This window comes from Macrotis lagotis, unplaced genomic scaffold, assembly GCF_037893015.1.
Source record: "Macrotis lagotis isolate mMagLag1 unplaced genomic scaffold, bilby.v1.9.chrom.fasta BILBYCTG320, whole genome shotgun sequence".
In the NCBI taxonomy this organism is placed as follows: domain Eukaryota; kingdom Metazoa; phylum Chordata; class Mammalia; order Peramelemorphia; family Peramelidae; genus Macrotis; species Macrotis lagotis.
This window is the reverse complement of record NW_027422227.1, coordinates 1,142-73,230: the sequence shown is the minus strand read 5'-3', so window position 1 is coordinate 73,230 and position 72,089 is coordinate 1,142. Positions and strand designations below refer to the sequence as shown.

Sequence of the window (72,089 nt, the reverse complement as noted above, 5' to 3'; positions counted from 1 at the left end):
AAAAGTGTCTGCTGAGAGGTTGGGCGGGAGCGGGGATGTGATCACAGAAGAATAAAGACTCATGATCCACCTCAGGCGCTCTGTCTGGTTCTTCCCCCATCAAAGAGTGGGGGCCGGAGGTACCCCGAAGACTCATCACGCTTTGGACTGGTGAGTAAGAGGACGGACTAGCATAAAGAAGCCGGCGTTGTAAATAAAACCCCGGCAAGTGGCGCCCGGAACAGGGACCTGATTTTGCTAGGGAACGTCTGAATCCGCTGGTCGGATTCTCCAGACAGCCTCGGTCGTTTCCGACCGGGAGGAAGGAGAGGGCGTTTACTCTCAGATATTGCCTGAAGGACATATCCCTACTGTGTTGACTATGCTTCCTTTCTCTTCCCTTTCTCCTTCCGCTCTAATCACGCTCCTTGCCGTGCTGGCCTGTCTGATTGTGCCCTGCTGCCTCCTTCTCTTTTGCCGAACGGGAATTTTCCAGTTCTGCCACCTGTTAGGATTGCAGCCTCGGCTAGTAGACAGCATGGGGGGCCGGAATAGTATTCCCGCCTTTCAGCCGGAGGAGAAAGGGGTCGTTGCAGGGCAGCTTTATAAACTCTGCGCTAAGCATGGCTGTAAATTACCTATCAAGACGTGCCGTGCTTTTGTTGAGAATATCTGGAACATCTGCCCTTGGGTGCAACATAGTGGGATCCAACCAGGTAAATGGAAGGTGGTAGGGCAGCAGATGGCCTCCTATGATGACACCTGCCCGGGAAAACTGACCCCTGAGGATTTTACAGTGTATAAGATAGTGGATGCAGCCCTGCATCCCCAGAAGGTGACTTTGGCACGACCAATCAGCACTCAGGTGGGTAGCTCGTTGGCGGGATCGGATTCAGAGAGCTCAGAGGAAGAGGGAAGGCCACCCCCTCCCCTGTATCCATGGGAGGAACTTAGAAGAAACAATGGGGGAACAAGGGGCCCCCAGGGAGAAGAAAATGCCGCATGCCCCTCCTTACCGAGACAGAATGAAAAGGGGGAGGGCGATGAATGTGGCACACTTAGAGATTCAGGGCCGGAAGTTTCCGAGCGCGGGAAGGGAGGGGTGCAAACAGTCCTCAGGGGTGGCAGGAAGAGGAGCGTGAGTAGGTGGGACCGGGAGGCTGCTGACGAGGAGGGAGGAGTCCGCGCTGATTGGACAGCTGCCGCGCCCCAGACTTGGCGGCCCAGCCAGGAAACAGAGGCAAAAAATCCCCCGTGTTCCTTGTCCACCCTTCAGAGATACCCTCAAGGGCTCCGCCCATCCGGCCTACTTGCCGCGAGTGCCTCCATAGCAATAGAGAAAGGGGAGGAGGTGGACTGGGATGACTGGGGCCTCTACCCGGTATTTACGGACCCCCTTACCGGAGCCCGAGACTACCGCCCTGTCCCTTTTAAGATGCTTAAGGAACTTAAGGAGGCCGTGACTAAATACGGCCCAAGCTCCCCTTATGTAAAAAGACTGATGCAAAACCTCTTTGCTACGCACCCTTGGACCCCTGCTGACTTTGACGAAATTGCAGCCGCGTGCCTAGATGCCTCCTCATATTTAGCTTTTAAGGCTCAGGCCCGCAGAGAGGCCTCTAAGCTGGCAAAATCCCGGGGTTATACTCCCCTGGATTTAGCCATTGACCTCCTGTGTGGAACTGGAGCCTATACTGACCCTGCTGTTCAGGCCCGGTATGGCCAGTTTGAGCTAGAGACTGTTAAAGAAACACATGTTGCAGCTTGGGATAAGATTGGAGCCATGAAAGGGGGGAGAGCCACACAGAAGTTGGTTGGGCTGAAGCAGAGAGCAGATCAGACACCCCTCTCATTTGTGAACGAGGTTAAAGAGACAGTGACTCGTATAATGGGAGACACCCCGGGATCTGATCTACTTATGAGACAATTGATTAAAGAGGGTCTTCGCCCCAAAGGGATCGCAGCCATTAGCAGCCTTCCCCCCGACGCTTCATTAGAAGAAATTGTTGACAAATTGCTGGACATGCCCAGCGAGGATTCAATTCAAGCCTTAGTGACTGCCATGGAGAACCGGGAGGATAGCCTCCTGACCGCCCTTCGCGGTATGCAGGTGAGACCCACCTGTTTTGGGTGCGGAAAGCCAGGGCACCTCAAAGCACAGTGCAGGCAGCGGCCCCCCTCCACTTCAGTTCCGACCTGTTATTCCTGTGGAAAGCCAGGTCACATAGCCAGGTTCTGCCGATCCAAAGGGAAGTCGGGAAAAGGGAAAGGGAGGGGCCCGGCCGCGGGCCCCCCCCCCCCCCCCCCCCCCCCCCCCGTGCTCGAAGACGGCGGCCCCATCACTGTGACTATCCCCGTGAGGGTTGACTATGGAGAAGGGATACAGCAGAGAGAGATCGGGCCTTGGGAAACCTCGATGATTCCCATCGAGCTAAATATTTTCCCAGCGCTCATCACAGGGGCTGAGAGATGTGTGGACTTAGTCACCCATACCCAGGTCATTTTTGGTCCCGGAAGTCCCACATCCGTAAGGGTCACAAACCCCCACCCCTTTCCCACCTTGGTAAAACAGGGCCAAGAGGTGGGAAAGGAGCTGCCCTTGCGGGCCCCTCCCGCTCATGTGAACTGGGTCCACCCGGTCAGCTCTGGGCGACCACTGTTAACCGTCACGGTGGAAAATCAGAAGCTCGAAGGGATAATTGACACTGGAGCCAATTGCTCTGTCATAAATAGGGGACAGTGGAGGCGCGAGTGGCCACTCCTACAGAGCCCTCAAGCAGTGACGGGGGTGGGGGGCAATAGATCTGCCATGAAAGCAGCACACGCCTTACGGTGGTCAGCTTTGGAAGAATCTGGACTCTTCACCCCACTGTGCCTACCCGACCTCCCTTATGCATTATGGGGTAGAGATATCTTGAGCCAGCTTAACCTGACACTTGCCACCCCTGATAGCCTGCGGGGAAATTAATTGGGGCCACTTTAGAGATGAGCTTTTCCCCCAGAATAACATGGATTAATAAGAAACCTATTTGGGTTGAGCAGTGGCCCCTGACAAAAGAAAAGCTCATCGCCCTCACAGACATAGTAATGACCCTCCTGCACGAGAACAAAGCGGAACTGTCCCTTAGCCCGTATAACTCCCCCGTCTTTGTCATAAAAAAGAAAGGGGGGAGTTGGAGAATGTTGATTGATCTTCGGGCAGTAAATGCCAACATGGTACCCATGGGGACCCTCCAACCTGGTCTCCCTATGCCCACTGCAGTCCCGCAAGGGTGGACTATTATAGTGATTGATGTTAAAGACTGCTTCTATAGCATTCCCCTCCACCCGGAGGACAAAGAAAAATTTGCCTTTTCCCTCCCCGCGATCAATTTCCAAGCCCCCAGTAAACGTTATCAGTTCACTGTCCTACCGCAGGGAATGGCCAATAGCCCCACCCTGTGCCAGCTTTACATGGATACTCTGCTACATCCTATCAGAAAAGAATTCCCGAATTGCATGCTCATACATTACATGGATGATATCTTGATTGCAGCACCTTCTGTGACGGGGGCTCGGGCTTGCTTGCAACGCACCATCCATGTCCTCCGCAAGAAGGGGCTTCACATAGCCCCGGAAAAGGTACAGATGGATTTCCCCTATGATTACTTGGGGCATAGGATTTTTCCGGGAAAGATTAGTAGGGCACTTCCTCCGATCAACGTCGAGGGATACACTACTCTTAATGATTTTCAGAGGCTTGTTGGCGCCATACAGTGGCTGCGTCCCGCTATGCCCCTCCCATCCTCCTTAATGCAACCTCTATATGATGTCCTTAAAGGCGACTCCCATCTGTCATCCCCTAGAAGTTGGACCCCCCAGGCAAGACAGGCGCTCTCGGAAATTTTCCGCAGAACCTCTTCCTTCTTGGTTCAATACGACCCGGAGTCGCCTGTCCTCTTCCACACACTGGGGGACAGTTCCCTGGGCTAGGGATGTTTATTCCAGAGACATGGATGCCTTGAATGGCTATACCCCCGGACCACTAAGAGCATCATCCGGGACCGGTGGGAGGCCCTGGCCTTATTTTGCCTTCAGGCCTCAGAGCGATGCCAGCGTCTCTTTGGCCTCTTGCCTGTCCTCAACTTTACCCTCCCAGAGGAGGTGACCCACTCGCTAGTTGATAGATCTATCGCTTGGGCCACTGTCCTGACTACCCTCTCTCAGACCAGACTCACGCCACCTCCCGTGGTTAGAGTGTTCGCTGAACTGCACCTTTCCCGCCCGCGCCCTCTAGTGTCCCCAGAACCAGTGACCGGCCCTAATGTCTTCACTGACGCTACCAGGTTGGGCCATGCTGTGGTCCATGACCCTGCTAGACCCGCCACCTGGATTTTTGATACCCCCTTTGACTCCACTCAGAAGAATGAACTATATGCTATACTTCAGTCTTTCCGTCTCTACAGAGACACCCCTTTTAATCTTATTACTGACAGTATGTATTGTGCCATGCTAATCCCTCGTTTAGAAGATGCCTTCATTTCCTCGACTTCTTCCATTAGCCCACTCCTTATACAGCTGCAATCCTCCCTCCGTGATAGAAACCACCCCCTGTTTGTTCTTCACGTGCGCTCTCACGTTTCTTCCACCGGCCCCATATTCCAGGGCAATGCGGAGGCAGATAGGGCTCTCTTGTTAAACCTGTCCACACCTGCCCAGCTGGCACATGGTAAGTATCACTTGTCATCCAGGTCGCTCCGGCGCCTATACAGCATTCCCCGGAAGGAGGCTCGCCAAATTGTGCGCTCCTGCACTTCTTGTGCTCCCTTTAGACAAGCCCTCCCTGCGGAGGGGTCTAACCCACGTGTGGACGGCCCCAATGCTCTTTGGCAGATGGACATTACTCACCTGGGTCGTAAGTACATCCATGTCTCGGTGGACACCTTCTCCTCCTTCACCTTCGCCTCTCTACAGCCAGGAGAAGCGGTTAAACACGTTCTCTCACATCTATATGCCCAGATGGCTGTCTTAGGCGTCCCCTCGGCTATCAAAAGCGATAATGGGCCCGCCTACACCTCGAGAGCCTTTGCTTCCTTTTGCAAAGAATTTTCCATTTCCCATTCCACCGGGATCCCTTACAATCCCACTGGCCAAGCTTTGGTAGAAAGAGCAAATCGCACACTCAAAACTACGCTCTTTAAACAGAAAGGGGGAGTTGGCAGGTCACTGACCCATTCAGACCTGTCTCAGGTACTATTTACCATGAATTTCCTACAAGTCAGGGATGACGGCACTACAGCCGCCCAGAGATTTTTCTCCCCAAAAGGACATGCTAAGAAAGAACCAACGCTCCTGCCCTCTCCCACCAAGGCCCTACCAGGCTCTAAAGTCATGTGGAGAGATGAAGAGGGAGGTTGGCATGGCCCTGTAACGGTAAAGAACAGAAGACAGGGCCACCTGTCATTTCATCCCGAGGATAAGATAGAAGAGCCAGAAAGATGGCTCCCTGTTTACAAGATAAGAGACCTTGATTAATGCCCAACCCTACGGGGTGAGAGGAATTTCTTCCTTTTTCAGGCCTTCTGATCGTCGTAGGGATCCTTGGAGGTGCTCCATCTGAAGGAAATCCGACATGGGGAATACTCCGAGTTATTCCCTCTCCCCTTCCGGTAGCACGGAACTCCCCGATCTATCCTCGCCTGCTAGTGACCAATACATCGATGGGGCTCCCTTCTGCATATATGGACCCCGCTGAAGCACCGGTCCAGAACTCCTTCTACTGGGACCTGAACAACTCCCTATGTTTCGACATCGGGGAAGAAAATCGGTCCTGGAACTTCAACTCCACAGGGCAGAACGATTTTAACTATAGCACTGCCCCGACTGACCCCTGCGTCAGCCTTTTCCCGCAGACGACTGTCAGCCCGGCAGGGACAAAAAAGGGGACCCAGCTCCGAGGCCTTCTGGGTTGGCGACCCCTGGTGAATCAAACTCAACGGGACTTCACGATTCCTCGGTGGGGCCCCTCATGTGTGGCCACAGGGGAAGACATCGAGGATCCCATACCATGGAGGGATTGCCAGATGGCGGGAGGATACCCCCTTGAGGGTGAACAAGGACGCTGATTCTGGGAATCACCCTACTTGTTGTCTGTTTCTGCCGCCTAGCTAGGCGACAGAGGGGCTATATGCTTCTTACTCAGAAAGCCTTCATGGCCATGGAGACGGGGGAGGATCCCCAAGTCTGGCTAGCCGCCATGCATGACATGTGACACCTAGGGGTAAGACGAAGTAAACCCCAAGACGGGCAACCTCTCCTAACCCAGCCACCTAAGACAGGCCCTGAGGGTGTCGGGCGCCTAGGACGGGCAAGGTCCTGGGTTGAAGGAGATGACCTAAGACAGGGTTCCTCGCCCCCGGCTATCAGAGGCCAGTAGAAATGACACCGCTTAAGGCTAACCTCAGCACCGCTTAAGGTCACACCAAGTGATAACCCTGTAAAACAGAAAGGGGGAGATGTTGGGGGCGGGGGGAAGAGGCTTGGCGGTCGCTTAGCGGGGGAAACATAATCACCTTATAAGGGAATGTTACAGAACTCGGCCCCTCATTGAGTAAGAGTTCATGGGAGGGAGGACAGAAGGGATAAAAGTGTCTGCTGAGAGGTTGGGCGGGAGCGGGGATGTGATCACAGAAGAATAAAGACTCATTATCCACCTCAGGCGCTCTGTCTGGTTCTTCCCCCATCAAAGAGTGGGGGCCGGAGGTACCCCGAAGACTCATCATGCGTTGGACTGGTGAGTAAGAGGACGGACTAGCATAAAGAAGCCGGCGTTGTAAATAAAACCCCGGCAAGTGGCGCCCGGAACAGGGACCTGATTTTGCTAGGGAACGTCTGAATCCGCTGGTCGGATTCTCCAGACAGCCTCGGTCGTTTCCGACCGGGAGGAAGGAGAGGGCGTTTACTCTCAGATATTGCCTGAAGGACATATCCCTACTGTGTTGACTATGCTTCCTTTCTCTTCCCTTTCTCCTTCCGCTCTAATCACGCTCCTTGCCGTGCTGGCCTGTCTGATTGTGCCCTGCTGCCTCCTTCTCTTTTGCCGAACGGGAATTTTCCAGTTCTGCCACCTGTTAGGATTGCAGCCTCGGCTAGTAGACAGCATGGGGGGGCCGGAATAGTATTCCCGCCTTTCAGCCGGAGGAGAAAGGGGTCGTTGCAGGGCAGCTTTATAAACTCTGCGCTAAGCATGGCTGTAAATTACCTATCAAGACGTGCCGTGCTTTTGTTGAGAATATCTGGAACATCTGCCCTTGGGTGCAACATAGTGGGATCCAACCAGGTAAATGGAAGGTGGTAGGGCAGCAGATGGCCTCCTATGATGACACCTGCCCGGGAAAACTGACCCCTGAGGATTTTACAGTGTATAAGATAGTGGATGCAGCCCTGCATCCCCAGAAGGTGACTTTGGCACGACCAATCAGCACTCAGGTGGGTAGCTCGTTGGCGGGATCGGATTCAGAGAGCTCAGAGGAAGAGGGAAGGCCACCCCCTCCCCTGTATCCATGGGAGGAACTTAGAAGAAACAATGGGGGAACAAGGGGCCCCCAGGGAGAAGAAAATGCCGCATGCCCCTCCTTACCGAGACAGAATGAAAAGGGGGAGGGCGATGAATGTGGCGCACTTAGAGATTCAGGGCCGGAAGTTTCCGAGCGCGGGAAGGGAGGGGTGCAAACAGCCCTCAGGGGTGGCAGGAAGAGGAGCGTGAGTAGGTGGGACCGGGAGGCTGCTGACGAGGAGGGAGGAGTCCGCGCTGATTGGACAGCTGCCGCGCCCCAGACTTGGCGGCCCAGCCAGGAAACAGAGGCAAAAAATCCCCCGTGTTCCTTGTGCGCCCTTCAGAGATACCCTCAAGGGCTCCGCCCATCCGGCCTACTTGCCGCGAGTGCCTCCATAGCAATAGAGAAAGGGGAGGAGGTGGACTGGGATGACTGGGGCCTCTACCCGGTATTTACGGACCCCCTTACCGGAGCCCGAGACTACCGCCCTGTCCCTTTTAAGATGCTTAAGGAACTTAAGGAGGCCGTGACTAAATACGGCCCAAGCTCCCCTTATGTAAAAAGACTGATGCAAAACCTCTTTGCTACGCACCCTTGGACCCCTGCTGACTTTGACGAAATTGCAGCCGCGTGCCTAGATGCCTCCTCATATTTAGCTTTTAAGGCTCAGGCCCGCAGAGAGGCCTCTAAGCTGGCAAAATCCCGGGGTTATACTCCCCTGGATTTAGCCATTGACCTCCTGTGTGGAACTGGAGCCTATACTGACCCTGCTGTTCAGGCCCGGTATGGCCAGTTTGAGCTAGAGACTGTTAAAGAAACACATGTTGCAGCTTGGGATAAGATTGGAGCCATGAAAGGGGGGAGAGCCACACAGAAGTTGGTTGGGCTGAAGCAGAGAGCAGATCAGACACCCCTCTCATTTGTGAACGAGGTTAAAGAGACAGTGACTCGTATAATGGGAGACACCCCGGGATCTGATCTACTTATGAGACAATTGATTAAAGAGGGTCTTCGCCCCAAAGGGATCGCAGCCATTAGCAGCCTTCCCCCCCGACGCTTCATTAGAAGAAATTGTTGACAAATTGCTGGACATGCCCAGCGAGGATTCAATTCAAGCCTTAGTGACTGCCATGGAGAACCGGGAGGATAGCCTCCTGACCGCCCTTCGCGGTATGCAGGTGAGACCCACCTGTTTTGGGTGCGGAAAGCCAGGGCACCTCAAAGCACAGTGCAGGCAGCGGCCCCCCTCCACTTCAGTTCCGACCTGTTATTCCTGTGGAAAGCCAGGTCACATAGCCAGGTTCTGCCGATCCAAAGGGAAGTCGGGAAAAGGGAAAGGGAGGGGCCCGGCCGCGGGCCCCCCCCGTGCTCGAAGACGGCGGCCCCATCACTGTGACTATCCCCGTGAGGGTTGACTATGGAGAAGGGATACAGCAGAGAGAGATCGGGCCTTGGGAAACCTCGATGATTCCCATCGAGCTAAATATTTTCCCAGCGCTCATCACAGGGGCTGAGAGATGTGTGGACTTAGTCACCCATACCCAGGTCATTTTTGGTCCCGGAAGTCCCACATCCGTAAGGGTCACAAACCCCCACCCCTTTCCCACCTTGGTAAAACAGGGCCAAGAGGTGGGAAAGGAGCTGCCCTTGCGGGCCCCTCCCGCTCATGTGAACTGGGTCCACCCGGTCAGCTCTGGGCGACCACTGTTAACCGTCACGGTGGAAAATCAGAAGCTCGAAGGGATAATTGACACTGGAGCCGATTGCTCTGTCATAAATAGGGGACAGTGGAGGCGCGAGTGGCCACTCCTACAGAGCCCTCAAGCAGTGACGGGGGTGGGGGGCAATAGATCTGCCATGAAAGCAGCACACGCCTTACGGTGGTCAGCTTTGGAAGAATCTGGACTCTTCACCCCACTGTGCCTACCCGACCTCCCTTATGCATTATGGGGTAGAGATATCTTGAGCCAGCTTAACCTGACACTTGCCACCCCTGATAGCCTGCGGGGAAATTAATTGGGGCCACTTTAGAGATGAGCTTTTCCCCCAGAATAACATGGATTAATAAGAAACCTATTTGGGTTGAGCAGTGGCCCCTGACAAAAGAAAAGCTCATCGCCCTCACAGACATAGTAATGACCCTCCTGCACGAGAACAAAGCGGAACTGTCCCTTAGCCCGTATAACTCCCCCGTCTTTGTCATAAAAAAAGAAAGGGGGGAGTTGGAGAATGTTGATTGATCTTCGGGCAGTAAATGCCAACATGGTACCCATGGGGACCCTCCAACCTGGTCTCCCTATGCCCACTGCAGTCCCGCAAGGGTGGACTATTATAGTGATTGATGTTAAAGACTGCTTCTATAGCATTCCCCTCCACCCGGAGGACAAAGAAAAATTTGCCTTTTCCCTCCCCGCGATCAATTTCCAAGCCCCCAGTAAACGTTATCAGTTCACTGTCCTACCGCAGGGAATGGCCAATAGCCCCACCCTGTGCCAGCTTTACATGGATACTCTGCTACATCCTATCAGAAAAGAATTCCCGAATTGCATGCTCATACATTACATGGATGATATCTTGATTGCAGCACCTTCTGTGACGGGGGCTCGGGCTTGCTTGCAACGCACCATCCATGTCCTCCGCAAGAAGGGGCTTCACATAGCCCCGGAAAAGGTACAGATGGATTTCCCCTATGATTACTTGGGGCATAGGATTTTTCCAGGAAAGATTAGTAGGGCACTTCCTCCGATCAACATCGAGGGATATACTACTCTTAATGATTTTCAGAGGCTTGTTGGCGCCATACAGTGGCTGCGTCCCGCTATGCCCCTCCCATCCTCCTTAATGCAACCTCTATATGATGTCCTTAAAGGCGACTCCCATCTGTCATCCCCTAGAAGTTGGACCCCCCAGGCAAGACAGGCGCTCTCGGAAATTTTCCGCAGAACCTCTTCCTTCTTGGTTCAATACGACCCGGAGTCGCCTGTCCTCTTCCACACACTGGGGGACAGTTCCCTGGGCTGGGGATGTTTATTCCAGAGACATGGATGCCTTGAATGGCTATACCCCCGGACCACTAAGAGCATCATCCGGGACCGGTGGGAGGCCCTGGCCTTATTTTGCCTTCAGGCCTCAGAGCGATGCCAGCGTCTCTTTGGCCTCTTGCCTGTCCTCAACTTTACCCTCCCAGAGGAGGTGACCCACTCGCTAGTTGATAGATCTATCGCTTGGGCCACTGTCCTGACTACCCTCTCTCAGACCAGACTCACGCCACCTCCCGTGGTTAGAGTGTTCGCTGAACTGCACCTTTCCCGCCCGCGCCCTCTAGTGTCCCCAGAACCAGTGACCGGCCCTAATGTCTTCACTGACGCTACCAGGTTGGGCCGTGCTGTGGTCCATGACCCTGCTAGACCCGCCACCTGGATTTTTGATACCCCCTTTGACTCCACTCAGAAGAATGAGCTATATGCTATACTTCAGGCTTTCCGTCTCTACAGAGACACCCCTTTTAATCTTATTACTGACAGTATGTATTGTGCCATGCTAATCCCTCGTTTAGAAGATGCCTTCATTTCCTCGACTTCTTCCATTAGCCCACTCCTTACACAGCTGCAATCCTCCCTCCGTGATAGAAACCACCCCCTGTTTGTTCTTCACGTGCGCTCTCACGTTTCTTCCACCGGCCCCATATTCCAGGGCAATGCGGAGGCAGATAGGGCTCTCTTGTTAAACCTGTCCACACCTGCCCAGCTGGCACATGGTAAGTATCACTTGTCATCCAGGTCGCTCTGGCGCCTATACAGCATTCCCCGGAAGGAGGCTCGCCAAATTGTGCGCTCCTGCACTTCTTGTGCTCCCTTTAGACAAGCCCTCCCCGCAGAGGGGTCTAACCCACGTGGGGACGGCCCCAATGCTCTTTGGCAGATGGACATTACTCACCTGGGTCGTAAGTACATCCATGTCTCGGTGGACACCTTCTCCTCCTTCACCTTCGCCTCTCTACAGCCAGGAGAAGCGGTTAAACACGTTCTCTCACATCTATATGCCCAGATGGCTGTCTTAGGCGTCCCCTCGGCTATCAAAACCGATAATGGGCCCGCCTACACCTCGAGAGCCTTTGCTTCCTTTTGCAAAGAATTTTCCATTTCCCATTCCACCGGGATCCCTTACAATCCCACTGGCCAAGCTTTGGTAGAAAGAGCAAATCGCACACTCAAAACTACGCTCTTTAAACAGAAAGGGGGAGTTGGCAGGTCACTGACCCATTCAGACCTGTCTCAGGTACTATTTACCATGAATTTCCTACAAGTCAGGGATGACGGCACTACAGCCGCCCCAGAGATTTTTCTCCCCAAAAGGACATGCTAAGAAAGAACCAACGCTCCTGCCCTCTCCCACCAAGGCCCTACCAGGCTCTAAAGTCATGTGGAGAGATGAAGAGGGAGGTTGGCATGGCCCTGTAACGGTAAAGAACAGAAGACAGGGCCACCTGTCATTTCATCCCGAGGATAAGATAGAAGAGCCAGAAAGATGGCTCCCTGTTTACAAGATAAGAGACCTTGATTAATGCCCAACCCTACGGGGTGAGAGGAATTTCTTTCTTTTTCAGGCCTTCTGATCGTCGTAGGGATCCTTGGAGGTGCTCCATCTGAAGGAAATCCGACATGGGGAATACTCCGAGTTATTCCCTCTCCCCTTCCGGTAGCACGGAACTCCCCGATCTACCCTCGCCTGCTAGTGACCAATACATCGATGGGGCTCCCTTCTGCCTCGGTGGGGCCCCTCATGTGTGGCCACAGGGGAAGACATCGAGGATCCCATACCATGGAGGGATTGCCAGATGGCGGGAGGATACCCCCTTGAGGGTGAACAAGGACGCTGATTCTGGGAATCACCCTACTTGTTGTCTGTTTCTGCCGCCTAGCTAGGCGACAGAGGGGCTATATGCTTCTTACTCAGAAAGCCTTCATGGCCATGGAGACGGGGGAGGATCCCCAAGTCTGGCTAGCCGCCATGCATGACATGTGACACCTAGGGGTAAGACGAGGTAAACCCCAAGACGGGCAACTTCTCCTCACCCAGCCACCTAAGACAGGCCCTGAGGGTGTCGGGCGCCTAGGACGGGCAAGGTCCTGGGTTGAAGGAGATGACCTAAGACAGGGTTCCTCGCCCCCGGCTATCAGAGGCCAGTAGAAATGACACCGCTTAAGGCTAACCTCAGCACCGCTTAAGGTCACACCAAGTGATAACCTTGTAAAACAGAAAGGGGGGAGATGTTGGGGGGCGGGGGGAAGAGGCTTGGTGGTCACTTAGCGGGGGGAAACATAATCCCCTTATAAAGGAATGTTACAGAACTCGGCCCCTCATTGTTTAAGAGTTCATGGGAGGGAGGACAGAAGGGATAAAATAATCCCATTATAAAGGAATGTTACAGAACTCGGCCCCTCATTGTTTAAGAGTTCATGGGAGGGAGGACAGGGGGGATAAAAGTGTCTGCTGAGAGGTGGGGAGAGAGCGGGAATGTGATCACAGAAGAATAAAGACTCATGACCCACCTCAGGCGCTCTGTCTGGTTCTTCCCCCATCAAAGAGTGGGGGCCGGAGGTACCCCGAAGACTCACCACGCGTTGGACTGGTGAGTAAGAGGACGGACTAGCATTAAGAAGCCGGCGTTGTAAATAAAAACCCGGCAAAGTTCTGCTTGTAATTTATACAGAATGATAGAAAAAGGCCCAAGGTCATGTTATGGGCCATTAGGAGACTTTGATATTGAACCCAAGTATTTGGCAGAAGGTGGATCCCAGTTGTCGCCATCCAATTATGAACAGCTTGGATAGCTAGACTCAAAGTACAGAGGATAAAGGAAAAAACAGGTCTGAAACATACCAATTATATGCCAAAAAAACTGATAGCTAAATGAAATGGATGGATATTTATAAAAATATAAAATACTCAGATTAATAATACAAGAAATAGAGAATTTAAATTAACCCATCAAAGAAAAAGAAATTGAACAAGCCATAAAAGAATTCCTAAAGTGGGGGAAAAATCTCAATACCAGATGATATTAGAATTGAATTCTATCAAGCATTCAAAGAAAAAACATACTAATATTATACAAACTGTTTGTAAAAATAGAAATAAGAAAGGGTTCTACTAAAATTATTCTATAATGTTTATCATAGAATACATATGATTTTGATACCTAAACTTAGGAGAAACAAAGCAGAGAAATAATATACATTCCTAATGTGTGTCATTGCAATTTTTTTCAAAATTAGGAAAATTTTAGCCATAATATACTATACTAATAAACAAAAACAAATTACATACTTATGTCATTATTTTAAAAAAAGGCTTTTGACAAAATACAACCTCCTACTAATTGATCAATAAGCATTTATTAGTCTCCCACTTTTAAATGCATAAGTACTGTGTAAGCACTGGGGAGAGGGAGGAGGATATAAAAAGAGGCAAAAAACCACTTTTGCTCTCAAGGAATTTAAAATCTGATGGGGGAAAATAGCATGCAAACAAATATATATGTATCTATCTATCTATCTATATATATAAAGCAAATTATATTAGGTTAAGTATTATGTTAAAATTTGATATCAATAGACCTTTTAATGTAGCAAATATCTATCTAAAATTAAGTGTAAGGCTAAAGGGAAGGAAGGGAAGGAACTCCATACCTATGGAGTTGTAAAGATTAAGAGGAGGTTGAGTAAAATTATTAAAAAATTACATTTGTCTTTAAATAGCTACCTAAAAGGGCTAGAGCCAGGATCTACTCTCTCTCTCTCTCTCTCTCTCTCTCTCTCTCTTTTCTCTCTCTCTCTTACTTATTCTTGTATTGGTTTAAGTCTGGATACCATTTCAGGATGGTATGTCTGAAAAATGGAATAGTGAACTGGATCCGGAGCTGGAACTAGGGTCTACTCTGCCTCACTCTCTGGCATCTACCTTTATCCCCTTATGGATCAGTACAGACACAACTTTTATTTCCTTCTCAGTTATCAACTGAAGTTTGATGTTGTTTCTTGTTGCAGCATACCCCAATAGGATATTGGATATTAGGCTATCTGAGTAACCATATTCTTATGGAGTGACTTACTAGGAAATGTTTTTTCTCTGTTGCTGTTGTAAGCCTATATCTTTTGCCTTTTGCAATATCCCTTCCAAGATTTTATCTAGTTTATGGTATAAGCTACCAGGTTTTGTGTGATCCTGACTGTTATTCCTTGGCATTTTAATTCCTTTTGCAGGTTTATGGTATTTTTTTTCTTTGGCCTCAACATTTCTGGGACTTTTTCTTTTGGGGGTTCTTTTCAGGAGGTGCTCAGTAGAGTTGATCTTTATTTTGCTGTTTCTAATAGACCTAACAGATTTCATTTTCAAATATGATGTCCAGACCTTTTTAAAATCATAGTTTTTAGGGAGACTAGTAATTCTTAAATTATCTCTCCTTGAGCTAATTTTAAGATCACTTATTTTTGATATCAAAAATCTTAAGTTTCTTTGATTTAAAAAGAATCCTTCGACTTTTTTCCTTATATTTCTTGCTATCTCATGGAATTATTGATTTCTGTTGTTTTCAGGGAGTCCATCACTAGAGTAAGGCTTGCTACCTTCGAAGCAAGGATAGAAAAGCAATTCTTCAACATTGTAAATGGAATGACACTGAACAAACCTGAATGTTGTAAAAATATAAAGTACAAGTGTCGCCCCAAAGATGCTTTGGACTCTGAGTTTGGAACATTTCAATAATACCAGATTTTTTTCAATTCAGTTTTAATTAATTTTCCTTTTTTTTCTTTGTAGAAAATTTAAGAATGTTTTCTTTTTAAAAAATTCTTTTTTTTAGATATTGCTTTTTGGGAGAAGCATAAAGAGATATAGACAATGTAAAAATAAAGCAAAGTCAAAAACTAATTTTTAAAAAGATTTACTTTTTTTTTTTAGGAAAATGACAAGCAAGGTAAATAGGGTTAAGTGGCTTGCCCAAGGCCACACAGCTAGGTAATTATTAAGTGTCTGAGTCCGGATTTGAACCCAGGTACTCCTGACTCCAGGGCCAGTGCTTTATCCTCTGCTGCTTTATCCTCTGCGCCACCTAGCTGCCCTTTTACTTTCTTTTCTAAGTTACTTATTTTCTCTTGCTTCATGTAATTCTTCTGGGAAAATCAATTTTTTCCTTTCAGTCTCTGAAGTTATATGTCCTGCTGAGTTGAAATTTTCAGTATATCAGGATATATAATAAGTATTTATGGTAGTCAGCATCTCCTCTTTAATCAGTTCTCTAGCCTTAGTTACTAAATTGGAGTTTTGTGCCCTCTAGAATCCTGCTGTAATTGTAAGTGAAATGGTTGACCTGCTTGGTCTTGACCTGAGAGTCACTTGAATTCATTTGCTGACTTCCAACTCTAAGGGTTAGATTTCCCCTTTGGATTTTTGAGGTTTAGACCACTAGATTTTCATGGAAGTAGCACATTTCAAACAAGTTCTTAGGATACTGGAGTCCCTGGGTTTAGGGTATCCTCAATCACTTTGAAGGTCTCTAATGGACTTTCTTGAGGGATCCCTTTCTTCTTGCTGATTCAATACATAAGCCTTGTAGGTAATAAGTGCCTCTAATCCATATCTGATCCTGAGCTAGTGCTGGATTTGCTGTTACCTCTATTCTTTTAGCCCAGAGTACAAAAGTGAGTGGACTTGTAGTTCTGAAGTGGAAAAAATTATTGCAAAACTTCTCATTGGCTTTCTTTCTCTTTTTTGTTACTTTTAAACATTTTTAAAATTAATTTATTTTTTAGAAAGGTTTTATTTGAGTTTTACAATTTTTCCCCCAATCTTGCTTCCCTCCCCCCACCCCCCCACAGAAGGCAGTTTGTTAGTCTTTATATCATTCCCATAGCATGTATTGATCTAAGTTGAATGTGATGAGAGAGAGATCATATCCTTAAGGAAGAAACATATAGTATGAGATATAGCAGAATTACATAATAAGACAATTAAAAAATTAAATTAAAGAGACATGGAAAGTCTTTAGTCTTTGTTCAAACTCCACAATTCTTTCTCAGGAAACAGATGGCATTCTCCATCACAGATATCCCCAAATTGTGCCTGATTGTTGCCCTGTTGATATGAGTAAGTCCATTAAGGTTTGTCATCACTCCCATGCTGCTGTTAGGGTGTGTGATGTGCTTCTGGTCCTGCTCATCTCGCTCAGCATCAGTTCATACAAACTCCAAATTCCCATCCCTCCTGGTTTCTAATAAAACAATAGTGGTCTATCACATACATATACCAGTTTGTTAAGCCATTCTCCAAATGATAGACATTCCCTCAGTTTCCATTTTTTTTTGCCACCACAAACAGAGCTGCTATGAACAATTTTGTACAGGTGATGTTTTTACCCCTTTTCATGATCTCTTCAGGGTATAGACCCAGTAATGGACTGCTGGATCAAAGGGTATGCACATTTTTATTATCCTTTGGGCATAATTCCAAATTGTTCTCAAGAAAAGTTGTATGAGTTCACAGCTCCATTAACAATGTAATAGTGCCCCAGATTTCCCACATCCCTTCCAACATTAATTATTGTCCTTTCTGGTTATATTGGTCAGTCTGAGAGGTGTGAGGTGGTACTTCAGAGATGCTTTAATTTGCATTTCTCTAATAAGTAGTGATTTAGAGCAATTTTTCATGTGACTATGGATCACTTTGATTTCCTCATCTGTAAATTGCCTTTGCATATCCTTTGACCAGTTGTCAATTGGGGAATGGCTTGTCTTTTTTTTTTTTTTTAATTTGACTCAGCTCTCTATATATTTTAGAGATGAGTCCTTTGTCTGAAATACTAGTTGCAAAAATTGTTTCCCAATTTACTACATTTCTTTTGATCTTGGTTACAGCGGTTTTGTCTGTGCAAAAACTTTTTAATTTAATGTAATCAAAATTGTCTAGTTTATTTTTAATGGTGTTCTCTATCTCTTTCTTGGTCATAAATTGCTTCCCTTTCCATAGATCTGACAGGTAAACTATTTCTTGATCTTCTAGTTTGCTTATAATATTGTTTTTTTTATGTCTAGATCCTGTATCCATTTTGATCTTATGGTATAGGGTGTGAGGTGTTGGTTTAATGTAAGTTTCTTCCATACTAACTTCCAATTTTTATCAAAGAGAGTTTTTATCCCAATAGCTGGACTCTTTGGGTTTATCAAACAGCAGATTACTATAATCATTTCCTGCTAATGCCCCTAGTCTATTCCACTGATCCGCCACTCTATTTCTTAGCCAATACCAGACAGTTTTGATGATTGATGCTTCATAATATAATTTTAAATCTGGTAGGGCTAAGCCACCTGCTTTTGTACTTTGTTTTATTAAATCTCTGGAGATTCTTGACATTTTATTTCTCCATATGAATTTACTTACAATTTTTTCTAACTCATTAAAGTAATTTTTTAGAATTTTGATTGTTAGGGGACTAAAGAAGTAGTTTAATTTTGGTAGAATTGTCATTTTTATTATATTTTCTCAGCCTATCCATGATCAGTTGATATTTACCTAGTTATTTAAGTTTGTTTTTATTTGTGTGAGAAATATTTTGTAATTGTTTTCAAAAAGTTTCCGAGTCTGCTTTGACATGTAAATTCCCAGGTATTTTATATTGTCTGAGGTTACTCTGAATGGGATTTTTCTCTCTAGCTCTTTCTGCTGCATCTTGCTATTCATATATAGAAATGTTGAGGATTTATGAGAGTTTATTTTATATCCTGTGACTTTGCTAAAGTTGCTAATTATTTCTAGTAGTTTTATTAGATGATTTTTTGGGCTTCTCTAGTTATACCATCATGTCATCTGCAAAGAGTGAGAGTTTTGTCTCTTCCTTCCCTATTCTAATTCCTTGGATTTCTTTTTCTTCTCTTATTGCTGAAGTTAACATTTCTAATACAATATTGAATAGTAGTTGTTAGTGGGCATCCTTGTTTCACCCCTGATCTTATTGGGAATGCCTCTAGCCTATCTCCATTGATTATAGTGCTTGTTGATGGTTTCAGATAGATACTGTTTATTATTCTAAGGAACAATCCATTATTCTTATGCTTTCTAATGTTTTTAGTAGGAATGGGTGCTGTATTTTGTCAAAACCTTTTTCAGCATCTATTGACATAATATGATTTCTGATATGTTTGCTACTGATATAATTAATTATAATGACAATTTTCCTAATATTGAACCAACCCTGTATTCCTGGGATAAATCCTATTTGGTTATAATGTTTTATTCTAGTGATAACTTGTTGTAGTCATTTTGCTAAGATTTTATTTAAGATTTTTGCATCTATATTCACCAGAGAGATAGGTCTATAATTTTCTTTCTCAGTTTTAACTCTTACTGGTTTAGGTATCAGCACCATCTTGGTGTCATAGAAAGAGTTAGGCAGAGTTCTGTCTTCACCTATTTTTCCAAATAGTTCATATAGAATTGGGATCAGTTGTTCCTTAAATGTTTGATAGAATTCACTTGTGAATCCATTTGGCCCTGGAGATTTTTTTCTTAGGGAGTCCAATAATGGCTTGTTGAATTTCTTTTTCTGAGATAGAGTTATTTAGGTATTTAATTTCCTCTTCATTTAACCTGTTCAATTTATAATTTTGTACATATTCATCCATTTATTTAGATTATCAAATTTATTGGCATAGAATTGGGCAAAATAATTCGAAATTATTACCTTAATTTCCTCCTCATTGGTGGTGAGTTCACCTTTTTCATTTATTATACTAGCAATTTTGTTTTATTCTTTCTTTTTTTATTCAAATTGACCAGAGAGTTATCAATTTTACTTTTTTTTAATAAAACCAGCTCTTGATTTTATTTATTAGTTCAATATTTTTCTTGCTTTCGATTTTATTAATTTCTCCTTTAATTTTTAGAATTTCTAATTTGGTATTTAATTGGGGGTTTTAGTTTGTTCTTTCCCTAATTTTTTTTTTTAGGTTTTTGCAAGACAAATGGGGTTAAGTGGCTTGCCCAAGGCCACACAGCTAGGTAATTATTAAGTATCTGAGACCGGATTTGAACCCAGGTACTTCTGACTCCAGGGCTGGTGCTTTATCCACTACGCCACCTAGCCGCTCCTCTCTAATTTTTTAGATGCATATTTAGTTCATTTATTTCTTCTTTCTCTAATTTATTCATGTAAGCATTAAAAGATATATCTCCTGACAGCTGCCTTAAGTGTATCCCATAGGTTTTCTTATGTTGTTTCTTTATTGTCATTTTCTAGGATAAAATAATTGTTTCTTTCTATAATTTGTTGTTTGATCTACTCATTCTTTAAAATGAGGTTATTCACAGTTTCCAATTAGTTTTGGGTCTATATCTTCCTGGCCCAATATTGCATATGATTTTTATTGCATTATGATCTGAGGAAGATGTATTCAGTATTTCTGCCTTTCTGCAATTGCTTATTAGGTTTTTATGCCCTAGTACGTGATCAATTCTCATTGGCTTTCTTGATCATTATTCAGCTTTATGTAGCTGGGTTTTTTTTTCTGAAGTAGAAATTGTAAATGGAATTATCTTGTCAATGAGTGTCTGGCATGCGCCCAACCACAATGCCCAGAGGCTCCAAAATCTTCCTCAATCCTGGACAGGATAGAGAGTTTACTAGTGCTTCTTGTTCTTTCTTTTTTTTGGGGGGGGGATAATCTTTTTTTTTCTTTTTTAATTTATTTTTTTATTCTCATTTTGTACAAATGTTTTTTTACATTAATAAAATATACTTGTTTACAAGTAAACAAAATACCCCTCCCCCCATGAATATAGATAGACTTGCTTGGGTGAAAAAGGAAAGGGGAGAGAAAAAATTAAAATTAAAAAAATAATAGTAATAATTGTAGGTATGGCCAGGTGGCGCAATGGACAAAGCACCAGCCCTGGAGCCACAAGCACCTGAGTCCATATTCAGCCTCGTAAACCCAATAATCACCCAGCCATGTGACATGCAAGCCACCCGATCCCCACTGCCCTGCAAAAACCAAAAAGAAGAAGAAAAAAAAAAGACCCAGAATAAAATAAAATAGTAATAATAGTAGGGGTGGCTGGGTGGCAGACAGAGCATTGGCCCTTGAGCCAGGAGCACCTGGGTCCCAATCCGGCTCCAGACACCCAAAGATCACCCTACTATGTGGCCCCAGGCAGGCCACCCAGCCCCACTTGCCCTGCACCCTCCCCCAAATAATAATAACAAAAACTGTGCTTCAGTCTTTGTTCCAACACCATCAACTCTGTCGTGGGTGGATCACATTCTTTATGATAAGTCCATCATAAAAGTTACTTCCATATTTTTCCAATGTTGCCATTGCTGATCGCAACTCCCTCCTTTCGTATTTCTCCACTACCATGTACTGTATTTTCTTTCTCCTTTCACTCTGACTCTGCTGTAGGGTCGCTGAGTGGCGCAGCAGACAGATCCCTGGTCCTGGGGCCAAGAAGCCCTGAGCCCCCATACCACCCCTTAGGCCCAGAATCCACCTGGCCCTATGGTCCTGGGCAGGCCATCCAATCCCAGCCCCTTGCAAGAAGTAAAAAAAGACAGTGTGTCATATCTGACCACTGTCCCACCATGGTCCATCCTCTCCTTCTTTATTCACATCCCCACCCCTTCCCCTGCTCCCCCCTCCTTCTTACTCCAGTTGTCTATACCCCATTGAGTATATTTGCTGTTTCCTCTCCTAGCCATCTCTGATGAGAGTAAAGGTTTCCTCATTCCCCCTTGCCTCCCCCCTTCCATATCATTGCAATAGCTCATTGTAATAAAAAAAATCTTATTATGTGAAATATCTTGGACTATTGCCCCTCTCCTTTTTCTTTCTCCCATTCCATTTCCCTTTTTTCTATTGACTCCATTTTCACACCATATTTTATTTTCAAATTCAGCTTTCTCCTGTGCTTCAACTATAAAAGCTCCCTCTACCTGCTCTATTAACTGAGATGGTTCATATGAATATTATCAGTATCATTTTTCTATACATGCAGTTCATCCTCATTAAGTCCCTCATATTCCCCCCCTCTCCTCCAATCTCCATGCTTCACCTGAGTCCTGTATCTGAAGATCAAACCTTCTGTTCAGCTCTGGCCATTCCAAAAGGAGCCTTTGAAATTCCCCTGGTTCACTGAAAGTCCATCTTTTTCCCTGGAAGAGGACATTCAGCCTTGCTGGGTAGTTCATTCTTGGCTGAATTCTAAGCTCTCTTGCCTTCCAGTATATTGTATTCCAAGCCCTACAAGCTTCCAATGTAGTTGCTGCTAAGTCCTGTGTGATCCTGACTGCAGCTCCACGATATTTGAACTGTGTCCTTCTGGCTGCTTGTAATATTTTCTCTTTGACTTGGGAGTTCTGGAACTTGGCTATAATATTCCTGGGGGTTGGTTTTTTGGGATCTCTTTCTCGGGGGGATCAGTGGATTCTCTCCATTTCTATTTTGCCCTCTGCTTCTAGAATATCAGGGCAATTTTCCTGTAGTAATTCTTTGAAAATGATGTCAAGGCTCTTTTCCTGATCATGACTTTCAGGTATTCCAATAATTTTCAAATTATCTTTCCTAAGTCTGTTTTCCATATCAGTTGTTTTTTCAATGAGATATTTCACATTTTCTTCTAATTTTTCATTTTTTTGGTTTTGAAATATTGATTCCTGATTTCTGGTAAATTCATCAATCTCCCTGAATTCTATTCTTTGTCTGAAGGATTTATTCTCCTCAGAGAGTTTTCTTATCTCTTTTTCCATCTGGCCAATTTTGCTTTTTAAAGCATTCTTCTCCTCAATCACTTTTTGAACTGTTTTATCCATTTGACCTAAGCTGGTTCTCAGCATGCTATTTTCTTCAGTATTTTTTTGGATTTCCTTGACTAAGCTGCTGACTTCATTTTCATGTTTTTCCTGCATCTCTCTCCTTTCTTTTCCCAGTTTTTCTTCCAACCCCCTCATTTGATTTTCAAAGTCTTTTTTGAGCTCTATCATAGCCTGAGCCCAATTTCTGTTTTTCTTGGAGTCTTTAGATGCAGGAGCTTGTGCTTCCTCATCTTCAGACAGAGTATTTTGATCCTTCTTGGGCTCATTTGCAAAATATTTCTCAATGGTCTTCCTCTTGTTTCTTTGCTTGTTCATTTTCCCAGCCTAAGCCTGTTTTTTTTGGGGTGCTTCCTGAGCTTTTGGGACACTCCCACAAGGGTCTCAGTGTGCGAGGTTCTGTCCTCCCTCCTGGTCTGTGAATGACCATAAGCGCCCCCCTCTGCCACGGGACTGAGGTAGAGGGGGCTCTGCTGTTCTATAGGGGGGGCCTAGACTGCAATCAGTATCTGAATGTGTTCAGAGCCCCAGAGTCCTGTTCCAGAGGCAGAGGACAGAGCTCAGCAGTCTCTTGTTCTTTCTTTTTAAATCATTACTTCATTTAGAATGCTTTAAAATCTTTGTTATGGTTTTTCTGAGGGAATTCATCTATACCATCTTTGCCAGAAGTCATGAAATCACTTCGTCCTCTTTTCCCTCTTTCTCTATATTCTTTACTCTATTTTCTTCTTTCTGAAAGTCAGGGTTAAGGCATAGATGAGTGGAAGTAGCTATGAATAAATCATTAATTTTATTCTCTAAAAGTTCTTTCTTACAGTATTCTTTTCCTTGTCAGGAAGACTTTATTCTCTTGAATGGCTGGGCTTCTTTTTTTGTTTTTGTTTTTGTTTTTGCAAGGCAATGAAGGTTAAATGACTTGCCAAAGGTCACACAGCTAGGTAATTGTTAAGTTCTGAGGCTGGATTTGAACTCAGGTCCTCTTGACACCAGGGCTGGTGCTCTATCCACTCACCATCTAGTTGCCTCTGGAATTCTTTAGGAAATCAAATAAATGTGATTAAACAGCCCCTGTAAAGCTCAAGCATCCATTTAAAAACTGAAAATCTGTTTAATTTAGGTTAAATTACTCACATTTTCACATTCTCTGTCAGATTTGGTTTTTTATTCATGATTAAAAAACATTTCTAGTAAAAATAGCAAGTCATGCAAAAAAATTGTAACCTTATTTTTAACTTAGCCCAACCAGTAGACCTGAATATTCCCTTCCAGATGAGTGGGATAAAGTCTGAGATTTCTTCAGCAGAATATTATAGATTAGAAAATAGTTGAACTATGTGTTCCTCCTCGCTTGACAAAGCAACTTCTGGGATATTGGTGAAGAGTCAACTGACCCCATCTTATCTGTTGAAGTTCAGATGTCCATTCAGTTCCTGGTTTTGGTTTGAATTATGTGCTTTTTTCCCACTTACAGGTCTAGATTGTGAAGACCACGTTTCTCATTAATGAGGGTGGGTCAGTGGCGGGGGAGAAGGATCAAGTTAGGATAAATGTGATTCTTGGGTCTTTTGCTTTTGCCTCAATCTCTGTAATTGATTGGGGTCTGCTCCTTGAGAAACAAATAAAACTTTCTCTTCATATCTTGAGAGAACTCCAAAATTTATTTAAGTGTCCCACCCAATTTGGGGGCCCTTTTGGGATTACATGCCCATTGGGGACCGCAGCTTCTAAGAATTCTGGCAAAAAGGCACACCTGCCCAAATTTGTCAGTTTGCCATTTTCTGGATAGCCTTGTTTTCCCCCTTTGTGCAAGTGACCCAAGGTGGAGAGACTCAGTAGGAAGAGAAGAGCAAATCTGATGCAAGAAACTGACTGGTCAGTGAGGACAAAGAACAGTTATTAACTTCTATGCACAAAGGCCCCAAAAGAAGGTAAACCTAGACCTTGGAATCTGAAGGCACTAGATCCTGGAGGGTCCATTTGGGTGATTGAATGTTGGGGGTGACCCCTTCCAGTTTGGGTGAAAGAGATTTGGATCTAAAGGCACTTGATCCTGAGAGGTCTCTGTCAGTATTTAAAATGGGAAGGACCCTGTCCTAAGCCTTCCACCTCGGTAAATCAAGTAAATAAGACTAAAATATAAAGGGGAAAAGTAAGAAGAAAATGATTAAGTATTGTTGTCTTGTATGGGAAAATAAAGATATAGGAGAAGGAACATATTTGGCCTGCCTTTGGGAGGGAGAGATTGTCAGAAGAGAGGCTGAAATCTCCCCTCTTGGCATTCCTGAAATGTTAGGAATTTGCCATTGGCCTGTATTTTGAAATTATCAGTTTGGAAAATTCTGTTGCATTTTATGTGATCTGTGTTTGTGCCTTTTCTGCCTTTATGTGTTTAGATTGTCTATTTACTTGTGTGATTTATTGAATGGGAAAAGGGGCAGTCAGTGAGTTCCCCTAAAGAGTTCCTTGGGTAGCTTTATTTTGTTATTTTGGATTTTTAGGCAGTATTCATCTAACTCTCATCAAGGCTCTCCCCTTGAGTCTGCTTTTTGTCTGTTAAAATGGATAATATGATCCCTCCCTCCTCACTCCTGGGTTGTCTCTTGAGTGCTTAAAAGAAGGATTTTTATTTTGATTAAAAGGAATGGATTATGGAGGCCAAACTACTCACCCTGTTATTCTACCATTATAAGAAAGGACCCCCCCCCCTTCTCTGTTTATGTTCCCTTCTATTCCCAGTTCTTTATGATTCTGTGGTGCCAGAGTGTTTTCCTCTACCATCTTTTTAAAAAAAGAACTCTAGTATAGGGGAAACTAAATAGTTAATCTTTTTTTTTACAAGAACGATATGGTAATATTTGGGAGTTTATAAATATAGATTCTGATAATGTTGGTTATTACAGAAAATTATGGAATATGTAAGGATTTAAGAATAGAAGATCAACTGCACCCCAAAAAGGATTGTCCCTCTTTAAAAGTTATTCAGTTTACTCTATTTGAAGAAAGGGGGGCAGGGAATATTCTAATTAGGCAAAGGGATTTTTGAATGACTGTTTGCCTTCTCTAGGGTTTTAGCAGCTATAATTCAGAAGTGTTAAATATTAAAACCTTGGAATGGAAAATGTATTGTGAAAAGTGGAATTATATCTGATTTATATAGCTATGTGATTCTAGTTCAGAATAGTATGAATTAAAATCAAGAAGGGATGATGAAAAGGAATGTGGAACAGTATCTTGAGGAAAATGTGAGTTGTATAGTCTGAGTAAAAGGTTCTGAAAGTACTGGGAAGAAAATACAGACATAGAGACAATTGGGGTTTTTGAATCATTTGTTAAGTATGGAAATTGGTTGAAGCATGTAGATAGAAGATTTGAGCAGGTTTGACTTTATATACCAAAGATGGATTTTGGGAACTTTGTAAAGTGGTTTACAAATCATTCTAAGAGGAGAAGTAAGTGGTTGTGCAGTGGCCCCCATGTGGAAATCAGCCCTCCCTCACTGAGCCAGGTGGGAGGAGAATCTAGCTGACAGAAGTCAATGCCCAGTCTTTTGGTGTGGCTAACTGTTGGACTTGCAGTAGTCCACAGCAATCTGAGAATTGGCCTTGGGTACCCCTGGGTCTGGCCCAGATTCTCAGTTCCTGGTCAGAGGTGCACTGTGGCACAGGATTCTGATCCAGAGGAGACAGACACCAGTGGCACATGACTGAGTTAGTTCAGGGTGACTATTGTTTATAAGTGACTGGCCAGGATATTTGCCTGGGGAGTAGCAAATGTCCGGACATGTCCAGAAGCAGGGTACATATATCAGGACTCAACAACAAGACAGGTGGCCTCAGACTCATGTGAGATGAATGATGGTACCTGGATCCCTTGTAAAGATGTGCAAACTGGAGGACTTGTCAAGGGAAATTGATTATGAGTTAGTATGAAATTGCAAGGAAATGGCCATTTGCAAGAAAAATAATTTAAGGAACATTGCTAGGTATATTAGCCATTCTTGGGATTGGTTCAATAGCACAAAATCAGGAATTTATTTTGATCAGTTTTGGAGCCAGGAAGACTTTTCTAAAGACATTGGTATAAAAAAATTTGCCAATGGAAGGAGGTACAGCAAATTTGGATATGTGCCTGTCATGGTGATTATAGGGCTTATCTAAAAGGGGCCCTTGGAAGTAAGGAGGTGATCAGGGAGTTGTTATTTAGACTTAAGGACCTACTCAGAAATCTGAAGAAATCTCATCAAAATAAAAGAGGAGGGATTGAGTGGGATAAAGTCTGAGATTTCTTCAGTAGAATATTATAGATTGGAAAATAGTTGAACTTTGTACTCCTCCTCCCTTGACAAAGCAATTTCTGGGATATTGGTGGAGTCAAATGACCCCATCTTATCTGTTGAAGTCCAGATGTTCATTCAATTCCTAGAGCTGAAAGAATATTCTGGTTTTGGTTTGAATTATGTGCTCTTTTCCTTAGATTAATTTACAGGTCTAGATGTGAAGACCACATTCTTCATTAATGAGGGTGAGTCAGTGGTAGGGGTGGTGTGGGGGGAAGAGGGATTGAGTTAGGATAAATGTGATTCTTGGGTCTTTTGCTTTTGCCTCATTCTCTGTAATTGGGGTCCTTTCCTTGAGAAACGAATAAAACTTTCTCTTCATACCTTGAGAGAGCTCCAAAATTTAAGTGGTATTTATCCCCCCACCACCACCACAGAGATCACTAAGGTAGAAACGTTGTCTGGAATTTCTAACCCTGAGTTCTCTATTTAATTTCCAAAGGTGTGCCTGCCCACATGTTGGTACCCTCTCCCCCTCCCCCCCTCCCCCTCCATATCCTCCTTCTCTGTCAGTAATTGTGAATCATGTTTTGAAAACTTAAGATAACTTTAGATAAACCACATTGGTAGATACAGGAAAAAAAACAAACTGCTGAAATTTTTCTTGAGTGACCCCAGTTTCTGATTTTTTTTTCCTTTTTCCTTTTTTTTTTTTAAAAAGTTCAGGCCTCCTCCTCCGGGGCGGCACCACCACGCGGCCAGGGCAGGGGCCCATGGCTGGCTGGGGTCGCCCCCAGATCCTGGGCAAGGCCTATGCGATCCTGAGCGACCCCGAGGCGCGGGCAGCATAGGACGAACAGGGCACGGTGGACGAGGAGTCCGAGGCGCTGAGCCAGGAGCGGACTGGGCGGCCTACTGGCGGCTGCTCTTCAGAGAGATCACTTTTGAAGACATTAAGACCTCTGAAGAGAAGTACATTGGTTCAGAAGAAGAGCTGGCTGATATTAAACAAGCCTATGTGGATTCAAGGGCGATATGGATCAAATCATGCAGTCTGTATTTTGTGCAGAATACACCGACAAATATAATACAACAGGCCATCGATTCTGGAGAAGTTCCACCCTTTAAAGCTTTCCTCAAAGAGTCGAAGCAAAAAATGAATGCAAGGAAAAGGAGGGCTCAAGAAGAAGCCAAAGAAGCAGAAAAGACCAGAAAGGAGCTGGGCCTAGGGGGTGAACCAGGTGATCTAAAAGCACTTATCCAGAGCAGACAAAAGGATTGAGTAAAAGAAATGGAGAGTTTTCTGGCCCAGATGGAAGCAAAGTATTGCAACTCTTCCAAAAAAGGGAAAAAACCAACTGACAAGAAAGGAAAAAAATAATGAAAGCAATGCTTTTGTTTATTCAGTGGAATATTTAATTGGTATTCTATAATTGGTAATCTATTTAATTGGTACTTCCTCGCCTACTGAATAAAATGAGAAAATCTTTATTATTAAAAAAAAAGTTCAGGCCTCCTAGATCCTGAAAATTCAGAATCCACACTGATCCTTCTTTTCCCCATGTCAGCTCTTGCCTTCCCACCCTCCCCCCCAGCTTCTTGCTTCACATCCACTGAGACATACATACAACACAGTGATCATTATTTTTTTTTAGGTTTTTTGCAAGGCAAATGGGGTTAAGTGACTTGCCCAAGGCCACACAGCTAGGCAATCATCAAGTGTTTGAGACTGGATTTGAACCCAGGTACTCCTGATTCCAGGGCCAGTGCTTCATCCACTGTGCCACCCAGCTGCCCCAGTGATCATTATTTGTTGTTGAGTCTTTGCTCACAATTTAATAACATCAGAGAAACTTATTAATTACAGAGATTTAGTTTTATTAAATATAGAAATACCCCTAAAAAGGGAAGATAGTAGTAATTAACCATTAATATTGGCATTTTTACTGATTAAGGTATGAATTATGTTTACTTAATGAATGTTTATTTTCTTCTCCATTGTCAATATTCCAGAAGAAGGATCTGTTATCAACTGTTGTACCAAAAGGGAAACATAATTTAAGTAGGTTGTCTGAATGTTGAAATAACTCAGGTACTCCTAAGTAGAATAACGTGATAAAGAATTAAAATTGCATAACAGTTATCAACTCACTGTATGTTTTCTTAGTTGCAGGAGTGACTACTTTGTTGAATTGTAAATTAAGTAATCTGGACCCTCTTCCCATTTTAACTAAAAAAGCATTTTGGACTCAGATATGGCTAGGTGGGAACTCATTGTGCTAAGAGATAATGCTTTATTATGAAGACCTTTCAGATAGACTTCTTCAGTGGTTGAGTAAATTCATTTGGACTCATGGACAAAAGTACTGATTGGTGATGCTGAGAGACCACAATTCTGTGGACACAAGAATTCAGAATCACTTACAGAATGTAATTAACATATTCACTTCCAGAGATAGTCTAACAAACAAGCATCATCTGGAATGTACAACTCTGAGTTCTCATTTACTTTCCACAGGGATGTACACACACAGGCATATACATGGAATGTTACCTTTATATATACTAGTTTTCGGTTAGTAGGGAATGTATGAATCATATTTTAAAATCAGTGAGGATTGTTGTTCTTTTCTTATTTACTTGCATTAATATTCATTGCAGTTATATAATTGTTCTTTTCCTGATTTCTATAATCATTTTGAAATTAAAAATTATGTGCATATATTGGAATTTTCAGAGCTTTTTAAAAATAATCTTACTGGTATTTTTTTATTTTCATATTACCAACATTTTCTAGTATGTTTCCCCATATTCCCTCACAGGGAAAAGAAAAGAGAAAAAAATCCTAGTCTTCTTTTCTCACCTTACCCTTGTAGAATCCTTTCTAGAATCCTTTCTTTTCTCTGACTTTATCATTCAACTGAAACTGCTCTCTCCTTAAGTTGCTAATGATCTCATAAGTGCAAATCTAACCTTTTCTCAATCTTGGCTGCAGCCTTTGACACTCTCACTCACCCTCTTCTCCTTTAATGACACCACTCACTCTTAGTTCTTCCCTTCTCTGACCATTCCTTAGTCTCCTTTGCTTAATCTGTATTGAAGTCACACTTGGTAACCCTGAGTATTCCACAGAGTTCTATTCTGGGACCTTTTCTCTTATTCCTCCATGGTTGTTTATTTGGTGATTTCAAAGATGCACTGCCAGTAAATAACTTTTTGTTTGTGCATATATCTTTTTCCTTAGAATGATATAAAATATTTTAGACAACTTTTTTTTTAACTAAAAATTTTAATGTGGATCTTACTTCTTCATTTTTTCCTTTTAAAGATTTTGAGTTTTATAATTTTTTTCCTAATCTTGCTTCCCTCCCCTTACCCCCAAGTTTTTTCTTTTTCTAAGAGAAGATAACATTTGATAAAAAAAATCTTCCCTATGGAATCTTTACCTGATAGATTCTTCAAGAGGCTTTCTTCAAAAACTTGATTCATGTTTTCCTTAAATGTACTCATTACTCAATTATGCTGTATCTGCAGTAATTCTTTTGAGTACTTGTTGAATTTTTATAGATAGTTGGATCTTTATTTGTTTGAAATCTTGCAGCTCTACATTGAAAATCTGATAATAGATTATGTTGAGTGTGCCTTTCCTCACTGTCCTTTCAGTGCCACAGATGTTTCCATGTGTATTTGAAATAAAGTTTTTTAAAAACATTCAAAAAAGTGTGTGTGGGGGGACTAAGATGGTGGTGTGAAGGTAATATTTTCCTGAAACTCCTTCCCCAAAAAACTCTAGAAGCTGCCAAATTATGACTCTAGCCAAAATTTAGAGGGGCATAACCCACAGAAAGACTGAGTGATACAATTTCCCAATCCAAGACAACTTAGAATTTCCATGGAAAAGGTATGTTTCACCCAGACATGGGGGTTGGAAAAAAGTCCCAGCTGCAGTGCAGCCCAGGGATCACCAGGAACAGCTTGAAGGGGCAGTGAGAGAACTCTGCTGCACCAGAGTGAGAGAGCACTGGCCTCAGAACAACCCTGCAGTGAGAAACTGCAGTGGGAATCGGGGAAGCCAGCCTGCAACCCCAGAGCATAGCCCACAGACTGTAAGGGAGTAGGGGGAGACTGCAGAAATCTCTCTGCTCTCCCCAAGGCAGGACTCTGCTGTTTGCCCACTCTCAGATCCATGTTACAGTTTGGGCTTTCATACTAAGATAGCTGAGTAAGGACCCTTCTCACAGTTCCAGGGAAGAGGGGAGCACCTTTGGTCATCTACATATCAAAGCACAGGCAAGAGAGCATAAGACCTTGAAGAAGTAAAGGTCCCAGTGGGGTTCCCCCCAACCCCCCTCAAAGCCTTGGAAGTGTGGTAAATTAGCCTTAGGCTGAGGAAATGAGCAACAAAAGGAAAAGAAAAATCTGACTATAGAAAATTACTTTGGTCCCATGGAAGATTCAGAAGATGACAAACTCGAAGCTTCTCTATCCAAAGCCTCTAAGAGAAATAGAAAGTGGGCTCAGGATATGGATGAACTCAAAAAAGACTTTGAAAAGCAATTAAGGGAAGTGGAGGAAAAATTGGGAGGAAAAATGAAAGCAATGCAGATAAATCATGAAAACCAAATCAGTAGTTTGGTGAAAGAAATACAAAAAAAAAATACTGAAGAAAATAATATGTTAAAAACTAGTTTAGGCCAAATGGAGAAAGCAAAACAAAAGGCAAATGAAGAGAAGAATGCCTTAAACAGCAGAATTGGACAACTGGAAAAGGAGATTTAAAAAGCTCTCAGAAGAAAATAATGCAGAATGGAACTAAAGGAAGCTGATAACTTTGCAAGAAATAAGGAAGGGGGGGTGCAGCTAGGTGGCGCAGTGGATAAAGCACCGGCCCTAGAGTCAGGAGTACCTGGGTTCAAATCCAGTCTCAGACACTTAATAATTACCTAGCTGTGTGGCCTTGGGCAAGCCACTTAACCCCATTTGCCTTGCAAAAACCTAAAAAAAAATCAGGAAGAGGGGGCAGCTAGGTGGCACAGTGTTAGAGCACTGGCCTTGGAGTCAGGAGTACCTGAGTTCAAATCCAGACTCAGACACTTAATAATTACCTAGCTGTGTGGCCTTGGGCAAGCCACTTAACCCCACTGCCTTGCAAAAAAAAAAAAGAAATCAGGAAGAAATAAAACCCTTCCAAAAAAGCCAAAAATTAGAAGAAAATGTGAAATGTATCACTGGAAAAACAACCGATCTCAAAAACAGATCCAGGAGAAGAATTATTATTAGGCTACCTGAAAGTCACAACCAGGAAAAGAGCCTAAACTTCAATTTTCAGAAATAATACAGCAAAATTTCCCTGAGATCCTAGAAACAGAGGGTAAAATGGAAATTGAGAGAATTCCCTGGTCACCTCCTGAAAGAGATCCCAAAAGAAAAACTTCCAGGAATGTTATAGCCAAATTCCCAAACTCCCAAGTCAGAGAGAAAATACTAAAAGTTGCCAGAAACAAACAATTCAACTATCATGGTTCTATAGTCAGGATTACACAGGATCTGGCAGCATCTACATTAAGGGCTCAAAGGGATTGGAATATGATATTCCAGAAGGCAAAAGATCTTGGTTTACAACTGACAATCAATTACCCAGCAAAACTGAACATCCTCTTTCAGGGAAAAAGATGAACTTTCAGTGAAACAGGGGACTTTCAAACTTTCCTATTGAAACAACCAGAACTGAACAGAAAGTTTGATCTCCAGGTCCTGGACTCTGGTGAACCATAGAGGGGGTGGATTAGAAGGACTAACTATGAGGAACTTAATGATGTTGATCCATTTGTATTCCTGCATGGGAAGAAGATATTGATACCTCATATCAAATTTCTCATTTATAAGAGCTATTAGAAGGAGCATATATAGACAGGACACAGGAAGGAGTGGAATATAATGGTATAATATAGTAAAAAGATGGAGTCAATGGGAGATAAAGGAAAGTACTGGGAGAAAGAGAAAGGAGAGGAGGAAGAGGCTAAGATATTTCATATAAGAGTCAAGAAAAAGCTTTTTTCAATGGAATGGAATGGTGAGGGAGAATGAGTGAGCCTTCATTTGCAAAAGAATTGGCTCAGAGAGGAAATAACATCCACACTTAATAGGGTATAGAAATCTATCTTATCCTAGAGAAAAATGAGAAGAAAGGGATGAGATAAGGGGGAATGGAGGGAGGGAAGGGGAGAATAGGTGATAGAAGAGCAGGAAGATTGTGGGAGAGGGTACTCAGATACAATACATTTTGGACAGGGACAGGATAAAAGGAGACAGAGAACAGAATAAATGAAAGTGGGGAGGAATAGCTTGTAATAGAAACTGTGGGAGAAATATTGAAGCAATTTCTCTGGTTAACTTATGATAAAGAAAGCAACTCACCCCAGAGACAGAGCCACTGGAATCTGAACACAGACTAAAGTACATTTTTCTCTCATTATTCTTGAGGTTTCTCATCTTCTGGGGGAGGGGTGGTGGTGGTGGTGTATGTTTACTCTCATAACAAGATTATTGTAATAATATAAAATAAAATAAAGCAAATAAAAAAATAAAAAAAAAATTGGGGGGGGGGGAATACTACTTGGTGACACTCCAGCTAAAATTTTAACAATAATGTATGCTGATATACTAGAATTGCAGCAACCAAATTGACCACTGACATTATTCCACTGAGAATGGAAGTAGCACATTTGAAAATATTTTGATATTTTATGGGAGACTTTCAAAAATTTCTGCATGAACTGCATCAAAGTAAAAAAGTTGTTACCATACAGTAGGTGCCTGGTTTCTGATACTTGTTGATATTTTTAGTCAGTCTCACCTGCCAGGGGAAATGAAAAAAAAAGATATCTTTGGATAGGTACTTAAGAGTGTTTTTAAAAGAAATGATTAGAGGTTAATTTTAAGGAGATTTTGTGTATGCTAAAGCACATAGTGGTTTAGATTTTCATTGTTAAAAAAAAGTGAAACTATGCCAGTGATAGATTAGGTATGCTTAAATATTTGGTATATAAAGAATTTGAGCCTGTGTCCAATATAAGTATTAAGTCACCAAAATTTAAGAAGTGGACAATGCCTTTGAAAATTAGAATCTAGTAATATTGGCATAGACAATGGAAAATAATTGAAAATTATCTTAATTCCAGTTCAGCCTGGGAGATAATATGTAGTTTTGGTCAGTCAGTATACTACCGGTATCTTTTCTTTTTTTTCTTTTTAAAGAGTTGGTCTCAATCTTAGTACTTTTTGATTATAAATAAAAAAGAAATCAATGGCTTAAATTCAATATTTCCAAAACTGAACATATCCTTCCTCTTAGGTTGAAATGAACCCCAGTGAAACAGTTCTTGAAGTTTAATAAAGAATTTATTGAAAAGAGGAAAATGAGTTTCCAGAGCATGTGTATATAGATAGTCTGCTATTAAGACTACAAAATAGTATACAGACTTCTCATATCATATACCAAATAAGCTTGATATGGGTACGTGATTTATACAATAAAGGGTAATATAATAAATAAATTATTAGAGCATTAAGGAAATCAGATCTATAGAAAGGACAAGAGTTTATGGCCAAATAAGAAATAGAGAGAGAGGTTGGGGGTGGGGTAATTGAGAGGGAAATGGATAATTTTAATGACCAAAGGTTGAAAAGGTTTTGCACCAACAAAACTAATGTAGTTAAAACTAGAAGAAAAACATGAAACTGAAAAAACCTTGCAGAAAGTTTCTCTGGTCATGTTTCTCAAATATATATGAAATTGTATCAAATTTCTAAGAATAAGAGTCATTTCTCAATTGATTAAAGTATATAGTTAAGGGATTAGTTAAGGAATAGGCAGTTTTCAGAAGAAGGAATCAGAGCTATCAATAGTCATATGAAAAATTTCCCCAAGTCACTAATGAAGAAATGCAAATACAATTCTGTGGTACCACTTTGCACCCATCAAATTGGCTAAGAAGACAGAAAAGGAAACTGACAAAAGCTAGAAGTGGAAATATATAGGCATACTAATGCACTGTTGGTGGGGCTGTAAATTAGTACAAATATTCTGGAAGAAATTTGGAACTATGCCCAAAAGTTTTTAAACCGTGTATAGTCTTTAACCCACCAATAAAGTTTATACTCCAAAGGAAAATGACCTATATGTTTTTTTAAAAATACTCATTTAAGGGGCGGCTATGCTTCAGACTACACTCTGGGGGGATGGCTAGGTGTCGCAGTGGATAGAGCACCGGCCCTGGAGTCAGGAGTACCAGAGTTCAAATCCAGCCTCAGACATTTAATAATTACCTAGCTGTGTGGCCTTGGGCAAGCCACTTAATCCCACTTCCTTGCAAAAAAAAAAACAACCAAAAAAAACCACAAACAAAATACCCATTTAGAGCAGCTCTTTTTGTGCTGGCAAAGAATTGGAAATTGAGGGGATATCCATTAATTGAAGACAAGTTATATGAATGTGAAAGAATATTATTGAGCTATAAGAGGGATGAAGAGGATGGTTTTAAAATGAGCTGAGACGAGGGAGCGGCCTGGCCCGGCCCGGTCCGGCCCCGCGTCCGCCTGGGGCTGCGGGGAGAAGCTCGGCGCGGTCACGGGCGCCCACGGGGCGAGGGCTCGTGGCAGACTCGCTCCCTGCGCTGTGGGGTCTCCTTGGTCTCCAGGGGATGCCCAGAGTGGGCGCAGGGACGCGCCGGGGCCGGGGCCGAGGCTTGGGGGGAGGGAACTGCCCCGGGGCAGCGCCCCGGACCCGACCGGACCGAGAGGCCCGAGCCCTCCGGCCTGCTGCGGGGAGCGCGGGCGGCGTCGCCTCACCTGCCCACAGATTTATGAAGGGCTGTTCTTATAAGGACGAAAGGAAAAATGTCATTGCGTAAAGCGAACATCATCATTCTAGTCCTTTCTGTCGCTCTGTTTTTACTAATTTTGCATCCTAACTTCCTTGGTTTGAGTGATTTGTTGAAAAGGGAGGTCTCAGATGCAAATCGTGTGGGATTTCAGCCACTAGCCTTTGTGCCTAATGCTCCTGGAAGCTTTATCTATAGGAGTGAAGAGGAGATTCCTGTCGTGGCAGCCTCTGCAGACAGACGTGGGGCACAACCGCAGTGCTGAACAGTATTTACCATGGTACCCGCTCCAGTGTGGTTTTCTACATTGTTACTTTGAATGATACTGCAGATCATCTCAGGTGAGCATCTCTTGCCTTAATGCTCCACTGCAGGAATCGGGAAGACCTAACAGGCCCTACACCTAATGCTATATAGGCAGGCAGAGAATCTTAGAAACCCTACTTCAGGCTGAGGTCCGAAATGCCAAGGGCTTCCTCTGAAAGAAAAACCTATAAAGAAAAACTTAAGCTCATCTGAGGTCAAAACTATTTTCCTCCTTTACTCTCTAAAAGGAGCTGTTTCTAGTTCTTTCCTCACTACAATACAGTGAAAGACACACAGTGCTAAGACACAGGCCTGGGAGTAGGATTCGCACCCTTCACTTTTCCCATTGAGCCTGTCCTAGGCACTCTTTACAATGCCCCCCCCAATCCAACCAGGAACAAAGACAGCTTTACACCCATTCATATTGTATAAATTGTTTTGAGTGCTCTTTCCACTTCCTTTGGTGTAGGCATTGCCTATGTTTTCTTGCTCAGTTTACTTCACTCTGTATCATTTCATGTTTTTTTTTTTGAAAAAAAAATTTATGTTTCTTAGCATGCTTTACATTCTTCCCTTGCCATTTCTCACAGTAATGGTTCTTTACATTTATGTACTACAAAATTTAGCAAACTTTCCCCTTTCCTCCCAAGTTCTTTATTCATTTTCAGGGAAAGCTGAGCCCCTAGACAGGGGAAACTCCTGGGCCAAATTCACTTGGGAAGTCAGTGAGAGTGGGGTTAGAGGAGCCTGCTGGGCTATGTCCCTGGATCAAGCTTCTGCAATTCTTAGCATCATAAATCTAGAACTGGAAGGGACCATTTCCTAATGTAGTTCCATCCTTTACAGATTTAAATTTAAGGTTACATAAGGTAGAAAGGAGTAAGCATCAAACATGAGATTTGAACTTAGGTCCTAATTCAAGAATCAGTACTCTCCCTTTTAGCATGATGTCACCCCTTCTATTGAGAATATTTTTTATATGGGAACCTCCAGGCTCTAGATGATAGGTAGGAAGGTACAGTACTCTGTCCCTGCACAAGCCTATTGGAATGCACTGAAATGCCTGGTATTTAGTTGCTCAGGAACAAAGACATATTTATCTGCATTTTTATTGAAACAACAATTTATGACATTTGGTGCTTTACTTACCATGGTCAGATCCTGGCTCAATAGTGGCTCTCTGAAAAACATCAAATATAAAATTGTGGATTTTGACCCTCAACTTTTGGAAGGGAAAGTAAAGGTGGATTCTAAACAGGTGGACTCTGTGTACTATCCAGTGAGTACTATCCATCATTTGTATCTAGAAGAGACCTGAAGCTGGTACAGTGATAACTTGTGGGGTTCACATGACAAAGGGCTGCTTGGAGCTTTATGCACACATAAATTTCTGGGATTAGCCCTAGAAAATTTGAGCATTTCATCTTTAAAGTGTCATATATATTTCTTCTTTTAACAGTTAACCTTTGCCAGATTCTATCTGCCTAACTTGATTCCAAATGCAGAAAAGGCAATCTATATGGATGATGATGTAATTGTACAAGTTACTTTCCCATTATGCTCTCTACCTCTTTTTAAGCATCTAACTAAACTTGTCTCAAGTTTTATTGTTAACTCAGTGGAAATGCATTCAGTGCCTCTCTTGAGGTATCTTTTACTCTTCCTGGTGATATTCTTGCTCTTTATAATACACCTATGAAGTCTGCTTTTTCAGAAGACTGTGATTCAACTTCTGCAAAAGTTATAGGCCATGGAGCAGGGAATCAGGTGAACCACCCACCCATCGAAATATAAGCTAAATAGTAACTAAAGTTGTTTTGATATCCAGTTTTTATTACTGAGACCAGTATCAATGAAATGGCAGTCACCAGAGCCCTAAGCATAAAATTCCATTTGCTTTTTTTGCATTTATGCTGCTCTCCAGTTTTAGAAACTACAAGGTCACCTATATGAAAGTCCTCCACCCACATGTTCATTCCTACCCTTTTTCATTTAATTATTTTGTGTCTAAGAGGATCAGTAATTGCCTAGAGGGTCATTTCTTTCCTCTCTAAATAACTTCATATTTTGCATTCTCAGGAATAATTTCCATGTCAATTTGGGGCTTGACTGCACAATTATTTCAACAATACAGCTGTTGATCATCTCGTAAAAAAAGATAAAATGAGCTGAGACATCTATGAACTGATACATAAGTGAAGTGAGAAACAGAACAGTTTAACATCAATATTATTATCAACTGTGAAAGTCTTAGTAATTCTTTTTTTTTAGATTTTTCAAGGTATATATCTATACATACGTGTCATTTCCTCTATTAAGACTATTAAGTTCCTTGAAAGTTGTTTTTTGTTTTTTCTTTGGATCTTCACATAGTACCTGGCACATAGTAGGCACTGAAGAATGTTTGCTTATGGATCATTATACACTTAAGTCATTGTGTCACAAAGATAAAGATATTGTCAGGATCAGTCTTCCAGGTAATCCATTAGAAATTTTCCCAAGTTTCTAAGTCAATAAGAAGGAAGTAGGCTCTTCATGTCAGGAACTAGTTAATGAAATCTAGTTCTACTGGGAGTGTTTACCAAAGAAAGTCATTAAGAAACCATAGAGGGAAGGAAGAGTAATGTGGCCCCTTGGCCTTTGACTCCTCCTTATTGTTTGGACTTTGTTTTTTTTTTTTAACAAAGTTTATAAGGCATTTATCATTGCTTGTGAGAGTTTAAAGTGTAATATAGATATGGCATCAACCCATATATCAACTAAAATGTATTACTAATGAGAATGGAGAATTGATGGTGAAAGGAATCCCCTGAATTGGCATTTTTTAAAAATATGGTAATTTTTGGTATTTCTGATAGTAGAGAAAGGCATTGTTGAGTAATCTTCATAGCACTTTCTCTGCCCACAAAAGATCTGATTTTGTTAATTAAAAGGAACTTCATCTTCCACTCTAATTATATAACTATCAATAAAGTACAACATTTTTAAGGGTGAAAACATCACTTGTACAAAAATATTTATAGCAGCCCTATTTGTGGTGGCAAAGAATTGGAAATTAAGTGAATATCCTTCAATTGGGGAATGGCTTAACAAACTGTGGTATATGTATATCATGGAACACTATTCAATTAGAAACCAAGAGGGTTGAGAATTCAGGGAAGCCTGGAAGGATTTGCATGAACTGATGCTGAGTGAGATGAGCAGAACCAGAAAAACACTGTACATTCTAACAGCAACATGGGGGTGATGATCAACTTTGATGGACTTGCTCATTCCATCAGTGCAACAATTAGGGACAATTTTGGGCTATCTGCAATGGAGAGCACCATCTGTATCCAGAGAAAGAATTATGGACTTTGAACAAAGACCAAAGACTATTACCTTCAAATTAGAAAAAAAAAAAAAACCATTATCTTATGTGATTTTACTATCTCATAACTTTATTTTTCTTCCTTAAGGATATGATTTCTCTATCATCACATTCAACTTAGATCAGTGTTTACATGGAAACAATGTAAAGACTAACAGAATGCCTTCTGTGGGGGGGTGGGGGAGGGAAGCAAGAATGGGGGAAAAATTGTAAAACACAAAATAAATAAAATATTTCTAAAAAAGTAGTACAATTTTTTTGAGAGAACTTCTCTACCTTCCCAAATAAAGGTTTAAAAATATCTTTAAATAAGTAGGAGATAAATAAGGTATTGTTTTACTTACTAGAAAAATAAATATGAAGCAGAGGAGAAATCTTTTAATGAAAATTTTTAGGGCTTATGATCAGATTTGCTGTTTGGCAAGTGGACCCTTATCATTAGAAAGATGGGATTAGGAAAGACTGAATTATTTCTATATTAGTTTAATTTATTCTCCTGGTGGTCATTCATCAGTTATTTAGGTAAGAAAGAGAAGCAGCAGGGAAAATCTGTCAGTCTGTCTGTCTATCTATCTATCTGTCTGTCTGTCTTTCTGTCTGTCTATCTATCTATCTATATCTACCTATCTATCTATATTTCACATGGGGTTTTATTGTGGAAAAAATATAAAATCCCAAAGGATGAGAAAGGTCATTATCACAAAAGTAATAGCATTTAAAAAATTGTGGCTTCCTAAAGAAAAACAGAAATGGCAACAACAGTAGAGTTTGCATTTTGGAGAAGTTTATTTTTACCATGAAAGCAAAAATTTAGCATATTGACAAATACAACTAGTCATTTTGTGACTGACATTTTAAAAAAAAGAACAATATGGCATGCTTAAATTAAAATGGAAAGTCAATCTACATACTCATTTTTAGGAAAAATAGCAAACTCATTTTAGTTTTAATAAGCATCAATAAACAGTCCATGTTACTTGTTTGATTTTGTTTGGACCCACTAATTGCTCCAAGACTTCTCGTGAATGATCTATAAAAGAAAATCACAATGAATAAATCACAGTAAATGAAGATACATGCAGAAGACACAAAGTTTATTTCATGGCAGTGATTTGATATTCTTCTTTGACATGGCCACTCTCATATAGTCTCTTTAAGTAAATAAAATCAAAGACAAACCCCAAACAATTGCTAAACATCAAACAGTATTGATATTTTCCCTAAATATAATGATAAACAGAACCAGAATTCACCAGAATTTAACTTTTTGCATTCAGTAGAAATCAAATGGGAAACATAAGTCCAACTTCTGTTTTTCTTTTTCAAGGGCACTGTACAAATGAAAGCAGTATTTTTTGGTCCATGGTCTACAAAATATATGAGTAATCTTGGCCAGTTGTTCCGTAAATGTTGAGGGGTGCAGATATAACCAAGTGAGAAAAAAATGACACTTGCAAAAATTCAGAGCTGTCCTATGGTCACTATATCATAAAGAAAAGCAAAATATTGTAACTAATTCTGTTAAAATGAAAAACTGAACCTCTTTTTCATATTCACAACAATGAAGCACTACTAGAAATTGCCCAAGTTCAGATAACATGTTAAATTTAATTATCTGCTGAAATATTTGCATGAAGGAAGAAAAAAAGCGTACTATTATGTTATAGTCCATTGATACATATCTTCTTCTGAATTGGTTATTTCTATCCGTTGGCTATTGAACTTAATTTTGTATCAGGCTGAAATTTAGTTGTCTTTTTTTTATTAAAATTTTTTTAAATTTTAAAGCAATGGGGTTAAGTGACTTGCCCAAGTCACAGCTAGGTAATTATTAAGTGTCTGAGGCTGGATTTGAACTCATATCCTCCTGACTCCAGGGAAGTGCTCTATCCACTGTGCCACCTAGCTACCCTGCCTGAAATTTAGTTAAGTAATTTACTCTCAACTAATTAACCTTTAATATCTAAATCAGAACAATGAATACATATAAATATAAAATATATAAAATAAATATAAAACAATGAGTATATAAATATAAAAAGTCACCACTGAAATTTGTGAGGCATAAATTATCTTTATATCACTATTGTATTGAACTTCCATTAAAGTCCTTCTTTGAGGCCTTATCATAGTATGGAGGTGGCTTTGGCTTAGGAAACTATGCTAGTCAAAAGCATAGTCTGGCAGGTTCTGTCAGACTGGAAAGGTTTAAGGTATGGATAAAGACTTTCTTAGATAAAATGAAAGGGACCAACACCAAGACTAGCTTTGGGGTGATTAACTTTTTGACAACCACTAATCCAAAAATCATCAGAAACTTAAGAGTTGGGAGGTGGAATGATTCAAAGAGGGCATAACATGCACAGTCAGTTGGGTATAGAAATCTTATCTTACCATAAATATAAAAGGTAGGAAATAAGATGGTGCTGGGGTACCTGATAGAAGGGAGGGTGGAGTGGGGAATGTAAAATTAGAAGCAAAACACTTTTGAGAATGGACAGAGTGAAGAGAGAGATAGTAGGATGAACAGTGAAAATAGGATGGAGAGGAGCAGCTAAGTGGTGAAGTAGATAAAGCACCAGCCCTGGAGTCAGGAAGATCTGAATTCAAATTAGACCTCAGACATTTAATAATTACTTAGTTGTGTGACCTTGGACAAATCACTTAACCCCATGGCCTTGCAAAAAAACAAAAAGAAAAAAATAGGATGGAGGGAAATGCAGAGTAAGCATAACTGTTAAAAAAAAGTTTTACAGCAAATTTCTCTGATAAAAACTCATTTCTCAACTATATAAAGAACTAAATCAAATTTATAGTAATAAGAGCCATTTCTCAATTGTTAAACAATGAAAGGATATGAACAGGCAGTTTTTATACAAAAAAAATCAAAGCTATCTATGACCATATGAAAAAAATGTTCTAAATCACTACTAATTAGAAAAATGCAAATTAAAATAATTCTATGCTACTATCCCACAACTGTCAGATTGTCTACTATGAAAGAAAAGGAAAATGGCAAATGTTGAAGGGGGATGTGGGAAAATTGAAGTACTAATGCACTGATGGTGAAGTGGTATATTGAATCAATCATTCTGTAGAGCAATTTGGAACTATGCCCAAAGGGCTATAAAATCATATATACTCTGACCAAGCAAGTCAGCAGACTCACTTGGGAGTCAGACTTAGAAAGCAGGTTGAGGCTGACATTAACTCCTACACTGTATTAGCTTTAAATCGAAAACTGAATAACTTGTTCCCGTACCCAAGCAAAGTAATGACACCCAAGAACTGTTATGCCTGTACTGTCCTGCCCTAATTGATAAATTACTACAACCTTAGAAATGATTGTGTTATGATCCACTTTACCTCTCCCTTCCCACTTGTGATTTATGCATATAATCTCTGCCTTCACCATAACAAGAAGGGAATCTCAGGAGTTATTATTAGGAGAGTTCCTGCATTCCTCACAATGCAACTAATTAATTAAACAACTACTTGACTACTGGCATCCTATCAGCCTGCTCTGTCTCGCCATACCCAAGTTAGAGACTAACCCAGTAAAATTCTGTTAACAATTAGGATTCAATAAACTTGAATTAAAATTCTGAATTCTCCACTTACTACTTGTTTTACCTTGGGTGAGTCACTTAATACCTCTATAGTTCAGTTTTAAAATCCATAAAAATGAAGGGATTGTAAAAGAAAGCCTCTGATATTACTTCCAGTTTTAAATCTTAAGACTGGATCATATTTTTAAGGATTACAAAAAATTTTGTCAGACCTCTGATCAGGAAGGTGGATTTGCTTAATGCCATACAATTTCCCTCAACAACAACTGGGCTGATCTGGGCAAAACAGTTCCTCTGGGAGAGGTAAATAAAAGATATGTGGCAGATTTGATTTTTATCATGAATCTAAAGGCAAATAAACACCATTTCACAGAATATTTGATCATGTATACTGCAGTACTCATGATAGATGTATTTATCAAAAATACAATCATTTTCTAATTCATAAATGGTCAAAGGATAACTATACAGGTGGTTTTTTTAAAGGAGAAAAATTCAAACTATCAATTTCCATTTGAAAAAAGCTCCAAATTGTTTAGTGAAGCATGGAAAGAATTGACCTGATGCTAAGCAAAGGAAGCAGAACCAAGAGAACGTTGTACACATTAACAACAACATTGTTATGATGGATGCAGCTCCTCTCAGCAGTTCAGAGATCTAGGATAACCCTGGGATACCTGTCATAATGTCATCCACATCCAGAGGGAAAAAAACTAAAAACAAACTACAGAATGTGAATGGATACTATGTTCACTTTTTAAAAAACTTCTCTTATGTTTTTCCTTCCTAGACCAAGATTTTCTTTCTTTTCCCTAAATCTTAATTCTTCATATTCAAAATGAAATGTGTTAATATGTTAAATATAAATGTACATGTACTTTTACCAGACTGTTCCCCCCTGAGGGGAGGGGAGTGGGAAATGAAGGTGGTAGAAAAATCGAAATTATAAATATAGAAATGGATGAATATTAAAAAGCTTTCATAACATGTAATTGAAAAAATAAAATATCAAAAAAGAGAAAAAGCTCCAAATCATTAATAACTAAAGAAATATAAATTAAAGCAACTTTGAAAGGTTCTATCTTTTATCTACTGGATTGACAAAATTGACAAGAAAAGAAAACTGACAAATGCTGGAGAGGATAGGGGAAAACAGGTACATTAATAATTACTTTGAATAGTCTACCCTATCTGAAAAACAATGTGGAACTATATCCCCAAAATTATAAAACTGTGCATACAGTGCCCCAGTGATACCACAATTAGTTTTATACCCCCAAAGAGATCAAAGAAAGAAGAAAAGGACCTGATGAGTACAAAAATATTTATAGCACCTTTCTTTGTATTGGCAAAAAAACTGGAAACTAAGCAGGTACCTATCAGGGAAAGGCTGAACAAATTATAGTATATGGATGTGATGGAATACTATTGTGATGAAGAAAATGATTTCACAAAAATGGGACAACTTGTCTGAACTTATGCAGAGTGAAGTAAACAGAAATAAGAGAACTATTTATACAAAAATTATATTGTAAAGACAAAAACCTTTGAAAGACTTAAGAACTCTAATTAATACAATGACCAACTATAATCCCAGAAGATTCCTGATGAAATTTCCTGATAATGGACTCAGGGTACAGGCACCCTTTGGACATGACCACTGTGGGAATTTGTTTTACTTGACTATGGATATTTGTTATAAGGGGGTTTTGTTTGTTTTAGTAGGGATAGGAGGGAGAAAAACTAAATTCTATTCACTTAAAAATTTAATTTAAAAAATTTTAAAGTCTACCATAAAAACATTTGGAAGTTTATATGCCAACATCTGTTGCAGAAGATGAAGAGGTAGAAAAGAATAAAATCTTTCCAAATTAAATCATTATATAATGCTTGATGACCTCAATGCATAGGTGGTAGGAAAGATAGTGAAAATATACTTGAATAAGAATGAAAGAAGCCAAAGACAGAGAAATATTAGTTGATATGAAAGTTGGAATCAAGTTTTGCCTGATTTGTTCCAGTATTGCCTCTGTTATGAACTGGGTATATGACTCTGGGTTAAGTCACTTAACTTCTCCGTGTCTGGGCACTTGTCTCACATTATGTGTTACAGAGCAGGAACTGAGCTGCATTGGTGGAGGGAGTTAGTATACCAATGACATCAGATGGTTCATCCAAAAAAATAAATTAATGAAAAGTAATTTTAAAAATGTGGTAATTATGAAGAGGAATGCCAAAGATTAATAGAATACAAAAATGTTTGATATCTATAAATCACACATTTAGAACCAGAAACTGTTGGTTACAGCGAGCAGGGAATAACATCAGAAAATTGAAATTATTTTAATGAGAAAAATGACTTTGCTACAGTTGTGGTAGTCATTCTTCCATCAGTTGTCTATGTAATCATTATACTACTGTTGAGACAAAAATCAAGATTAAAAGAAAACGAAATGAAAAGAAAGAGACCTGGCACGCAATTAAAACAACTCTGCCCTGACTTGTTTAAACAAGATTGATGATGAAAAATGAAATATGGATAAAAGAAGTGACAGACAGCAGTTGTGTTATTTTTACACAGAAGTTCATGAGATCAGATAGGATGGTTGGAAGGGACATTTCAAAGGCCATTTAATACAATCCTCTTCTCTTATAAATAAGGAAGGTGACTTGCCCTAGGTCACACAGATATGAAGTGTCAGAGATGAGATTTGTACCCACATGCTCTGATTCTAGAGCAGTCAATCTAGAGCAAAAGCTTAAAAAATCTCAATGACCTTGGTTTAGATCCCATCTCTGATGTTTACTCCATATGACCTTAAGCCATTTAGCCTTCTGAGATCTCAGTTTTCCTCATCAGTAAAATGAGAAGGGTTGGTCTAGAAACTGAGGGAGGTCCCTTCTAGCTTTAGGTTAATAATCCTGTTATCTTCTTGAAACATTGAGGACATCTTTCAGAAATATGGGGCTAAGGAGTCAATATCACTCCTCCAGAAGCCTGCAGCTAAACTTTATTGGCCACATGATGCTATATTCTGCTGGAACAATGTAGCTGAAAGGCTTACTTGTTTCTTGTTATAAATTGTTGGCTACATGAGAACATATTCAATCCTACTAAAGTTATATTTCTTTTGCTATATATCTTGTCTTGCCCACTAGTATAGGAGAATTTTTTTTTTAATTTTCATTGTATCCCACACATTTAGAAAAATGTCAGATACATAATAACTGCTTAATAAATGCTTGTTGATTTATTGAACTGTAAATGTGCCTTTGCCCAACATGGCTATCATTAGGGCAAGATACTGCAGAGCCCAGGTCTGCTCCAGGTCTTCTTGTCCGAGCTAAGGTCTGTCTCTGAAATTCTCCAAAAAATGGTGCTATGAGATCTTCCAGCTCCCTTATAGGGGCCCTATACAAAGGGGTATTTCATCCTCAATTGTTAAGACTTAAGATGTCCTTAGTTATTTTACTGAGATGCCAAAAGGCATGACCATAAACTCCACAGGGAGATGTAAGCAAAAAAAAAGCTCATCTCTCTGTAACCACAAGTTATTTAGGAAATTACAAAGGACAGTGATGGTCAAAGGAAGATCACATGAGCAATAACAATTCCTAGTATTTTGAAGATATTTGAATCCTTTAGCCCTTATCTGTAACTTGTTATCTTATGAAGATTCCTAAGGTATCTCTGAATCCAGCTGAGAAGAGTTCCTGCTGGAGAAACTAGAGTTCTCTACATGCCAGTGAATAAGCACCATTTGCTATTGTAACCATGACAGCTCATGACACCTTGATATCAACAACCCAGGTTATTTTTTTTCCTTCACTCACTTCCTCCAAGTGAAGAAATGGAAGGTTCTATACTTTCTTCAAGATTGACTCCATGAAGGTAAGAAAAAAGACTTTGGAAGTGGCAGACACACAATACCTGATTTTACCTTCCTGACATCTACACATCTGACCCCTTCTCTCCACTCATGAAATTACCATATTAGTTAAGACCCTCACCACCTCTCACCATGACATCCTTCATTCTTGAAGATCTTGACATCAGGGAGATGATGTCATAACAAGCACATGAATTGGATTTTGAATGGGGGTTGCTGTGCTAAGTCACCAGCCTCACTTTCTCCTCCAAAGCCACCTAGGTCCAGTGGTTAAATATGAAGTAGGACAAATGGAGATGGCCCTGGACTCAAGGCAATCAAGGTTAAGTGACTTGCCCAAGGTCAGAGAGCTATTATCAAGTGTCAGACTGGATTCCAACTCCCATCCTCTCTATCCATTGCACTACCCTCTGACCACATGACTCTTCTACCCAACCAACTACAGCAACGTCTAGGAAAACTCCTTTGTTTAGTTTTTAAAACCTTTCATAACCTGGTCCAAATCTATCCTTCTAGCATCTTTGGACATTATTCCCCCTCCTGTATTCTGGGATCCAGTCAAACTGATCATCTCTCATTCCTCACTTAAGATACTCCATTTCCTGGCTCTGTATTTTTGCAATGGATATCTTCAATGTTGATGTCCTTCTTCCCCTATGATTCATACGTTTCCTCTTTTTTCTCAAGATACAGTTAAAGCATCATATATAGTTTTCCTTGGTCTTCCCAATTGCTAGTGTCCTCCCTCCCAAATTACTGTGCCTTTAATTCTTCTGTGTGTATTTGTATTTATCTATTTTATGCTGAATATATTTATCTTTTTATCTTCTTATTAGAATGTAAGCTCCTTATGAGTTGGGATTTGTTTTTATTCTTTGTACTTTTTTCTCCAGTGCTAAAACAGTACCTGGCACATAGGAGGCACTTAATACTTAATGGCATTTGGCTTATATAGACTCACCGTTAACTCAAACATTGAGCTTTCAGTCTACCAGTATCTCTAGATCTTTTTTACATAGTATGCTCTCTATAACTGTTCCTCCAATACTCAAATTTATTTTTTGTAACCACATGTAAAATATTACATTTATGTCAATCAAATCACATTATTGGTCTTAGCTCATAACCCTCTTGGCTATTAAATCTGACATCCAATGTATTATCCATCTCCTCTAGCTTGGTATAAGTTGAACATTTAATAAACTTTTTATCTATACTTTTACCCATCACAAATTAAAAAAAAACTTAAATATCATAGGCAAGCACAGATCCTTGCAACCTTACACTAAAGAATTCCTTCCAAAGTGATAATCAACCATTAACAACTCCTCTGTGGTAGTGAAGCAATTCATATCCACTATGAACTTTTTTGTGTTACTTTGGAGACTGTGGTCTTCCATGTCTCATAAATATGAGCAAGAATATGACTGGAAGAATAGTGACTTTTGTTTCAAGAGTAGACTTTTGTTTCAAGGAGAAGTAATTTACAAGTAATTTTTTTATAAATATCAGAAAAAAGTTTCATAGTAAAACAGTATAAATGGCATAAACAGGGCTAAAAAAAAGTATAGCTCTTTATCTATATAGGTACCTAAATGTCGAGGCATCATCTTGTCCTTAAAAGTATTTTTAGACAGTTATAGGTAAAATCATGTGATATACTACACTATGAGTACACTAACCTTGTATTAAGACATGAAGTTGTTATATAAATTCTTACCTATATAGTTGAATGAGCAGGCATGTATGTAAACCTTAAAGGTTTGTGAAGCACTTTATATATTTTCTCATGTGAACTTTACAACAGTCATATGAGGTAGGTTCTATTATTCCCATTTTACATGTGAAGAGACTGAATATAAAAGGTTAAGTCCCTTGTCTGGGATCACATAGCAAGTAACTTGTTTAGACATTTTTCTATCATATATAGTCTTATAAACCTAAACATTCTAAGGTCAGTACTCTAACCCCTAAATCATTTAGCTGTCTAAATTCAGCATAGTGCCTGGCAAACAATAGGAATTTAAATATTTATTGGTTGACTAATATATAGGACAAAGCAAATCAAGAAATCTGACATGCAGAAGTTAATTTGTACTCAAGTTAGGGTACAGGTCATCATAATAATGCAGTTTTGTCTATAGGTGAGATATATACATGGACTCCAAAAAGAAAAAAATTCAGTTGTGACAAAAGACAAAGTTTAGCCTTGAACTGAACTAGAAAGACTGAAGTAGCAAGAAAGACCAGAGAAACAAGATAAAATGGAGAAAACTTGTAAGATTTTGAACAATGCTTTAAGTCTAGTAAAGGGAATTTAATATTGTGTTTCTTTTGTTGTAGTTATACTATACACAGTTTATATTCCAAGTCTATCCAACCCAAATAAAATGATATGTACATCATAATACAGTTACTTTTATGCTATACTTGAGAGGATACTATGAGAGTGTTCTGACACAGATGAGCAAGTGCAGTGTTATACTCTAAATCTCTAAAAGCTGCCTACTCCTTTTTTGCTCCTCTATTGCCAACTGTGTGTTGGCTCAACTTTACCTCCCAAATGAGCAACAAACTGTTCCTGCCCAGAGAAGCACTCTAATCTCCTGATGTTAATTCTTATAGTAGTCATTTTGCCTTGGGGCTGCTGCTCTGGTTGAATGTGAATCTTTACCTTGGAGAAGATGAGTCTTATATCAGTCCAACACTCTGCACCAGATGTTGTCTTTGTCTATCTTATCTCCTTTCTGTCTCTTTTTCCTTACAATCACATAAGTCTAGATGCCAATGTTTGCTGCAAGGGTGCATCTAGGGTTAGTTTGGCTGGAATGTATAGTGCAAGAAAAGGAATAGTATGAAAGAAGGATAGAAAGATGGGTTGGAGACAAGATGGTGGTGGGGAAGATGGGGTTAGGTCCTAGGCTAGGGCATTTTTGTTTTATCTTGTAAATAAGATGGAAATATTAAAAATTTTGAATGGGAGAGATTTAACTTGTAGCTAAGGATTCTTTTTTAATAGCATTGAAGATTAAATTGGAGAGAAGAAGAAAAAAAGGCAGGGATATCAATTCTTAAAGAATTACAGTGCGTTCAAGTAACAGAACTCTTAGCAATGACAGAATTGTAGAGACTGGTGAAGCCTTGGACCTAGAAGATTCCTGCACAATGGGGCAATATGGCCCCAAGAAAATAAGATATTTTTTCTGAAAGGTGAATTTTTCTTGTGTAAGATACATGTGTCCACATTGATTGCTGATGATTTGGATATTCTCTGGAATTTGACCAACCTCCAAGGAAGACCACAATTTCAGTCTTGAAGGGGGCAGGAGAAGGGCCATGGCTAAATTCTTGCTCCTTCCCTTGTGTATCTTTAAGGCTAGAAGTATACCTCTTCTTCAAATACTAAAATTATAAGCATAAAAGTCTGGTTTAGGAGGAAAGCCATTTTTTTCTGGCCACTCTCAAGGGTAAGCTAACATCACAAGCTTCCCACCAAATGTGAATTATATCAAAGACTGTTACGCTAAGATCACCAATAGCAAAGATCAAGTAAACTCATTTTTCTAAGTAAAACAATAAACAAGAATAAGGAAAGGTTAGACTAGATTAGACTAACCAAAAATATCCACAAGGGTAAATGAGCTTTTTAGTTGAGGGTAAGAGAAAAATCTCAATTCAAACCAGGAAGATAAGAAAACTCTCACTCAGAGATTACCATTTTAACAGTCTAGACTTTCAAGCTGATCCAGGCTGGCTTAGCATGCATGTCTCTTACTTCTAAGATTTTCTTCTCTACCTTGCTGGAGTGTATCCTAAAAATTCTCTCTCTCCAAAAAAGCCCTTTTATCAATTGCCATTAATTACTTTTGCAGCCATATTTTAGTGCTTAATATTCTCTTCTTCATTTTTTTTTTAGGCTTTTGCAAGGCAAACGGGGTTAAGTGGCTTGCCCAAGGCCACACAGCTAGGTAATTATTAAGTGTTTGAGATCAGATTTGAACTCAGGTACTCCTGACTCCAGGGCCAGTGCTCTATCTACTGTGCCATCTAGCTGGCCCAGTGCTTAATAATCTATCAATTAGGAGTCATATCTCCCTCTAAAATCAGCATGCAGCACAGGAAGCTAGGTTATTCTTGATATGGATGCTACTTCAGGGATGAGATCTGGTTTTGTTGACCCTGGCTCGAAAAAAAAAAAAAAAAAGGAAATTGTTGCCATAACTGCTTCACTAGAGAACAGGTCTCAATGCTTTGTGAGCACTAAGTTGATCTTCATTTGATGCATAGTATAGAGTTTGTGTAATCAATTTTATAGTCAGGAAAGCTTTAGGAGTTCACAGTATGAAAGACTCGTGGAGTAAAATGCAATTACTATTTATAACGATTTCCAAAAACCCCAGGTTTGTCAAGTGGGAAGAAGTATTAAAAATCCAAATAAAATAAATAAACATGAAAGAATTTCAAAGTGATGTTACAGAGAGGATTACTTGAAAATATCAAACTAACCATCTTTTAGACTGATCTGTGCTATAAAAAAAGTAAATCATAAACAAGTATGACATGCATATATGACAGTTGGTTTCCTCACCAAACTGTGAAAACACAAAATTGTTCTGTGTTTGCCTTTCTTTGGAAATGAATGGGAAAGAAAAATGTTTTCTAAGACTAGAAGTTATTTTTTTTTTAGGTTTTTTTTCCCCAAGGCAATGGGGTTAAGTGGCTTGCCCAAGGCCACACAGCTAGGCAATTATTAAGTGTCTGAGACCAGATTTGAACTCAGGTATGCCTGACTCCAGGGCTGGTACTCTATCCACTGTGCCACCTAGCCGCCCCAGAAGAGTTATTTAAAGAATATTAACTGTATAAAAAAAACAAACAACTCCTCTGTTAAAGATACATTAATTTAGAGAGTTGGGGCAGCACAGTGGATAGAATGTCAGGCCTGAAGTAAGGAAGATTCATCTTGAGTTCAAATCTGACTTCAGATACTTAATGGGTATTTGGTCCTGGGCAAGTCACTTTACCACAACTGCCTCAGTTTCTTTATCTGTAAAATGAATTGGCGAATATGGCAAACCATTCCAACATCTTTGCAAGGAAACCCCAAATGGGGTCACAAAGAGTTCAACATGATTGAAATGACAAACAAGAATAGAGAAGTAGGTATATTTCTATAAATTTCAAAGCCAATGCTTTCTCCTGTAACCCAGAGCTGATGATGATTAGCATTTTTAGCATAATTCTTTATGGTTTTCAAAACACTTTACAAATATTATCTTATTTTATTCTAACTGGAACCCTGAGAAATAGATGCTATTATTATTCATATTTTATAGATTAGGAAACTGAGATGGATGGAAGTTAAGTGACTTGCCCAAGATCACATAGCTAGTTAGTATATGAGACTGGATTCAAACTTAGGTCTTCCTAACTACAGGTCTAGTGCTTTACCTTTGTACCATTTATAAACATGAATTCATAAATACTATGATATCTAATTGTGTTACCTTTGTTACTTTTCATTACCAATCAAGAGGATCAATCAGTGTTCAAAGTCTGGTAAATGGATTATTCTAAGTTAAATGATTTAATTCCAGTAGATACCTATGATGTATGATTGTCTAGATCTACTTAGTACATTAAAAATTGGCTGAGTTCAGTGATCAAATTCAATCCTGGGAGAACTATTTTGGAAAATGCCAGCTATATCCAGAGAAAAATTATGGAGTCTGAAAGCAAAGCAAAAGTATTTTATGTTCACTTTTAAAATTTAAAGTTTACTCTTTCTTTCTCATGGGGTTTCTCCCCTTAGTTTTATCAAATTGTTTGCTGCCATGGAAAAGGGGAGAAGAAAGGGAGGGTGGTAAAAATATATGAAACATCATTGCAAATGGATGAATGTTGAAAACTACCTTTGCATGTAATTGGAAAAATATAATAAAATAATAAATTTAAAAAAAGAATTAACTGAAACTGCTAAGCAATTATTAGTTTCCTGGTTACTCACTATAATCTTGGATCATTTACTTGTTCACTCAATGCCCCACCTGAAGGCCATTAAGTATATTTCTACAAATCTTGATATTTTGAGGGGCAAAAAGCCAGAAACAGTTAATATAATTTATTTGTCTTTTTAAAAATCATGAGGTCATTAATATAAAATAAATATTTAACATTTGGTTGAATATAAAATTGTGCAGTTTATTCATGATTTAATTTAGTTTGCTATCAAGTCTCATAAAATATAGCTTTGTTACTGAGGATTTGTTATTATTGAAACCTTTCAGTTCTGATAAAATTTTTCATAAAAAAGATGCTACAACAGTTCAGATAAGATATAATAAGGGCATGGATTGAGGTGGTGATAGCAGGAGTAAAAAGGAGAGGCAAATATTATAGATGGAAGAAAAAGGACTTGGCAACTGAATAGATATAGGGGAAGGATCAAAAATCAAAGATGACTCCAAGTTTTTAGGCTTGGGTGACTGGGAAGAAACTTGATGCCATTAAATAATAAAGAGAATTGAAGGAGAGGCAAGTTTCAGAGGAGAAGATTAGGAATTCAATTTTGAATTTGAGTTTGAGGCTCTGGCTTGACATTCAGCAGGTAGTTAGTAAAAGGATTGGAGCTTAGAAGAGGTTAAGGATAGGGATAGATTCAATTAGTAGTCAAAGATATAACTGAAGGACATGAAGGAGAATGAAGTCACCAGAGAATATGAAGAGGACTGAAGACTAAGTCTGAGGACACCTACATAGAGAAGGTGAGACAAGAAGACACTCAGAGAAATAGATATAGAATCAATATTGCACAATGGGTCAGATTTCAAGGAAAGAAAGAAGTATGGAGGCAGGAAAAGGATGGTCAACAATGCCAAATGAAGAAGAGTAAGGGGGGAGGGGCAGAGCCAAGATGGCAAAGAGAAGCCAGAAACTTTCTAAAGCTCTTCCAAGATTTCCTCAGAAACAACACTAATCAAGCCTCTAAACCATATTCCAAAGTGAAAGAACTACAAAAAGAGCAAAGTGGGAATATTTTTCCAGCAAGGTTTGTCTTGGGTGAAGTAGGAGTGTGCCCAAGGTAGGGAACTGAAAGCAGTGGCACAAGCAGGTCATGGAGGGGGACCAGCCTGAGGTTCTCAGCCACTGGTGAGATCTTCAGGGGAGACCCCTAGTGCCCTGACTCAACAGGTAAATGACACATCAGGCTAGCTGGGAGAGCTCTCAGACCCCTGTTCAACTAGCATTACTGGGCTGGATGCCCCAGCTCAGACAGCAAGGCACTGACTTTCCCCAATTCAGAAGGCCTCAGCCCAGTGAGCAAGCTGTTGACATGCTCAATGTGGATGTCCAAGAGCAGTGAACAAGCCTCAAGGGTTCTCAACTCAGAAAATCTGTAAGCGGGCCCCTCCCCCAACACAAGAAGCTTGGGACAGTACTCAAACAAAACTGAGAATGAGTAAGATAAGTCAGAGAAAGCCTGGATTATAAAAAAATTACCCTGGTGAGGATGGGTAAAACATCATCTCAAAAGTGGAAGGAAGAAAAAGTACTACATCTGAAGCTGCAGAAGAATGAGATCTCCAGCCCAAAAAGACTTCTTAGAAGAGCTCCAAAAGGATTTTAAAAAGAAGAAAAATTGGGGGGGAAAAATGCAAAAGAAATTCAATATCTTGCAAAAAAGAAGGCACAAAAATTGACTGAAGAAAATATATCCTTTAAAACTACAACTGGGCAAAAAGATAAAGATAACAGTTCCTTTAAAAATAAAATTGACCAAATGGAAAAGGAGATGCAAAAGCTAATTGAAGAAAATAATTCTTGAAGAATTGCCTTGGACTTGTGGAGGCCAATGACTCTAAGAGACATCAAAAAGCAGGAGGAGCCAAGACGGCAGCAGGAGAAGAGCCTCTCTTAGGTGCTCTCTCCAAAATATTTCAAAAACCTTAAAATTATGACTCTAATTAAATTTTTCAGAGACAGAACCCACAGATAGATCCAGTGAGGCAATTCTCCAGCCCAAGGTAACCTGGAAAACAGTAGAAAAACTCTGTTCCACGGGGTTGAAGGGGTGGCTTAGAGTGAAGGAACTTCAGCCTCCCAGGAACAGCCCCAGGGTGCCTGGGAGCAGTAGCAGAAGCAGTTTCCTAACCTGTACCCCCAGGGAGCACCAAGAACAACTTGGAAGATTAGCAGGGAGACCGCTGCCAGACCAAGTGTGAAGCCCAAGCCCTCAACATGGTCACATTCTGCATGGCCATGGCAGCCCTGATCCAGGAAATGGAAGCAGGCCCCAGCAGCTCAGCCCTTAGTGCTCAGCCCACAGAAGGTAAGGGAATGGAGGGACTGCCGAGGTCTGTCCTCTGTCCTTGGAACAGGACCCTGACCACATTCCAGACCCTGGTCCCATTCTAAGCCCCCAATTGAGCAGCACCCCCACCAGCCCCACAACAGAGGAGTGAGCTTGTGGTCATTCACAGACCAGGAGAGCAGTCAGAGCCTCACACACTGAGGTCCTTGTGGGAGTGTCCCAATAATACTCAAAAGCTCAAGAAACACCCCCAAAATCAGGCAGAGGTTGGGGAAATGAGTAAATAGGGAAAAAAAAGGAATCTGACCATAGGACAATTACTTTGGTCCCATGGAGGACTAAAATCCTCAATCTTTAGATGAGAAAGTCCAAGCTTTTGCATCTAGACTCCAAAAAAATATAGAAGTTGGACTCAGGTTATGACAGAGCTCAAAAAAGATTTTGAAAATCAATAAGGGAGATAGAATAAAAATTGGGAAAAGAAATGAGAGATGCAGGAAAAACATGAAAAAAAAGTCAGCAGCTTAGTCCCAGGAGATCCAAAAAAATTCTCAAGAAAATAAGTTAAAAACCAGCTTAGGTCAAATGTATAAAACAGTTCAAAAAGTTATTGAGGAGAAGAAGAATGCTTTAAAAAGCAGAATTGGGGGTGGCTAGGTGGCATAGTAGATAAAGCACCAGCCTTGGAGACAGGAGTACCTGGGTTCAAATAGGGTCTCAGACACTTAATAATTCCCTAGCTGTGTGGCCTTGGGCAAGCCACTTAACCCCATTTGCCTTGCAAAAACCTAAAAAACAAAACAAACAAACAAAAAAAAACAAAAAAGCAGAATTGGCCAGATGAAAAGGAGATAAGAAAGCTCTCTGAAGAAAACAAATCCTTCAGATGTAGGAAGCTGATGACTTTGCAAGAAATCAAGACACAAAAGTTCAACACCAAAATAATGAAAAATTAGAAGAAAATGTGAAATATTTCATTGAAATAAACAACTGATCCAGAAAACAGATCCAAGAAAGATAATTTAAAAATTATTGGGATACCTGAAAGTCATGATCAGGAAAAGAACCTTGACCTCATTTTTAAAGAATTCCTATAGGAAAATTGCCCTGATATCCTAGAAGCAGAGGGCAAAATAGAAAATTAAGAGAATCTACTGAGCTCCCTCAGAAAGAGATCCAAAAAAACCCCAACCCCCAGGAATATTATAGTTCCAGAACTCCCAAGTCAAAGGGAAAATATTACAAGCAGCCAGAAGGACACAATTTAAATATTGTGGAGCTGCAGGCAAGATCACACAGGACTTAGCAGCAATGACATTAAAGCTCATAGGGCTTGGAATATAATATTTCTGGAAGGCAAAAGAGTTTGGAATGCAACTGAGAATCAACTACCCAGCAAAATGGAACATCCTCTTCCAGGGGAAAAGATGGACTTTCAATGAAACGAGAATTTCAAATGTTCCTGTTGAATGATTAGTGTGGGATGGCTACATGGCGCAGTGAATAGAGCACCAGCCTTGGAGTTAGGAGTACCTGGACTCAAATCCAACCTCAGACACTTAATAATTACCTAGTTGTGTGGCCTTGGGAAAGCCACTTAACCCCATTGCCTTGAAAAAAAAAATCTAAAAAAAAAAAAAGAAATGATTAGAGGCTGAACAGAAAGTTTGATCTTCAAGTACAGGACTCAAGTGAAAGCATAGAGAGGGTGGACAAGAAGGGTAAATTATGAAGGACTTAATGATGATGAACTGCATGTACTTCTGCATGGAAAGATGATACTGATAATATTCATATGAACCTTCTCATTTAATAAAACAGGTAGAAGGAGCTTTTATAGATGAAGCATAAGAGAGAGCTGAATTTGAAGATATAATATATGGTAAAATGGAGACATTGGGTGAAAGGGAAATGTACTGGAGTAAGATAAGGGAGAGGTAGAATAGGCTAAGATATTTCATGTAGTTTTTGCAATGGTATGGAAGTGGGGAAGGCGAGGGGGAATGAGGGAACCTTCATTCTCATCAGAAATGGCTCAGAGAGAAAACAGCATACATATTCAATAGGGTACAGACATCTAGAGGAAAAAGGAGAGAAGGAGGATAAGGGGAGGAGGGGGAATATGAGTGATAGAGGAAAGGATAGATCACAGGAGAGGATAGTCAGATATAACATATTTTCTTTTTTTACTTTTGCAAGGTTCTGGGATTAGGTGGCCTGCCTGGAACCATGGGGCCAGGTGGTTGCTGGGTCTCTGGGGTGGGATGTGGGCTTGGGACCTCTTGGCCCCAGGGCCAGTACTCTGTCTGCTATGCTACTCGGCTACCCCACAGCACATTTTTTGAAGAGGGACAGAGTGAAAAGAGAGAGAAAATATAATAGATGGTAGTGGGAAAGAATGGATGGGAGGGAATTACAATCAGCAACAGCAACTGTGGAAAAATATGGAAGTAATTTCTATGATGGACTTATAATAAGAAATGTGATCTATCCAAGACAGCTGATGGTATCAGAATACAGAAAAAACACATTTTTTCTCTTTCTTTTACTTTATTTCTCATGAGGTTTTATATTTTTGTGGGCGAGGGGATATTATGTTTATTCTTAAAGAAGAATATTTTAGTAATGTGTAAATCAAAAATAAATAAAATTTTAAAAAAGAATGAGTCAAGCAAAATTAAAAAAATAAATATAAGAAAATGTAAAATACTTCATTAGAAAAAAAACTGACCTGGAAAACATATAGGAATGATAATTCAAGAATTACTGGACTCCCTAAAAGCTATGATTTAAAAAAAATCTGGAGAACATCGATCAAGAAATCATCATGGAAAACTGCTTTCATATTCAAGAACCAAAGGGTAAAATCATCATTGAAAGAATTTACTGATCATCTCCTAAAAGGGATCCCAAAATGAAAATGCTAAGGTCTATTATAACCAAATTCCAGAATTATTAGATTAAGGAGAAAATCCTGCTGGCAGCCCAGAAAGAAGCAATTCAAATACCAAGGAGTCATAGTCAGGATTAGATAGGACTTAGTCTTATCAACATTAAAAGATCAAAGGACCTGGAATATGATATACTGGAGGGCAAAGGAACTTGGAATCAACTATCCAGCAAAACTGAGCATACTCTTTCAGGGGAAAAAGATGAACATTTAACAAAATAGGGGAACTTTCAAATTTTCCTGCTGAAAAAACCGGAGCTGAACAAAAAATTTGATCTTCAAACATGAGATACACAAAAAGATAAACAGGGGAAAAGAAAAAGAATGTTATTCAATAAAATTAAACTGGTTATATTCCTACATGGGAGGATGATACTCATAATGCTTGAGAACTATATTAGAGGAGTATACTTAGACAAAAGGTATGGACATAAATTGATTTTGATAGGATATTTTAAAAAAAATGAAAACATTAAATAAAGGGATTGTACTGGAATAGGAGGAATGGGGACACAGAATAGGGTAAATTATATCACATGAAGAAGTGCAAAGGAGCTATTACAGTAGAGGGGGAAAAAAGGGAGGAGGTAAGAACTACTTGAATCTTACTTTCATTAGATTTGGCCCAAAGAGGGAATAGCATAGGCACTCAGTTGGATTTAGAAATCTATTTTACCCTTCAGGCAGCAGGAGGGGAAAGTGGGGGGGGGGGGATGGAAAAAGGGACTGATAAGAAGGAGGGGGGAAAAAAGAAAGGGAAAAGAAAAAGGGGAAAGGAGAAATAAAAGGGAGGGGAGCTGATAGAATGGGGGGGCAGACTGAGAGAGGCAGTATTCAAAAGCAAACATTGGTGAGGAGGGATAGAATAAAGGGAGAAAGAAAAAAGTACAAATGGAAGGGAGATGGGATGGAGGGCAATAAAAGCATTAGTAATTTTAACTGTGAGTGTAAATGGGATGAACGCTCTCATAAAACAGAAGTGGATAGTAAAGTGGATTAAAATCCAGAATTCTACAATAATGTTATTTACAAGAAACACATTTGAAGCAGAAGAAATACACAAAGACTAGAACGAAATATATAACATGCTTTAGCTGAAGTGAAAAACGTAGGGGGAAACAATTTTTATCTCAAACAAAGCGAAAGCGAAAAAAAAAAAATCTCAATAAAAGAGATAAGAAAGAAAACTACATCTTCCTAAAAGGTACCATAGACAATACTAAATATTTATACACCAAATGGTATAGTGATATATTCTTAGAGGAAAAGCTAAATGAGTTATAGGAAGGCATAGAAAGCAACACTATACAGTGAGGGACCTCAACCTCTCTCAGAATTAGATAAATCTAATTAACAAAATAAATAAGAAAGAAGCTAAGGAGGTAACAAAATTTTAGAAAAGTTAGTACAAAAGACCTCTGGAGAAAAATGAATGAGGATAGAAAGGAATTTACCTTTTTCTCAGCAGTATATATACACAAAAATTGACCATATATTAAGGTATAAAAATCTCACAATCAAAGGCATAAATATTAAACGCACCCTTTTCAGATCATGATGCAATAAAAATCACATGTAACTGAAGTACAATATCAATGTTTGTTAAATTCCTGCATAGAAAGGGGTCCCTGACATTCTTCTGGGCCCTGAGAAATTCCTTAGAAATATAACTTTGGTTGGGCGCCTTTGGGTCTGAAAATAGTCTGATAGGACCCAAGGGGTCATAGATATACCATAAAATTGTCTAAAGATTTACAAAGCACCCTTGTTAGCCTAATTATCTTGCTGTATCTGTAAGATTCTTGCTTCCTCCCAGAACTGGCCCCCCCCTTCCCCAGATGCAGTTGGAACCATAAGATAGTAAAGTTCACTCCCTCAAACCTGTGGGAAGTCTGTGACTACATGATTCCCTCCATCTCAGGAAACATGTTCAGACACAACACAGAGACCCTGACCCTTTCCCACTCTGTGAAGGCCGCCCCGCCCCTATCTATACGGAACCATATGTTTACATATGTTTGTATTAGTATAACAAGACAATATATCTAACTGCTGTCTTTGCTTCTGTATCTTACTTGTTCTCTGTACCTCCCCCTCAAAACACTATAAAAACCCTATTCCCTGAACTATCAGGTACTGTCCTGATTTGGGTACTCAATCCCCAGACAGTCCCTGGGAATAAAGATCTCCAACCTTATCAAATTCTGGTCTCCATCTCGCTCTTTGGGTACAACATAACAAAGGGCTAAAGAAAGGTAAGGCTAAAAATTAATGGGAAACTAAATAACCTAATTTTAAAGAATGAGTTGACCAAACAACAAATCATAGAAACAATTAATAATTTCATCCAAGACAATGACAATAGTGAGATAATACACCAAAACTTGGATACAACTAAAGCAGTTATTAGGGGAAATTTCATATCTCTAAATGTTTATATGAATAAAATTAATGAATTGGGCATGCAACTAAAAAGCTTGAAAGAGAATGAATTAAAAATTTCCACTTAAATACCAAATTGGAAATTCTGAAAATCAAAGGAGAGATTAATAAAATGCGAAAGTAAGACTATTCTGAGCTAATTTTAATAAAACAATAAAATAAATAATCCTTTGATTACATTAAAAAAATGAAGAAGAAAACCAAATTACCATTATCAAAAAAAGAAAAGGGTGAATTTACCACCAATGAGGAAATTAAAGTAATAATTCTGAGGTATTTTGCTCAACTGTATATCAATAAATTTGGCAATCTAAGTGAAATGGATGAATATTTACAAAAATAGAGATTGTCTAGATTAACAAAAGAGGAAAATAAATACTTAACCCCAATTCAGAAAAAGAAATTGAACAAAGCATCAATGAACTTCCTAAGAAAAAATCTCCAGAGCCAGATGGATTCACAAATGAATTCTACCAAACATTTAAAGAAAAATTCCAATTCTATATTAAAAAAAAAAGGTGAAGAAGGCATTCTGACAAATTCTTTCTATGACGCAATATGGTACTGAACTTAAAATAGAAAGAGTCAAAACAAAGAAAATTATAGACCAATTTTCCTAATGAATATTGATGCAAAAATTTTAAAGTGATTACAACAACTTACTATTACAATAGTACACAATGATTAGGTAGGATTTATGCCAGGAATGTAAGATTAGTTCAGTATTAGGAACATTTGCATAATTTACCATATCAGCAACAAAATTCTCAGAAATCATATGATTATTTCAATAGAGGCTGAAAAAGCTTTTGACAAAGACAGCACCCATTTCTATGAAAATCAATCAAGAGGGGCGGCTAGGTGGTGCAGTGGATAGAGCACCGGCCCTGGAGTCAGGAGGACCTGAATTCAAATCCGGCCTCAGACACTTAATAATTACCTAGCTGTGTGACCTTGGGCAAGTCACTTAACCCTGTTGCCTTGCAAAAACCTAAAAAAAAAATCAAGAATATAGGAATAAATTCATTTTTTCTTAAAACAATAAGGAGTATCTATCTAAAATCCATCAGTAAACATTATATGTAATAAGGATAAGCTAGAAGTATTCCTAATAAGATCAGAGGTAAAGTATGCATGCCCATTATCACCACTACTATTCAATATTGTATGAGAAAAGATAGTTTAGCAATAAGAGAAGAAAAAGAAATCAAAGAAATTAGGCAATGAGGAAACAAAACTCTCACTCTTTGTAGATGATACTGATGATATACTTAGAAAATTCTAGAAAAATCAACTAAAAATCTACTTGAAACAATTAGTAACTTTAGGAAAGTTGCGGATAGAAAATGGACCCATGATTCAACAAAGCACAGCAGCAAGAAATAGAAGGAGAAATTCCATTTAAAAGTAGTAGTAGACAACATAAAGCACTTGCCAGTCTACTGCTAAGACAAACTCAGAAACTATATGAAAACAATTACAAAACACTTCATGCAAATAAAATTGGATCTAAATAACTGGACAAATGTCAATTGAATTGTTCAAGGATAGCCTGAGCTGATATAATAAAAATGAAAATTCTACTTAAGTTAAATTTCTTATTCAGTGCCATACCAATCAAACTACCAAAAAATAATGGCTAGGAAATAAGAGTAGTGGATCAGTGGAATAGATTAGGTACAAAAAAAAATAGACCCCAGCTTCTGGGATAAGAACTCATTCTTTAACAAAAACTGCTAGGAAAAATGGAAAATAGTATGGCAGAAACTAGGCATAGACCAATCCCATGTCCTATATTCCAAAGTAAGATTGAAACGGCTACAGGATTTACCCATAAAAGGTGATACCTTAAGTCAGTTAGGAGAACAAGGAGTTTATCTGTCAGGTCTATGGAAAGGGGAGGAATTTATGATCAATTAGACTGGAAGTTTGTTCTTCCAGTGGCTAGTGTGCTGTATAACACATACATAGCTATTGAAATTATGGCAGCTTAAGGCAGAAAGCTCCAAATACAGTTTACTTGTAAGTTTGGCAATTACCAATAAAAGGGGACTCTCAGCAGCTTAGCAATCTAAGAGACCTCTAGTGATATCTGACAGATCATTTTTAGGTTTTTTTTAGGTTTTTTTTTTCAAGGCAAATGGGGTTAAGTGGCTTGCCCAAGGCCACACAGCTAGGTAATTTATTAAGTGTCTGAGACCGGATTTGAACCCAGGTACTCCTGACTCCAGGGCCGGTGCTCTATCCATTGCACCACCTAGCTGCCCCTGACAGATCATTTTTATAAACAAAAGGAGGATCCTCCACAAATTAGAAGGCAACATCATATATGGGAAAAACATTAGGATTGATTACAAAGTCAGAAACATCACAGGTGTGGGAAAACAATGACTGGTTACAAAGCCAGCAGCATCACAAGCAGCAAAAACAAAATGACCAGCTAGAACATTTGTAACTAACAGTAACACATATTATAGTGCCCCCCCCACTCCCCAGTAGTTGATATTGAATAGTAACAGAATTTCTGAAGGCAAGGATTCTCTTAGACTTTGTATCTGTCATGCTTAGTAATATAGTAGTCACATTTATTGAAATGAAATTGAAAGTTTTCTAAGAATATTTTTATTTATGAAAATAGTTATTTGAACAAACTTTATCTCACTAATACAGGCATTACCCTCAGTGATGCAATTTGTAACTTACTCATGTGTGCCCATTTTGTGAGTTTCTGATCCATGTCCTTCCATAAGCCCAACATAAGGAGTCCACCTATTATAGCCCTTTCTCTTGTTCACCTGACATAGTATAGCTATCATAGTGCTGAAACTTGTAAATTGTCCGTCATATCCTTTTCTTGTCATGTGTTTGTCCAACTTTCTTTTTTTGGCTCTTATTAATTATTTTAACATTCACATGTAATTTCTTCTTATTTAGTATATTTACTGTGATCTTGCCCATCGTGTACCTTTTGTATAATCTTTAATATAGTTGTCAACTTAAATTTTTTGGGAAAAGTCATGTTTCATAATTCACAACCATATAGGAAATCAGTGGTGTTAAAATGAGGAACTTTTATTTCAAGGACAATATTTGGTTAAATTAAAATAACCTTAGAATTTCCCAAAGCTAATGAAGTCTGATCTCTTCCTCTCTTCAATTCTAGGCTCTGCTGATTGTCCATTTTTAGCCGTCATTGTGTCAGAGTATGCATAGTAGAAAATATATCGAGGAAGGAAAAGAGCACTTACAACTGTGTGTGTGTGTGTGTGTAAGATCAGGGAAAATGACACCGAGCTTGTGGAAATGTATAGGTAGGAAAGTGAATATAAGATCCAAAAGGGTGATAGTATCTCATTTGGCTAGGTTAGAATGCAGAATATGTAAAGGACAAGTAATGTGAAACAAGGCTATTATTAATGGAGTTGGAGTCAAATTGTGAATGACTTTACATATGAGGCTAACAAGATTGTGTAGAGGAAAAAGTCAAAGAGAACTTCAAAGATATAAATCTGAGTTATAGAGAGAAATATGGCACCATTGAAAGAAATAGAGAAGCTTGGGAGAAGACCATGTTTGGTTGAATAATAAATTCTGTGTTGCACATGGTGACCTAAGTATAAATTGTCCTTGTTATACTTTTAACTACCATTTGAGAACAACAACAAAAAACCCCCCCAAAAAACTGAGTCCATTATCTTATTTAGTTGAGCACAACCAATGTTATTTTCAAATTTCAATTTTTTTTCAAAATTAAATATGACTAAGATTGAGATATCTTTATCTAAGGAAGAAAAATGAAGGTTTAGCCAGAATATAGTCAAACTATCCTGAAATACATTCTTAAAGATTAGATTTACAGACTTTTCTACTTACTGTTCTAATTTCTATTTTAGAGATTTGTTCTGTATTTTATCATATAATATATATACTTACCCAAATTATAGATTTATTATCTCTGGAGAGTTAATGGCCCTTTTCTCTTAGTTTTCTCAAAAGTGCTATCTAGATAGCAAGTGCTTAACAAATGTTTGTTGAATGAATGACTATTCCATTCCATGACTGGCTGGACATTTGGAGCTAGCAAAATTTGTGCAAAAAGGTTCTGTGTCATGAACTGCCTGGGGCTCTGGATTTTTTTTTATGGATATCTCATATTAAGACCAGGCCTAATAAAACTCCTATGGTTATTTTGGCTCTGTTATCCTAATTGTAGACACTCAAAATGAAGTTAAGATAACTCGAAGTTTTTTTTATTTTTTTCATAATTTTTTTTAGTTTTTTTTTTCAAGGCAATGGGGGTTAAGTGGCTTGCCCAAGGACACACAACTAGGTAATTATTAAGTGTCTGAGGCTGGATTTAAACTCAGGTACTCCTGACTCCAGGGCCGGTGCTCTGTCCACTGCACTGCCTAGCCGCCCCAGATAACTCTTAAGTTTTTCTTGATCTTTTGTATGAATCAGACTCATTATTTCCATAAAGTCACAGAAGTACTTTCTGCTGACCTTCATTCTCCAACAGCCTATTAGACATCTCAAACTTGATATTCTTTATATATCTTAAAATCAATATGTCCATATCTGAACTCATTATCTTTTCCCCAAAATGTTCTCCACTTGTGAACTTTCCCATTACTGCAAATGGCATTGCTAGCTTCCCACTCATCCAGACTCCCTACTATCTTGATTGAAATCTGCATGTAAAAGAAACTGAGTTACAAGTAGAAACAATTTATTAGCCATGGCTAACAATTTTGCCAGTGCAGTGGGTCCAAGATCTCCTTAGTTAGTACTAAGGTGAATTTACAGAGCATTTTGTAGGCATTAGTGAGAAACATTCCACAGGGGGAAAAAACAATAAATGAGCAAAATTGATCACAAATTAAGGAACATGATATTTATTAACACGAATATTGAAACTTTCCAACTGGGGGTATTACAATTAAGTTTCAAATCTGTCTTGCATAAACATCTATGACAAAAATAGGGAACTGATATCTGTGAATAGGAAACTTTTAACTCAAGTTAAAGGGCACCACTAAAATTGTGGATATTACTAAAATTGATAGTAGAGTAAATGTTTTTGAAATAAATTAAATCTGAGACTTTTTTAACTAATCCTATTTATAATTGATTTTATCCTTGTAACACTATGTCATGCTTCTTTGTCTTTGAACTTAGTTCAGAATTTAGATGGCTTTGAATAAGTTAATTTTAGAAAACTAGTTCTCTTGTCAATCCAATCACTGTTCTATTCTTGTGTTAAGAATGTTTTGTTATCCAAAGTGTGTTCCACTATGTCTAATCCTGCAGATGGACTCAAACAATGAACAGTTCTTAGTCACAGGAGAGGAGTGAATTGTTGCTAGCCCCTCATTTCCAATTTTCAATCAATTATATTGTCCCTTCTGCCTTAGCAATTAACCAGTTTTATTGATTACACAATTGATGATATTGAGCTCCTTTAACCAATCATATAAAGTTCTGTTCTCCCAAAAATTTTATAAAAGAAAGCCATTTCTCTTAGTTTTGCTGAGGAAGCTGAGATCCTATTTATTAGTAAATTCATACTTTAGGATACTGCCACTGTGCAAAACTAGTAAATTCATATTTTTTTTAGGTTTTTTGCAAGGCAAATGCTAGCTGCCCCATAAATTCATATTTTAATAAATTGATCAAGCTCTAAAATTTGTGTCTCAATTTACCTTAATTTTAACTGTTAACAATTTATAATCTACAGCAAGGCTTAGAGACTTGATTTAGCTTGTTAGCTGAGCTCTACAAGAGCAAAAATAGTAGTTGGTTAATCAGGGAACCTAACTTGAGCCAACACCCTGTCAACCAGCAGAGGTATACATATTTCTTTAACATATTAGGATTTATAAGAGCAAAACAATAAACGTGATTAAAAGTAAATAATGAATTGATAATTCATTTCATTCTACTGAATCTTCACTCATCACTCCTTTATCAAGCTATTGCCAAGGCCTTTTTTTCCCTCTACAATCTCTTGAATAGGCTCCTTTTCTCAATATTGCCACTACTCTGATATAGGTTCTCATCTCCTCATGACAACTACTATGATAGCCTCCTGGTCAGTTTGCCTGCCACAAATCTCTCCTCATTTCAGTCCATCCTCACTAAAGTGCTTTACTTAGAGCAATCACATCAAGACCCTCAACTCACTAAATTCTAGTGGCTTCTTATCACAACCAGAATTAAATATAAAATTATCTGTCATTCAAAGCACTTCAAAACCTGGCCTTCCCTACTCCACATCTTTGCAGTCTTCTTACAACTTATTAATGCCACTCAACCACTTGGAAATTCATATATATATATATATATATGTATATATACATATATATCTATATATATGTATATACAGACATACTTGGAAATTCATACACACACACACACACACACACACACACATACTTGGCAATTTAGTGAGACTAGCCTCGTTGCTGTACTAGGAACAAGACATTCTATCTTCCAATTCTGAGCAGATTTACTGGCATTCTTTCATGCATAGAATGCTCTCCCTCATCTTCACCTCCTGGGCTGCCAGGCTTCAAATCCCAGTTAAAACTCCACCTTCTAAAACCCTAAAAGCTCCCCCAGTCCCCCCCCCCCCAATAATTCTAGTGCTTTCCCTCAAATGATTATTTCCCATTTATATATTGTATATAACTCATGTGTATTTTATTGTTTGCAAGTTTTCTCCCTCATTAGATTGTGAACTCCTTGGGAACAAGGGCTTGTCTTTTGTCTTTCTTTTAATCCTAGCATTTAACATGGTGCTTAACATTTGGCATGTGCTAAATATATGTTTAATGACTGACACTTATTTGTTCCAAATAATTCAAAGCCAACCAATAGGGTTTTGACATGACCCTGACCTAGACAGATTACTTGTGATTCTAAAGTATGATAATAGTAAATCTGACATTATAAAATTTAACTGTCAAAAATAAAGGAAATGTTGGTTTGAATAAACTTTATTTTAATATATAACATATCTCATGTAGTCAACTAATATTCCCTATAACTTCACATCTTCAAGTTTTGTTTTAATTTTTAATTTTCTAACTCTATATTCAGGCCCAAGAATCTAAATTCCTCATAGATAGAAGGACAAAACAAATTTAATCTATAGACTCTTTAAAACAGATGTGAAATAACTGTAGTTAGAATGGTCAAAGTATAGCTGATTAAGCAGTTAAATATACCATTGAGGTTTTGTCCATGACAAATCATATAAAATAGATGAATTAACTTGGTAACTGACCTATAAAAGCTTTCAAACACCACTTATTTCAACTTATTTCATTATTTTATAGGAAACAAAGGATCCTCCTATCTTAAAAAATTTCTAGCACCTGAAAAATTGAAATTAACTTTTCCTGAAGGTCAATATAAAGTATTCATACAAAAGGAAACTAACCTGTTATCAGAGGGCATCCATGAAAGAGTAAAATGTGTATCTGAGGGCAGCAAGTAAGAACAGCTTCCACAGCACTATCAGTCAGATTTACACAATGCCCCATGTGAATCTCCTATATGGAAAAAAAAAATTAACAATGACAAAATTAGAAAAATGAAGTAGAATTCAGTATGGTAATGTGTATGTGTGTGTGGGGAATTCCTCAATAAAAGCTAAAGATAAGGAAACAAATATTGCACAATTATCTTAGATGATTCTTCCTATGTGTTTATATACAATGAATTTAATTCCAATGAAATATGCAGTAAGCAATATGTACTTAGAACCATTATTGACTTCATTCAAAAATGTTTTTTAAAACCATACAAACGGTAGCGGCTAGGTGGCACAATGGCTAAAGCACTGGCCCTGGAGTCAGGAGTACCTGGGTTCAAATCCGATTTCAGACACTTAATAATTACCTAGCTGTGTGGCCTTGGGCAAGCCACTTAACCCCCGGTTGCCTTGCAAAAAAACAAAACAAAAAACAAACAAACCCATACAAATACATATACTCTTTCATTATCAGTAATTTTATACTTATATATTTAGATATTGGACAAAAGATAATACACTCAAGTGTATATAACTTTTTAAATGAAAAAAGAAGACATAATGATTAACATATATTCAGTTACTGATAATTAGATGTCTCATAAAGAGCATATTTGTACAGCTTAAGTACCACAGAAATTAAACTTCCAAAGAATTATTTTATTGAACTACAGAAGAATCATAAAATTCATCTTAAGGAACAAAAAGAATCTAATGGAAAAATTTAAAAAATGGGAAAGAAGGGAACTTAGCAGTACTAAATTTCAAAATATATTTATTATTATTATTCAGTTGTTTCAGTCATGTTCGACTCTTCATAACCACATTGGGGTCTTCTTGGCAAAGATACTGAAGTGCATTTGCCATTTCCTTCTCCAGTTCATTTTACAGATGAGGAAACCAAGGCAAACAGAGTAAAATGACTTGCTCAAGGTCACATGGCTAAAAAGTGTTTGAGTTTGGATTTAAACTCAGGTCTTCCTGAATCCAGGCCCAGCATTCTATCCACTGTACCAGCAAGCTGAATCTTAGCTATATTACCCAGCAGAAATCATCAAAACAATTACACACTCATTAGAAACAGAGAGGTTTATTTGTGGAACATATGAAGTACATGACATTTATAAGCAAATGAATACAGTATTACAGTTTTCAATAAACTGAAAGACTTAAGGGACTGAGGGTAAGGACTTGCTATTGCTGGAAAAAAATTTGAGGAAAAATTGGACAACAGTATGACAAAAATTAAGAATAAACAAATATTTCGTAACATACATAGATACATGAATGGATATACAGATACAGAACAAAAAAAAGTGACATAAATAAATTAGAAGATAAAGGAAAAAATTCCTTTTCAGACCTATGGATAAGGGAAGATTTTATGATCAAACAGGAAATAATGAGGAACACAGAAGATAAAATAAACAAACCTATTTGTATAAAAGCTTAAAAGTTTTTATACAAACAAGTTAATGTAGCTAAAAATTAAATTAGATATTCAGCACCATAAAAATCAAAATATCAAAAAATTATTTTAGAGATCTAGCAAAAATTAATTACAAATTCATCTGGAAGAATAAAAGATCAAGGATATCAAGGAAAACAATGGAAAAAAACTGTTGAAAGAAGATAGTAGAGCTGTACCAAAATTCAAACTATTATATAGGGGTAATTATCAAAACAATCAAGTACTGGCTAAGAAACAGAGTGGTGGATCAGTGATTGGGTATATATGATATTATAATAAATGACCTTAATTATCCGGTAAATGATAAACCCAAAGGTACAAGTGTTTGGAACAAAAACTCATTATTTGGCAAAAACTGCTAGGGAAAACTGTAAAAAAGTATAGCAGAAACAATGTATAGGAGCAGCTAGATGGCCCAATGGATAACATTGGCCCTGGAATCAGGAGGACCTGAGTTCAAATGTGACCTCAATACTTAATAATTATTTAGCTGTGTGACCTTGGGCAAATCACTTAACCCCATTGGCTTGCAAAAATCAAAAAGGAAAAAGAAAAAAAAGAAACAAGGTATAGACTAACATCTCATTATGTATACCAAGATGAGGCCAAAATGGATTTACCCATAGAGGATGATAACATAAGTAAAAAAAGAGAGCATGGAATAGTTTATCAAATTTATGTATAAGGGAAAGAATTTTGTACCAAAGAAAATAGAGCATTAAAAGATGTAAAATAGATAACTGATTAAATAAAATTTAAAAGTTTTTGTACAAACAAAAACAATATAACCAAAATTAAAAGGAAAGCGGGAAATGGGGGGAGAAGAAGGGATTTGCAAAATAGTTCTGATAAAGGTCTCATTTCTCAAATATATAGAGAACTGAATCAAATTTATAAAAATACAATTAATTCCTCAATTGCTAAATGGTCAAATGATATGAACAAGCAGTTCTCAAAAGAAATCAAAGCTATCTATATTCATAAGAAAAATGCTCCCAATCACTTTTGATAGAGAAGTGCTAATTAAAACAACTCTGAGGTTCCACCTCATACCTATTAGATTGCTAACATGATAAAAAAGGGAAAATAATAAATGTTGGAAGGGGGATATGGTACTGTTGTACAATATCGTACTGTTGGCGGAATTATGATCTAATCCAATGATTTCATAAGGAAATTTGGAACTATACCCAAGGGACTATAAAACTATACATACCCTTTGATCCAACAGTGTCATTTCTAGATCTATAATCCAAAGACATAAAAAATAATAAAAAGAAAAAAGATCTAGTCATACAAAAATATTTATAGCAGTTCTTTTTGTGCTGGCTAAGATTTGGAAATTGAAGGGATTTTCATCAACTGGATAATGACTAAATGAACTGTGGTACATGATTGTGATGGAATATTATTATACTATAAGAAATGATAAGCAGGATGATTTCTGAAAAACCTGAAAATATTTACAGGAACTAATGTAAAGTGAAGTGAACAGAACCAGGAAAACATTGTACACAGTAAAAGTAATATTGTACAGCAATTTAATGATCCAACACTATCCCAAAGAATTAATGATGAAACATACTATCCATCTCCAGAGAAAAAACTGGTATTGTTTGACTATAGATTGAAGCATGCTATTTTTTCTCTTTTTTCTATATTCAAATCTTCTTATATAAAATGACCAATATGGAAATGTTTTACATGATTGCATAGGTATAATCTATGTCTGACTGGTTACAATATCAGGGAGGAGCTGGGAGGGGGAACGAGGGATAGTATTTGGAACTCAAGACAAAAAAAAATATTAAAAATTGTTTTGACATGTAATTGGAGGAAAGATAAGATATATTAAATTTTTAAAAATTAGATTAGAAACAAGAATTGGTTAGGAGGAGGGAAAATCTCTGCAATAATCTTTTCTGACAAAAATCTTCAAGAAAAATAAGGAATTTATTCAAATATCTAAGAATAAGTGATATTTCCCTACAAATAGTTAAAGATGATGAATAGGTCACTTCTAAAAGGAAATTCAAGCTATAGACAACATATATATATATATATATATATGTATGTATATCTGAAAAGATTTAAAAACTCTGATAAATGCAATGCCGAAAAAGCATTGTGAAGGATTAAGAAGAAAACATGGTATCTACATGCTAGTATAGAAATGACTTGCTCAGTATATACAATATGAAGTATATCTTCAGATACATCCAATGAAGGAATTTGTTTTACTTGATTATACCTATTTCATATAATTTATCCTCCCCCCCAAAGACAGCAAATGGTAGAAGGACAATGGGATACAGAGATAAAGGAAGAAAGGAAGGAGGGATGAAAACAAAGAAGGAAGGAAGGGATTAAGGGAAGAATGAAAGGAGGGACAGAATTAGAGAGGGAGGGACAGAATTAGAGAGGGAGGAACAGAGGGAGAGAGGAGCGGAGAAAGAAAGAAGGGAAAGAAAGGAGAGAAGGAAAAAGTAAAGAAAGAGAAGGAAGGAAGAAAAAGGTCAATATGAGAGTCATTTTTAATGTGTAGAAAATAACAGAGGAAGACAAGACAGTTTTATATACATATTTTAAAAAGCAATCTGAATACTGAACATATATGCAAGTGGTAGATAAATCCAACCACAAAGTAAACAAGAAGTTAAAGAGGTAAACAGAATCTAAAAAAAGATATGATAGACCCTCTGGAGAAAACT

General features: G+C 39.2%; 1 long non-coding RNA gene and 2 pseudogenes across 1 annotated transcript; 2 read left to right on the top strand and 1 right to left on the bottom strand.

The window, feature by feature from the left end:
- Nucleotides 1-26,154: 26,154 nt before the first annotated feature.
- LOC141504138 (dnaJ homolog subfamily C member 9 pseudogene) lies at nucleotides 26,155-30,326 on the top strand (annotated as a pseudogene).
- Nucleotides 30,327-35,548: 5,222 nt separating this feature from the next.
- On the top strand, nucleotides 35,549-39,504 carry LOC141504133 (glycosyltransferase 8 domain-containing protein 1-like; annotated as a pseudogene).
- A 466-nt stretch (nucleotides 39,505-39,970) lies between these two features.
- On the bottom strand, nucleotides 39,971-67,937 carry LOC141504132 (uncharacterized). Its single transcript, XR_012473211.1, has 2 exons — nucleotides 67,815-67,937; nucleotides 39,971-40,238 (listed from the first exon to the last, which is right to left on the bottom strand). It is a non-coding gene; the product is annotated as an uncharacterized LOC141504132 (long non-coding RNA).
- Between the last annotated feature and the right edge of the window lie 4,152 nt (nucleotides 67,938-72,089).